The sequence below is a fragment of the Tetrao urogallus genome, assembly GCF_951394365.1.
Source record: "Tetrao urogallus genome assembly, chromosome: 5".
Lineage (NCBI taxonomy): Eukaryota > Metazoa > Chordata > Aves > Galliformes > Phasianidae > Tetrao > Tetrao urogallus.
Window position 1 is genome coordinate 33,310,041 of NC_136818.1, and position 72,089 is coordinate 33,382,129.

Genomic DNA, 72,089 nt, shown 5'->3' on the forward strand with positions numbered 1-72,089 from the left:
TTGGAGCAAATTGTGTTACTAACATTCTTCAAATAAGGAAGGCTTTGAATCTTCAGCATGGTACAGAAATATGAGCCCTAAAGGGTAATGTGTTAAGAAATCTCTCTGGCTTTAGTCATGTTTTCCGTGAATTTCAGAAGGCTGTTACCAGCCATTATTTCTCTAGCAAGATAGGGATAACGTGTTCACAGTGTCAGTCTTGCATCTGGAATCTTTCAGATTTAAACAATGAAAGCAACCATTTTGTTGAATAATGTTCACATTTCCCCTAACAATGAGCTGACATTCTGCTCCTCTGGATTGCAGTTGAAGTAAAAGCACTGTACCCTTATTTCTTGAAGAGAAACTTCTGTTTCTTTAGGGACCTCTGTAAGAGTCCCTGGGATAGAAAATGACAAAAATGAAGATGACACGTGATTGTAGAGCCTCCTGAATCTTGGGAAGTATTACTGTCTCCAGTTTTGGGAACAGATTTGTTATAAGAGCTGGAAGTCCCATCAGTTCTTCTTGTCATCCAGATTCAGTCCTTATATGTGAAGAGTTGATGCCCAGTGCCTGGATATTGTACTGAACATTATGACTGTTGTCATCTTATCTCTACAGTGTGGAAAGAGCAGTCTAAATGTGCCTTTTTTGTGCCTTCTGAAATGAGAACTAAGAACATCTGAGCTGGAGCTAAGAAAATCCAGGTCAGGAATGTGTGAAATAGACACAAAAGAAACAAACAGAGAACCCTAAACACTATTGTTTGAGCTCCTCCAAAAGAATGATGTTTTTTTAATTTCTAGTGACAGCATTTCAAATCAGTCAGCTCATGTTTTTGGTATGGAGTTGATGTTGATAGCAGAGTGGCATTGAGTAGGCAGGTGCAAAAAATGCAGTAGGCCCCAGTGTGTCTCTTATTGTATTGCCAAGTTCTCCTCACTCCTCTGTGCTCTGTTCTTGTGTCTCTGTTCATTTGCTTCACCATCTTCACATGGGCTCAATGCTTTGTATTGATGATTGATACGGGGAACAGCCACTGGCTTACTGATTTTTATTTATTTATTTATTTTTTGTCTTAGTTCTGCCCCTGTCCTCTTGCTTTGTCCTTTTCAGCATGTTAACGTTCTGTCTACAATGCTGGTGTAGGCAGACATCACAGTGTAACCACATTTCCTTGAGCACCCTGGGGAAGCTGGCACAGCTTCTGGCCTCCCAGCCTTGCCCTCGTGCCACCACATGGCTGCATCCACTGCTGCCATTAGCGTGCCTCTGGCAAGATGGATTGGGAGACTTAATGCTGCTTTCTTAGCGTGTTTCACAACAGATTACAGCATTGATTTGAGTATTTGCTTAATGGTTCAGTGTATGATTGTTGCCATATGCTGATGAATGGTTGTGGATTTTAGGAGGGGACAGGGCAAGACGATTGGACTTAATGCAGTGGCAACGCTGGCATGATCTGTGAAATGTGAGTGTGGCCTTGGTCCTCTCAGTAAAGCCAGTGCTGCTTGATGTTCGTAGGTTTGCAGGCTTGGATTCAGAGACGTGTGTTCCCGTTGTTCCAGTTCTAGATTGACATCTGATCTTTGAGGGTTTCCTTGCATATCCAGGTACGATTAATAAATCATGGCTGTTTTCACAAGAGTTAATCAGTAGTCTGAGTATCACTGCTGTTGCGTTGGGAAGGTAAAAGTGAAATTGGTAGGTGTGGAAACGCTTTTGAAATGGCAGCAGCCTCTTGAACAACATGTTTTCCTCATGAAATCTCTAAACAATGTTATAATTTCTACCCAAGCAGCTGTGCTCTGTTTAATTTTCAGAAATTGGTTTTGTTATGAGTGGGTGGTGACTGTCAGCTGAGATGACATGACTTGCTTTGTAAGAAATACAGTAGAGAAAGTTACTAATCAGTGCTGCCTACATGCTACTATGGGCTTCCAAGAGATTTGTAGTACTAACTCTAGCTGCATAGCCTGTGATGTGAATTATGTGAAGTACTGACAAAGCAGATCTTTGGGCTGATATAGATGCTTCCTATGTTAGGAAACAAGGCTGCTGTTAGTATAAGGATGAGGAAGGTGGCTGTGCAGCTTTGAGTGGGCTGCCTGCTCTGTTTGTTTGTAGGATTGTAGAAAAAACAGCCAAATATATCTACGCTTCAGATTAAGTACGTCAGAATGTGAATCCAGCTTCGGTACTGACTGTACTGCTCCACATGGCACTTGGTGGTCCATTGAGAGGAACCAAAAGGATGGCAGTGGGGATAAACAAAGGCAGTAGTCAAATATGCTCTGTATAGACAGGAATTTCAGAAGGTAGCGTTTGTCTCAGCAGCCCTGTCTGTTGCAGGACAGCTGCTTGCAATGAAGAACCTGTGCTAGTAGTACTGCCCTCCTGCCATTTGCAAGCTGTAAAACACTTCGCTTTTTCATTCTGCAGCAGTCCTGTGGAAATATTGGCTGGGTCATCCTGCCAGTTGTATGGGGAAGTAAGGAGAAATTTTTGGTTAAGCTGTTGGTTAAAATGATGACTTATGATGACTTACCATGCTTATCAGTAAGGACACTTCTGATGCTGTTGTTAGAACTACTTTCTTTGAAGTTGAAATTTGAATAATTGCTGAGCCTTTGAATGCCTGATGTCAGAAAGGGCAACCCAACAAAAAACAGGACTTCAGACTCTGTGTTTTGATTCCTGGAATTGTTTGCTTTCCTTTCTGCCTCAGACTGTATTTTTGAGGTCTGTCTAGCAAATCCCAGCTTTCATGATGTGTGTGAGACACTTTGGTAGCTGAATGCCACCTGCAGCCACCTCTTGTAATTGCAAAAGCAAAAGCAACATATTTTAATTGTACTACGTGCAGCTTGAAGTTGCAGATTCTGTCTCTTGCAAGATTCTCATTTTCATAGGGGAGGGAAGACAAACAGCAGTGGAGGCCTTGGTATGCCTGTGACAGATCAACTTGTTTGTTCTGGCAGTTGTTGTCTTGCTGTAGTCCAGCCATGCATGGTGCAGCATATTGAGATACTGACTGCTGTTTCCTAGGTTCTTTTCTCTCCCTTCCCCAGACCCAGCACGCTTGCTGACTTGGACAGCTGCATGAACCTTGGTTGTTGAAATGTAAATTGCCACTTGGAGCTAGAGACTTAGCTGTATGCACTTTAAATGAGTGCAAGCTGGGAAAATGAAACGTTTGTTCCTTCTTTAGCTGCAGGTTTACAATAGCATGTCAGTAAATTGGTATTCAGACCTATTTACTTCACTTTGTTTGTAACTGTAAGATTCCTAAATGTGGTCTGTAAGACTGGGTGGGTTGAAAATGTCAGTTAGTAAAGCTGAAGCAGGGCATGAGGAAGCAGAACTGTCTGCATCTTGGGAGCACATATTGCAAAACTCAGCTTACGTGAATGCCTGGATTACTTCTAAAGAAGTGGTTGCCAGTGGCTGCCCATACTGCAGTGAAGTACAGCTTCCATTGTTAAAATGGAAAGGTTGTGCATACTTGGTGTGACCTGGTGTTGGTGTGAGCATTGAAACTAGTTATAAGGTGAACTTCAGAAGGCACAACTTGTGTTCAGTATTTGGTTAAAACTAAATGAGGTTAAAGTTCTGTGCCGTGGAAATACCCAGCTCAGGTGTTAGTGATGAATTTCCAGACTCTAGCATGATAAATTTTGCTGTTTTTCTTTCTATAAGTATGCACAACAGCTCCTTTAATCTTTCTGCTGAGTCTGTTGTTTCCCCGAAACCAGTTCATGGTGTGCAGTCATTGTCTCTTCAGGATCTGCTGAAGGGAGAAATGTTTCCATTTTGACTTAAATTCACTCCGTTTCTTGTGCAATTTTCTCAGTTTCTCCTAGTAGCTTTCAAGCAAGCTTTCTGGTTAATAGGCTTCATCAAGTAGTCCTTTACGTAATGGTATCAGAACATGGTGATAACAAAACGCCCTTCCTCTGTGTTTGTACCTCTGATATCTTACTAAGTCTAGCAAAACTGATAGCAGGCTTTTGAAGGTGTGGCTGTTAACTGTCCTGAAGAATTTTTGGAGTCTCTGGGTGTGATAGCATGTGGAATATAGGCATCTGTTTCCTCGCATCCTCCACCATTGATACGATGAGAGGGCTGACTGATGCTGTGCATACAGCATTGATTTAGGGAAGAGGTAGGAATTGGGATTCAGTGGTAGCAGTTTGATCTTACGGAAAGGTGAAAGATACTGATACAGAAGCTCTATGGCTTTCTCAAGACAGAACTATTGTCATAAACATAGAATTTAAGTCTGTGGATATCTCATACTTGAAATGTGGCACATGCTGGCTGCGTGTGCTCTCATTCTATCTGGTGAGCTCGTTGGATGCGCTGTTCAGAATGCACTGTCCTCACCGACCAGCACTGTGGCACCTCTGCTCAGTGCAGCTCTGGTAGCAGTGCACATCATCTGTGCTTTTTTTGACCAATGGCATTTAGCATAAAATCGTTACTAAATGTCACCAAGGTCTGATAATTCCTTTTTTTGTACGTGCCATTCATATTAGCTTGGAAGCAATGGAAATTTTAAGTATTTAAATAATACTTGGTGCACCAAGTCATATAGCTTTCCTATGTTTTTCCATCCTTTACTAAAACTATGGAGTATTCTATTATGTAAGTGTTCTCTTTGGATTTTCTGCACTGTTTCTGCATTTCTGTGAACTATCTGCATTTGGTTAGGCTGCAAATCACTTTGCTCATTGGAACTGGTGGGGACGTGCATGTGTCTGGACCTTGGAGGGGTCCAGTCTGCTCAGGGGGAGCCAAGCTGGCACAGGGAGACCTCTAGAAGGAAAAGTGAAACCTACTTGAGATTTCTGTCTGAAATCTCTTGGGTTGAGAATGTCTGTCTGTAGTTCTGTCCTTTCTTTTTCAGTGGAGTTTTTATACACTCAACTGCAGATTGCCATCTAAATGAAGTATATTTCCCTTCTCATAGCTATAGCTAACCTGTGAATGCCAACATTGTCCTTGAAATCTGTTTCTTAGGAGGTGTTGGGAAAATTCCCTAATTGCTTCTCTTGCAAGCACTTCCCAAACATCTTACTGGAAGAAAACAGTGCGTGGAGAACTGAAATCTGAAGCTGCTGCTTGCTGTCTGTCGTAGGCAGTACTTGCTATGTAGTCTATGCAGCTATGCCTCTGAAACTTGGGTGGGTGGCTGCATGCTTTGTCTTGACAGCTTTAGCTTTCACATTAAGAGCTTGCCCTACGTTTTTCTGTACGTGGCCTGTCTGCAGAGGTGGGTTACTTACAGTGCTCTGAAAAGCCTCAGTTCTCTGAAGTGTTTGCTATTCAACCTTATCTCTCCAGTATATGTTAGGAAACATGAAAGCAGAACTCTGGAGCACATGTTGCTTTTACTCTTAAAAATAAATCCTCTTACAGTGTGCTGTAAAAGAAACATTAAAGTACTGAGAAGTCTGAGTGCCTGTTGCATTTAGCAGTATAGGCACTTGGAACATTGTGCTTGCTGGGGTGTTGGTGTGTGTTTAGATATCTGCACAAGTCTACATAGCTGTCCATGTAAATGTAAGGGCTTTGAGAGAGTGACAAGGTTGATGAATGTGAAGCTGCTGATGCAGATATTAGGCTGGTTGTTTAGCCAGTTTCCTTTTTGGATGCTTCTTCCTGTTGCCACATTAGCGTGCTTAAAGAAGATGAGGTTATTAAGCAACAAATACTCAGAAGGTTTGAGGGAAGCACAAGTTTCTAAGTTTCTAAACAGTGTATGGTACAGGTTGCCATAGTTTGTTCTTAACAGAGTGGAAGAGCAGGAAGCAGAATCTTTTATTCTTAACTATCTTTCACTGTTTATTCTTCTCTGCAGACGCCGTGTGATAGAAGATGCACTATTACCGATATTCTAATGCAGAAGTCAGCTGTTGGTACAAATATCTGCTCTTCAGCTACAACATTGTCTTCTGGGTAAGTACAGAGTGTAGAAATAGGAATAGTTCGGGAGCGCTTCATTTTATTGAAGTTCCTCCTGATTTGTTTGAGAGTGGACTGCCATCATTAATAGAAACCAGGAATATGATCTGTAGTGTATGTCCTGTAAGTGCATCCCATTAAACAGGATTAATTACTCTAGAAAAAGATTTAGATACTAGCTCCACATCTTTCTCTTCCTTGCCCCTTCCTCCTGTCCTACCTTGTGAGTGAAGGTAAATGAGTGAAACAGATAATTTATTTTTTCAGCGCAAAAGGTAAAGAGCTGCTTTAAGGTTTTGTTGAAAGAAAATAGTTTAAGCTGTTGGTGATGACATCTTTTAATGATGGAGAGCACTAAATACTGGTTGTGTGAGGGGAAATGTTAGATTTGCCTTTAAGTGCACTGAACTGGTGTGTTAGGCTGCTTCTCTTTTAAACTAGGTGTCTTCACATATATCCTTTCAGATAGTCTTTGATCTTAGTGTTAGAGCAGTGCTGCAATATGTGCAGCACGTTCAAGATTTGCCCCTGTCCCTGGAGGTGTTCAAGGCCAGCTTGGATGGGGCCCTGGGCAGCCTGGTCTGGTATTAAATGGGAGGTTGGTGGCCCTGCGTGTGGCAGAGGGGTTGGAGGTTCATGATCCTTGAGGTCCCTTCCAAACCCGGCCATCCTGTGATTCTGTGATAATTGCAGCACAAATGTTTCAACAGCTGGTGTTACACTGTAGTTTTGCTAAGAATTACAGTGTAGTCAAGGTCTTGAAGGCTTTGCTCCAAGGGCAACAAAATTGCCTATGAATGTCTTGAAATAGTTAGGGACTTCAAAGTAGGCATATGTTTACTTGCCTTAATTTGAAGAGAGTGCAATATCAGGTGTGGATTCAAACGATTATGTTGATCAAGATGACTGAAGTACCTCAATTACCTCTGGAAAGATGGTTATTCAAAGATGAATGCATAGCATTGCATTGGAAATAATTAATATGGAGGTGAAGGCAAAGGTACTGATCAGTTGAAGCTGAAAATTCTTCCCAGAGCTTACAGGTCAAAAAGAGGAGTACACATTCATGGAAAGGTGTAGGTAGTTATGATGAAGAGCAGATGCATTAACTTGATGGCACAATGCTAGAATCTTGGGTTTATGTTGTGATTCAGAGTTGAAATGCATGTATGGTATGGGTGGCTTCTTGAAATAGTTCAGGGTTGTGTTTTTTTTTTTTTTTTTTTCCAAAGTCAGAAGGGTTAGATAGTAATAATGAAAGAATAGTATGTTGTTGAAACAGCTTGTGCAAGTTGAAAGTACAAGTTGATTTTCTTGATCCTGACTGTCAGACTGTGAAGACTGTGTTCTTTTTGTTCATTGTTGCTATTCATTAAACCAACTCATCTTCTTAGATTGTAAAGTTTAAGGTCCAGGTAATTATAACCTAAATTTGTATTCAGCCGAAATAAATATAAGTCTGAGCATTATCTGCAAACTGCAGGATCTTGTTGGTGTTTGTGAATGATGACTTGGTATTTTGCTTGATTAACTCACATAAAGTTCTGATAAACTGGATTAGCATTCCTATGTCTTTTGGCTGCTTTTGCAGTGTACAGGATAGGGAATAATCTCTTTGGAAAAATGCATGAGTGATGGGCAAAATTAAGTTTAGAGAGAATGATAGAAAAATGTAGTTTTGAGGGATCTTATGGAAATTATCTGGCTTAATCTTCTGTTCAAAGCAAGATGCTTTGTGTAGTGGACCACTGCTCAAAGAGGAGAGCTAGGAGGCTTGTGAGCTGCTTTTCTGCTGTCCTCAGCCAGCCTGAAATTGTTAGAGAGCTCAGGAAAACAGAGACAGAAATGTCTGGATGTTGTTAAATACTACAGAGTTGTTTGCTGCTGTCACTACCTCCTGCTAACTAGTGCACTGTTTTAGCCTGATTCTGTAGCTTTAAGCAGTAGGGACTTGTGTGTCTAACAGGGCAGAAAGAGGGTGTGTGTGCAGATGTGTTTTTCTAGGGGGGGTTAATAAACCACAATATTTAATTGGCCACAATATTGCTATACAACCAGAGTATGTTGAACATCAGTGGTATTTTCTCCCTCCCCTAGCATTTATGAGTTTTGCCATTTAAAATGGTTACCGTTGCCATGCGTCATAACTCAGGTCCTTGGGTGCCTCTGTACTTGTTTTTTCCTCTTCTCTGTAGTACAGCTCCTACGATCGTGTAATGGGATGTAGTGTGGTAAGGAGTCATATTTGGCTGTATTCTTCATAGCTCAGATTTTCAGGGAAAGCATTTCTGAGTGGACGCTCCAAAGCAGATAGCATGGGGTGTGTGTGAGAAATGAACAGAATTTCTTCTTTTTGTTATTCGTGAGGGTTAGGTGCTAGATGTCTTCCTTTCTAGTGAATGCCTCACAAAGTACTGCTTGTTAGGTAAGCAGCCTATGCAAAACAGTTTTGTATCTTGGGAAGACAATTAATAACTTGGTTTCTGCTTATTCACAATAATTCGTTTTTTCCCCTCTATTTTCCTTTAATTCCTTGAATAGTTGTTACTTCTCATTTAATCACATATCTTCATTATAATCTTTTGAAGTTATTGATGAAGGTCCAAAATTTTTTCTTTTCCATTAGACTTTTGGAAATATCGATGTAAACTTGAAATACAACTTTGTAGGTTTCGGTTGAGTTTTTTGACTGAGAGCTGGTTTTCTGATTAAGTATTAGTAGTCATGGTAGCTCACTCAGTAAATGGTCTGAGGCTTCTGCTGAGAAGTTACCATGTTGATGTGGTATAATTACAACTCTTTTAGTGAAACAGCTTTGGTTGTAGAACAGGATATGTAAAAAAGTTGAGTAGGAGGGTAGGTGCTCCTGTAAGCAAATGAGTGACTTTTAGCTGGCATAGTGGTTCCAAAGTCTGTGATATATCAAGCTGGTTGAAATGGCTAGTCTAATATTTCTTCAGTTGAACAAATCAGTGCTGTGTATAACAAAGTAAAAAAAGATAGATTCCTTGGAAACTGGGGGTGCTATAAAACCAGAAGGGAGAGGTAATTTTGTCTTCAAAAATCAGCATTTAAGGAGGCACTGGTATTCTGATTTACATTCCCTAGTTGCAGGACAAATCTGCTTGCTGGAATCAGAGATGTGAATACTCCAACAGCAGGGCTGTTAAGTGATGTGTAAGCAGCACTGCTTACATGCATGAGGTGCAGAGCTGTGCCCAGAAGCCCTGCTGAATCCATTGAGCTGTGACTGAAAGAGATGGTTCTGCTGCTTCTCCTCTGCCAGACAGTTAATGCCTTCTTTCAGGTCTCTCACAACTGTCTGTGCAAGAAAACGAGTTTGGAAATCGATCTCCGCTAAATGTAGCTCTTTGCACCCTTCCCTCCCCCCCCCCCCCCCCAGTGTATTATTTTTAAATTCTTTCAGTTCCCTGTGAGATTTCTTCAGAATGAGGGTTGCTACTGTAGTGGGTACGAGGGATGGCATCTCAGCTATGTGACTAACTTTGGCCAATTTTAGCTCTTCCTGGAGTATGAAGATAGCTCACCTGTGTCTCAAACCATGGCAGTTTATTCATGAGCCAGATAATTTGCATGTAAATAAATAGAAGTTACTTTTGTTCTTCTTAATAAATACTTAATATTTATACTTATCCTTAATATAGTTGCAGTTAATATAGTTATACTTAATAAAGTTGCAGTTACTTGTTGACCTTCCTGTTGTAGCTCTGAAGGTAACTGACTCGGTGAACTTAAAAATATATAGTGTCTTACAGAATACACAAACTTCTCAGTATGTTGTCAGGTTCTCATGTTATACATTCAGTTCATGTAAATTGGAGCAAAATATTGAACTTAGAGGAGGAAAATGCAGTTCTGTTGCAGTCTCACAGCTTAAGCAATTTCTAGAAATAAGTAGATCTGCATTCCTTGGAAGTTTTTTCACATAGACAACTCAACAGTAGAAGCTTCAATTCTGCTAACCTTGAGCTGTGTATGACTAACTTGCCGTCATTTTTCTGTTCTTTGTGCTTGGCTTTTCCTTATAAGAGGTGGGACGGGGTCATAGGAATGCTTGTCTTAGGCACAATTTTAATATGCGTTTCCTTTGTTTTCTTAACTTTTAAGCATGCTATTAAGATCAAGCTTCTCCAGGTATACTCATTTAATGAGCAGAGAGGAGGCAGTAATGCAACCATCAGGACAGAGCCCTGCAGTGAGCGCTTGGGAGTGAAATCACCTATACAGCAAGACTGGATCTCGTGTTGACTTTCAGAGCTGCTTTTTGAGTCTACATCTCTTATCCCCCCACTCTGATAGCTTCATCCAGTGTAATGAAATAAAGAAGTTGCAGTAGCATCAGAGGAAGGGCTTGGTTCTGGCATCTTGCTGTGCTGATTCATTCTGCACTTGGGTTATCCTGTTGTGAAAGCCCCAGAGGAGTCAGCATGGTGGGTGGAGCTTGATGGTGCCCTGTCTTTAGAGTGCTGCTCTGATCTGAGCCTTCAGCTTTTGCTTTATGAAGCCTATGGAATAAAAGTCACCCATCTACTTTGTTTGCTGTTTTGTCTCCAGTTGAAGCCTTCGAGGTAGTCTGAGAGTTACACCACAGCTGGGATGTGCCTATTTCAGTGAAGGATTGCTTGTATAGTCTGCCAAAACCTATCTCAAATTGATAGGAGAGAATAAAGTAGCTTCTAGCTGCTGTCATCTTGATTTTTGTCTTTTAATTCTGTTAGCTTTGTTCAAATGTACTTAAGTGTTTTTAGTTGGGGGGGGAGGGGGGAAGAAAAGGCAGTTTAGACTCCTACTGTAGGAGTCTGGTGATTTTGCCCTGAACATAATGAGAAGGGCAAAACTTCTCTTATGCTCTGGAGTGTTCTTCCAAGCTCATTTTTGAGAAGTAAGAGAACTAGACTAGTATTGATCTTAGCTTTTGCAGCTTAGGTGGCATTCCAGGAACTCCTGAAACAGCAAGGCTGTGCCAGAAACAGAAAAGAATCCACCACTGGGCTGTTTCCTGACCCCAACAGGACGAGTCAGGAAAGAGAGAAGAATAGGAAGGAAAGACTGTAAGCTACTGATTGCTCCAGTATGGGTAGAGCTATGATGTCAGATAGGATTTACCAGGGTGTGGAAATTGTTTTCCTTGAGAGTAACGTTTTGTGTGTATTGAAACTGAATTCATTGGGAATATATTCCCAGTATTTCTTATCAGAGCTCAAGGCAGGCTGACGCAGTCAATTTGCATGTAAGGGTCCTATTGCAGGAGCTATGTTTTGCTACAGCCTGGATAGGAAAAAAAAAGGCAGTGCTGTGTACTGAGTTCATAGGGCAATCCTCACAGCATAATCTAAGGAGTCCCACTGCTTTGGGGCAGGCACTGCTTATGCTAAGCTGTCATTTGTGCTTGGAACTGGTGTTTTTCAATATCTTTATCAGTGAAATAGCATAAGAGATTGAGTGCACCTCTGTGAGTTTGAGGACGACACCAACCGAGGATGCAGTTGACACCGTAGAAGGAAGGGGCAGCATCCAAAGGGACCTGGACAGGCTTGGAAACCAGGCCCTAAACCTGATATTTTTGTTTCTCAAGCAAAATTGTGATAATTGACTGCTCTTTGCTTAATTTGCTTTCTGTACTTCGGCCACTTCTAGTGAAAATTCTGAATTGCTTAAGACTAAGTTGAGGTAAGTTCTAGATTTATCTATTTAGACTCTGCTAAGGCTAAGTTTGAGTGTTTTTGGTTTTGGGTTTGTTTTTTTTTTTTTTTGCCAGTAAACTCAGCTTTTCTTGCAACTAATTTGCCTAAATGGTCACAAATAATTTTGCAAAAATAGTGGTTTGTGGGACTGAACATTCTGTATCAAGAAATAAGAGCAGTGTTGATAGTCAGTGATGATAATGAGGCAAGCTAGTTAGAATGTACTTTAAAAGATGCATAAGAATCTATTCCCGTTTAATTAGGATGGTAATTATAATGAAAGACAGCCAGTCTGCAAAGGACACCTGTTAAACAACATACGGAAATTTAACCTGCTTAGTGCTTCTTTGCTTATTTGTAACTCCTCCTGTACTGGATTAGTATCTTCCTGCATTGGGAGTGGATTTGTTTAGTTCACCTCTCTTCTTCACTGCCAACATATGACATGATGCATGCATGGATACAGCTCCTTCATCATGTCAGTAATTTAGATAGGATGACGTGAAGAACTTGTAGCTCTTCTGGCTTTATCTGAGTGCAATTTCAGAGCCTGGGGACCATGAACCCAGCAATACATCAAATCTACATGGATTTCCTTGGGTGAATGTAACAAAGTCTCATTTTTGCTTCTTGCCTGTGCTACAGGGAATTGCCTATAATGCCTGTTTAGTTACTGGAAGGTGCTGCATTTCCCGGCAGAAAGGATCCCTGTTTAAGGGTTGTTTTGGAGTGCTGGAATTTACTTTTTAATATGCACGTAGGCTTTGGGTGGGAGTGAAACAAACTCTTCCATATGGCTAAGGTAGACTTGTTCACAGCTGTAACAAGCTAGAATGTCATTTTAAGTATTTGGGTGTGTGTAGTGTTTAGTGCATGTGTGGAGGCAGGGGAGTAGTAACCTTGTCTAGAGAGGTAATTTTAGCTTGATTATTCCAAGTAAATGTTGGAGGCAAACAGCCTGGGGATAGTAAATAAAGGACACAGGGTCTCATACTTCATGTGAGTGCAGTTGAGAAGTATTTACTATGCCAGCATTAGAATTAGTGTGGAGTTTGTCTGTTGTGCGTTATATTTGCTACTTGTTGAAGGTAAGAAGATGGACTAGCTAAATTCAAAGGACTTGAAAAAAGGTGAAGTGTTAGAAGAGAAGTTGTGTCTAATTAGGGAAGAAACTCATCTGACTCTTGCCACTGAGGTTATGAGAAGTTAAGCATGGCTACAGTCTGGGGTTGGCGATAGGTAATAACTAGAAAGTGAACTAGTGAAATAAATCTTTTGGAATCTAGTATGTGCTTCTCAAATAAATACGAGTAGTGAAATTCTAAATACCGCTGAAAGAAGTTCTCACAGTGCAGAAATTGAATAGAAGTGGTGCAGATTCTTTCATTGAATTTGACTCATAAGGAAGAATGTTCCATGAATGTTATATTGGACAGCAGACAATGTTTACTCAAGGATAGTGCTACTGGCTAAGTGTTTGAGAATGCATTTTCTCACTGATAAGTATATCTAATTTGTGTAATTTGTGTTTTTTTTTTTTTTTTTTTTTTTTTTAGCTAGCTGGCATGGCATTCCTTGCAGCTGGACTGTGGGCATGGAGTGAAAAGGTAAGGGTAAAATGACTGGTATTACATTGTTTGGTGGCTGCCCTCTCCTGCTCCAGTGAAACAATTGATTTCCTCAGGAAGCAGTGGGGTTTAAATGTAGTACCAGGACTCAGGACCACGTTCAGATCTTCTAAATAGAAAGTAGTTGGAGTTTTATTCTTGCCTATTACTGGGTATTAGGCTGTGGCCCTTTAAGTTTATGCTTCCTTATGGACTTGTAAGAGCAGGGTTTAAGAGAATTAAAAAGAAAATTTCATCTTTATGAGCAGTCCCTATGGGTTGTTTTTCTTTTGAAAGCATTTTTTCTAAAAACATACTTGATTCTAATAAAAGGATGGGGAAGATTATTAGTGTTTGGAAGGGATGAAAAAGATTTCTATAAAAAGAAAAAAATTAGCATGCATCTGTTAGATCATCTTTATGTAGTGTTCTCATTTTAAGGCCATCTGTTATCCACTTCCTGTGGAGTTACAGACCTGATTCTGTGAACCATAGAGAGGAAGAAAATTGGGGCAGCACGGCCCAACTCAGTTATACCTTCTTGCTTTTGTTTTGCTGAAGTTTCTTTCAGCTGTGTAACTTCCTCAACAGAGGGAAGGCTTTGGGCATGTATGTAATTCACATGTAATTCTATGTAATTCACATCTTACAAGAGACCATATAGGTGTGAAAATGAATGGTTTACCCCACTGTGAATGGTTGTAGAAGCATGGTAATGTTTCCATAGAGCCTTTCTATCAATAAACTGACCATATAGTGAGGTTCTGGGTTTTATCTCCTGCTATAAAATGATGTTCTTTCTAATCCTTTATGGAAGGTGTGTTTCAGAAGGTGTCAAACTTACCTTGTATTTGTTTTCTGTAATGTTCATATTCTTTTCTCTGCTTCAGACTGTTGTGTAAAGAGGCACATATGATCTCTGTGGTTGGAAATGACTAGCTCAGTTTGCCAAATGACCTTTACAGTACACTAACATTACTGAAAATGAAAGCCTTGCTAAAATTGTTGACTTTTCCTGTCTTTATTTCTTGAATTTTGCCTGAACTGTTTCTACTGTCTGTTCTACAACTAAGAACTTGAAAGGTTTTCCTGTGTTCTTAAACTTCTGAATGGCTCTTAAAAAATGCACGTTCTTTTTTATGTCAGTTGCTTTGTGTGGACATTTTCATATTAATGCTGTTCTTTTGCAGTAGTGGATGTGTGTGTCAGTGTGGATCTGTTTACAGATAAGTTTCAGTGAACAATAGAAGGGAAGTAAAAGAAAAACATTCTAAAAGTTGCAGTGGTCAACCCAAAGGGAAACTAAAGGTAGTACAGAAGAGTTTTAAGCATCCTGTCTGTTAGTGCAGCATGAAGTACATCGATCTTTTTAACTTCTTTGTTGTGGCTTTTTTTTTTTTTTTTTTTTTTGTCATCAACTTTTCCATTACGAGTTTGATTCCTGAGTGTTCTTTTTATCTGGAGGTAAATGCTGTGTATCTCTGTGAGTTGATAACATCTCAATTTTGTGTCAAGTGTTGAAAGTAACTTATGTTAAAAAAAAAAAAAAAAAAAAAAGTTACCCACCCTGGCATACATTATCATGCTTATGAGTCAAATGCAGCAATTTTTTTTTTATCTAACTGGGCTGCACTTATGATCTCTTAAGTGGTTCTTATTATTTCAAGCAGTCATGTAGAAGTTGTTGCGTAACATGTTAAGTTTACATTAATAAAGGCTGGATTGAAGTTAACATGTAGCCTGAGAGGTATTACAGAAGTCATAAAAAAAAAAAATGGCTATAGGATTTAGGTATTAGAAACAAGATAAGCCTGAGTCATCATGTCAAAAAAACTGGCATCAGTACAGGCTGAGTACTGATGCCAGTTCTAGGCCTTTCTAGGCTCACTGCCTAGAAAGCAGGTTTGGGAGTTAAAACATTGGCCTCCTGTCAGTCATTCAGCTGAATATCAGCAGTGTACCTTCAGGTCTAAGGCAGCCATCTGCCTGCTGGGCTGTGTTAGCACTTGTGTGGCCAGCGGCTGGGGAAGTAGATTATTCCAACAGTATTCTTCATTCTGGAGGCTGTATCCGGGGCAGGAATGAAGGGAAGGTCGAGCTACCTGCTTGTTGAAAGAAATTTCCATATTTTTTCAAACAAATAACAATTCCACAAATCCAATTTGATGGCATTTCTTAACTCATCAGTGATATATTAAATTGCTGATTTTTGGTGGGGAGAGAGGGGTAAGTCTTAATAGCATCCTTCAGTAGTCACTGGCAGAAGCATCCTTAGATGAATAAGGTGGGATGAAATAGTCCCTTGAATTGAATTGCTTATGACTGACCTCCTTCCTTCAGGATTTTTTACTTGGCATATTTCTTTAGACTGAGAATCTCCACACTAACAAGAGAACGTTGTAAATTTCAAATGTGAACTTGAAGAGACTGTTTTGAACCTAGGGTGAATAATAGACCCTAGTTCCTGTCTTATTGTCACAGTGTGCTTTGATCGGTGGAAGTTCTCTTCCAAGAGACGTCTGAGGAAAGCTTGAGTTTGGATGTGGGAAGTGGATAGCCAGAAACAGCTTTGAAACTTTCAGCATCCTGTTTATATTGTGATTAGTTCCACAGCTTATTGCTTGCACAAAGATGCTGACTTAGTCTTGGTGTGACTTCCCTGTTCGTAATGTCTGAGGCAAGTGCTTCTGAGGCATGGATGTGACTGATTAGGTAGGACTCAAGTTCACCAGTAGGCCAGATATGATAGTTAGCTTTGAGGCTTCACAGATTGTAAGGATGATAATGTCACTGATTGGACTGACTAGGAGTCTTTGCTTCCCAGGACTTTTTGAATGATGGGTAATCTCTAAACTGTGACTACTTCTTAATGGTTTTTTTTCAGCTCTTAGTGACAAGCAGTGGCAAGGCAATTCTGATTTCTACTATTCAATTAAGTTTTTTGTCCCTTCAGTCAACTTTGATCTTAAAAGAAACAAAACAAGAACACCACATCTCTGCTGTCTTGCTATCACCAAATTAATGGGTCTGACAAGATGTGTTGTGAAAGAAGATCAACTCGTATGTATCATGAGTACATATCATGAATATCTTGAGAATACTATTACTCAGTGTCTTTCCATTAGCTGATGAAGTTTTTCGACGTTAACTTTACCTTTTAATGCTTTATTTCCAAAACACTATTTTTGTTAATTAAGTATGCAATTAAAAAGTGAGAGAATACCTTGGGCAAATTCTCTTAATGTATATTCTTCTTGCTTACCTCTAGTGCAAATATCTGAGTAGCAACATGAGAATTTGCATTACTTTGTTAGACTACTTCTACAAATTGTAAGCCTTTACAAGTCTATTCAATATCTTATGCTACATGTGGTTAGTGTGAGCATATATTTTATAAAGCAAATTTTCATTATTTTTGTGTTTTAGAAGGAAAGTGTTTCTTCTTTAGAATGTTCAACCTGTTAGGAAACACTCAGATCACTGCAAGGCTACCTGAATGTCCCTACAGAGTATTCTTGTTAACTTGAACAGTTTCAGTTGTTAGTCTCATGTTTATTGCATCTTCATCTTGGTTTTCTTGCATGTGACTTCAAAGTCTTCAAAGTTCAAACTCTTCTTCAAAGCTGTATGGATTTGATGAGATTTTAATGTTAGCTGGTATAAATTTAATTTGTATGTAACAATCTTGAGAGGGTGATGAAATTACTGTATGTTAATGTAGACTTAGAAATTCAGTCTTGCATCACTCATATTTTTTCATGTGGTTAGTATTCTTTCTTTATGCCACCTAAACATCAAGGTTGGAAAGATGTTATCTAATGACTTTGGTCTTTTCCTGATAGATATATTTCAAGTTAATATACATTATTAGTTCTGTTGGCTCCAAATGATGTGGATACTCAGTGGTAGTGTTGAGCTTTTGGCACCATCTGGTGGAAGCTTGTTTGGCAAATAGACATAGGTAGTCTGAAACGTATGACTGCACTAGATTGCTCAGAGTCTATAGCTTTTAGTTGGCATTAATACTTGCTGGGATAAAGAAAAGTAATTTCATTAACAACCCTTTTGTGATCAAACCTTTCCAAGCAGTTCTCAGTTTGCAAGCTGAAGGATTTGTAACCAATTAATTTGGAATCTTGTAAGAATCATCACAATTCCAAACAGGAAATAAAAAATAGCTGTAGTGGTCATATTTCTGTTACTCCATTTTTCAGGGTGTGTTATCTGACCTAACAAAGGTGACTGGTCTTCATGGTCTTGATCCAGTGGTGCTTGTCTTAGTCGTGGGAATCGTGATGTTTACTTTGGGATTTGCTGGCTGTGTGGGAGCTCTGAGAGAAAACATCTGCCTTCTGAAGTTTGTGAGTAACATCATTACATGTGTGAATCAATGTGTATGTGGAAGTATGAAACTATGGCTGAAAGGAAAAAAAAGTAATTTGTGGTGTGCAGTTTATTACAGTGCATATGGTGAGCTCAGTCCCTGACAAACTTCTTTAAGGGACAGAATAATAGATTTAAACCAAAGTATTTTAGCCCTGCGCCTAGAAAAAAAATGATTTTTTTCATTCATTCCACTAGTGCAGCAATGTTTTTATGTATTTCAGATTGTAATGTAATTTAATATGTAATAGCATGAAGTGATGTTCTGAAACGTAGCTGGAAGTTACTGAAAGGAGATCATGTTGTGGCTTTGGACAAACAAAATAGCTTAATCTCTTGTAAGTTTTTAGTGGACAAAAATTGGGGGCTTAAATGACTAACTAAAAGATCTGAAACATTTACTTTTGTATTGAGATGTCCTTTATTTAAATTCAGAAACAGTTAAGCAGGGCAAAAAAAATAATTAAAATGAGAACAGCTCACAAAATCCTGTGTTTTGCAGATTCTTATATATTAATATTCCAGCTGCTGTGTGTAATGACTGTAGATTAGTGCTTATTTTCACTTTTGACTTCACATAACCAAAAAGAAAAGATAACTCAACTTCTAGGTTTGGTTTTCTTGGTTGGTTTTTTTTTTTTTTTTTTTTTCATTATATTCTCAGTTAGCAGTCACTTCTTTTTATAGTATCTATACTGAGCAAGAGTTTTAACATGTCTTAATCTTTTCCTAATAGAATAGGGAATGCATTCAAAGGGATAAATATCTTCTAATTTGTGACTTTTTCTTCTACAGTTCTGTGGAACGATTGTATTTATATTTCTGTTGGAGCTGGCAGTGGCTGTTCTGGCTGTCTTGTTCCAGGACTGGGTGAGGGACAAAGTCAAGGAGTTCTTTGAGAATAACATTAAGTCCTATCGAGATGATATTGACCTCCAGAACCTCATTGATTCGCTACAGAAAATTGTAAGTACATTACCTGTCATTTTTCCTTTGTTTTCTGGGAGAATATGTAGTTAAGGAAGTTTTCCTCTTTCAGATTGATCATGGTGTTTAGCTAGTAGTGCCATGTGACAGTTGTGCTGTTCTGTTTCTTTACTGAGAGTGTTAGATATCATAGAATCATAGAATGGCCTGGGTTGAAAAGGAGCACAATGCCCATCCAGTTCCAACCCCCTGCTGTGTGCAGGGTCGCCAACCAGCAGACCAGGCTGCCCAGAGCCACAGCCAGCCTGGCCTTGAATGCCTCCAGGGATGGGGCATCCACAACCTCCTTGGGCAACCTGTTCCAGAGCCTCACCACCTTCTGGGTGAAAAACTTCCTCTAATATCCAACCTAAACCTTCCCTGTCTCAGTTTAAGACCCTTCCCCCTTGTTCTATCACTATCCATCCTTATAAACAGCCGTTCCCCCTCCTGTTCCCTTTGAGTATTGGAAGGCCACAATGAGGTCTCCCCAGAGCCTTCTCTTCTCCAAGCTAAGCAAGACATCTGAGAGACAGTGGTGTTCTAATTGTGAATGCCTTGACTTTTGCTGTTGAGATCACAGAATCATAGTTTCAGCCTGTTCCAGTACCTCACTACTTTTTTTTTTTTTAAAAAAAAAAAAAAGCTTCCTTAAATCCAATTTTAAACTCTCCTCTTCTAATTTAAAATTGTTTCCCCTTGTCCTATTGCAACAGACTCTGCTAAGGAGTCCGAACTCTTCATTCTTAGAGCCTCTTTTTAAATACTGAAAGGCTGCTATCAGGTCTTCCATGAACTTTCTCGTCTCCATTGGTTTTTGTGGGGCATTCTCTTTCTGATCCACATCTTTTCTGTGACTCCGTGTCTGGATGCAGTATTCCAGGAGAGGTCTCACCAGTGCAGGGTAGAGGGGCAGGATCACCTCCCTCGACCTGTTGACCACACTTGTTTTGGTGCAGCCCAGGATTAAGTTGGCTTTCTGGGCTACAAGGGCACATTGCTGTCTTATGTCCAGCTTAACATTCACAGGTACCCCCAGGTCCTTTTCAGCAGGGCTGTGCTCCATCCTTAAACATCCTGTACTGATACTGGGAGTTACCTATGACCTAGGTGCAAGACCTTGCACTTGGTTTTTTTGAGTCTCGTGAGGTTCACCTAGGCTTGCTGTTCAACCTGTCTAGGTCTCTTTGAACTGCATCCCATCCCTCACGTGTGTTGACTGCACCACACAGCTTAGTATCATCTGGAAACTTGGTGAGGATGCACTCATTCCCACTGTCAGTGTCGTTGATGTTCAAGATCACTGATCCAAGTACTGACCTCTGAGGATGCCATCTGAACATTGAGCCATTGATCACTGCTCTCTGGGTACAATCTTACAACCAGTTCTTCATCCATCTAACAGTCGACCCATCTGTATCTTTCCAAATTGGAGGGAAGGATATCATGGGGGACTGTGTCAAAGGCCTTATGAAGTCCAGATAGATGACATGAGTGGTTCTTCTATTGTCCTATGGTACAATTATGTCACCATAAAAAAATGATACTTTATCAGGTAGGACATACCCTTGATGAAGCCATGCTTCTGAGAAGCATCTCATCTGAAAGCAAAAAAGATTTTAAACTGTGGAAAGCTATTCTGTAGGTACTCAAGGAAGCCTGAAATAGTTTTATGCTCTTTTTGTCCTAAAATACTTAGTTGCTAAGAGAGGAGATTGCAAGGCCTGTTGCTAATAAGGGCTTGGTGGCTTTCAGTTAGATTATTTTGCACTCACACTCAAAAAACAATCAGTGAGGGTGATTTTTCTGATTTTTTTAAAATTTATGTCTGCATGTATGGAGAGAAATTGAGGAAGAACTTCACAAAGAGGTAACATTTTTTTTTTTTTTTTTTTTGGTAACAGAAGGTCACTTTTCTGTCTGTCTCCTATATTTTAGAAGATCATGCTTAAAAATCTGTGTTTACAGTTCACTTTGATAGCAAAACATGTTTTTATACTGTATACTGTATGGACTGTTCTATATTACCAGCAGCTGTACGTATTTGGTTATTTCACTTGTGTGTTAACATAGTATGTGAAGCAGTCCTCTGACTTAAGCTGCCTGGATGGTTTTTAGTACTGCTTTCTTTGGTGTTTGGTACTAAGGGCAGCTTCTTGTAAGGTGATGCTGCTCCTAGCTGCTTCAAACATCAATAACGTTAGAGATGCTAATGATGTCCTAAGAGAGTAGGAAACTTCATGAGGTACTAGGAAAGTGTGTAATAAACCATTTTAAGTACACAAATTGTAACACAGGTCAGTGAACTGCAAAGCATAACTTAATGAGAAACCAACTTTCACCTGTTCTAGAACTTGAGAATTCTTTGGAATGTTTGGATTTCCCTGATCTGTAATTAGGAAATTTACATTGCACTGTTTAGGTCAAGAAACTTAATGTGAAACAATCATAGAGCTGACTGACCTTCAAATGAATAAGGCTATGTCAGTTAATTCACATGGGTATGAAAATTTTCTCATTTGAAAGAAAGTAAGTGTATTCACAGATGTTTTGATACATTTTTCAGAGTAAACAAAGGGGGAAAAACTGATTGTTTCGTGAAGACTTAACAGTGAAATCACAAAGTTAAATAAATAGGTTTTTTCCATATTTCTTTTGGATTTGGCTAACATGGATAACATCGGGTGGTTACATTTCAAGTGGCAGTTTTTATGATGTTTCCAGTTGTGTTAGCATCTATTTCCAAGAACATTATGCCAAATGGTGCTTTTTTTTTTTCTTTTTTTTTGTAGAGATGCTGTATTGATTATTCAGTTTGTTTTACTCTTGTATTGCCATCGATTCCTTACAGCCATAAGGAATATACAACATATAGGAAAGTTGAGCAAATATTATTCCAGAGAGTTATTCAGTAATACATTATCTATAAAATATCCCCACATAGCAGGTGTTTATCTCTTACAGAACCATTGCTGTGGTGCCCAAGGCCCGGATGACTGGGATTTCAACATATACTTCAACTGCAGCAGTGAAAGCAAAAGTCGTGAGAAATGTGGTGTTCCATTCTCCTGTTGTATACCTGATCCTGCTGTAAGTTGTTTCCTGGTTTGGTATCTGTTATTGAAGAGTTACGACAGGAAGTACCTCCTGAATATGGTGTGACACAGAGGGCTTAAAGAAGTCTTCTAAATATCAAAAATTATTATTAATGGCCAAATTATGTTTTTGTTACTGCTTTGTTCTTTTTAGAGGATAGAATAGATGTGTCAGCCTCTTATACAGCTGAAAATGTATTGCTTGTCATTAGGAATTCAGAAGGTGTTTTTACGTGATTGAAGTCTGTGAATGTTGGCTGTTGATACTGTTTTATTCCCGAGGCCTTGATTTCAAGCTCTGTCATCTACTGTTGAAGCAGCACATATGCCCCCTCTTAGAGCTGCTGTACAGCACCCCTCTGCCTGACAAGTAGGAGTAACTGTCCTTGCTCATGCCTTTGGTTATCAGCAACTGGTGAAGTGCTCATACACAGACTGAGTTGAAGTGTCTGAGTCAATTCTTGGCTTTTGGCAATTCTTAGGTACTCAATGGTTAGATCTGCTTATGAAGCTGTAGGGATCTGATCCTTGCAATGGAAGCAGAAACAGACACAAATTAATGCTGTGTAGTAGTTGTTGCTCAGGTCAACTCAGCAATCCTCACCTAAGGGAGATAACCATGGTAGGTTGTTTGTAACCTACCTTGGAAGTAAGCCAGTAAGGCTTTTGATCATGGAGTCAGCCAAAGAAAGATTTTGTCAGGAAAGTATTCCAAGTTCAGGTTCTCTGGTAACTCTTCTCTTATTTTAATTCAGAACTGTGCTATTTCACTGTGGTCTTTCCTGTTGCTGATGTTATACTTGGAGATATTGTTAAATGTAAACTTCTTTAATTTGCCATTCTCTTCTGAGCATTTTGATATAATTCACTACATACTGTGTAAGCAATTCTGTAATTATGCAGTAAATAGGTTTGATTAGTCTCATAGGGAAGGGAAACAAAAGTATCATAAAAGAAGCATCTTTGGAGCTTAATACTGTTGTTGGGCTTTGTGGAATTGGAATCTAGAAGGTGTTTGTGGTGTTTGAGACATAACTGGAACTTTTTTTTGTCTACGGTAGTTTTATCTCAAAGCTGGATTATGTGAGACTGATTTATCAACTGTAAAGGCACTCTAGTAGCTTGCAGCTATCTATCTGTTACTGGTATTCACGAACAAGGATAGCCACATGAAATGATGGAGTAGTAAGGAATATTTTTTTTTTACTACAAAAATCAGTGTGGTACCTTTGTTATCTCAGCGTTTAGGCATTATGTGAAAGAGATAAAATGATATCGATCTTGGAAGTACAGATGTTTTATCTGAAGACTGTCAGTACAGCTGTTAAATGTCATGTTCAATAGTCCTTGCTGGATGAAAGCCAACGAGAGAAGCTGGAAACTGTGGTGGAGGATGCTTACTTTCCAATTTACCTTCTGTCCACTTGGACGTTATACCTTTCTGGTGTTCTGATGCTTTGCTATGTTATTTTTACTGAAATGTTCTCTAAAAGAGCTGTTTTGTGCAGTACTGATTTGTTTGTGAATTTAAGACAGAACTTAGTGTGAAAAGAAGTAAGCAGAATTCAACTGATATATTTTTAATCCTTGTTTTTCAGCAAAAAGTTGTGAATACACAGTGTGGCTATGATGTCAGAAAAAAGGTATGGTGCTGGAACCTTTGTCTATCCTGCTTTCTGTGTAGATAATAATAATAATAAAAAAGGACAATACTTAAGTCAGCACAGACAGTGCTGCATCCTGCTATTAGTAAAGAATGGCAGAGTTTTTCTTCTATTCAGAGCTGAGAAAGTGGAAAAAAATAACAGGACAGTTAAAGGAAAAGTCCCATTTGAAAAGGGGGCATGACTTCCATTTTGAGTGTCTGTATTAGTTCTAGTATACAATTTCTGAATTCCACTTTCTACTAATTCTGAAGTATTCTAATAATAGGAATTGTAGGAAGATACTAATGTCCTGACATCCTTTGAGTTAATTTGGGCATGTCTGTGTATTTCTGAAATTCAGTTTCAAATATTACTGCATATCTAACAAATTTTACTATATCCCTTCATACATGACTTGACTGTTACAATGAACTTGAGCAGAAAAGTGATGTTCTTGAATTCTTCTCATTCAGAGCAAGAATCAGTGGGATGATCAGATATTCATCAAAGGTTGTATTGTTGCTCTGGAAGCTTGGTTGCCTCGAAATATCTACGTTGTTGCAGGTGTCTTCATAGCTATCTCACTGCTACAGGTTAGTTGCTTTTGTTATTGTTTTTTTTTTTTTTCTTGGGTATGAGGGCAGGGTAACAAAGCATTTGTAGAGACTTAGGTTGAAGTTGAGGTCAGTTGATTTCCTTACGCCAAAACTATATTTTTCCAAGAAATGAAGGTCATAATAAAAATATAATTGTAGAGTATATTATGATACATCATAATTATATATTTTACTGTGTATGAACATAACGTACTATTCTATTTTTATATAAATATGATGTAATTTTAATATTTCAGTATATCAGGTGGGAGAGGAGATCTGGCAGTCTGCTTGGTGTAGATCAGAACTACAGCCTTATAGCACAAACGGGGGAAAAAAAAAAACCTGAAATCCCATTTTATTTTTCATGCTAAGACTCCTATTCAGCATACTTAAGCATACTGAGCAAATATACAGCATACTGATCAATAATAGAAGAGCAGGGTAGCTGGTGAAGAAGTTGCAAATATGGTATTAGCGGAACTGTGGTAGAGTTCCTCTGACTTGTTACAGTACCTTTTCTGTGCTTGATGCAACAAAGAGAATGAATCAAGATTCTCAGTAGAACATATCAAATTCCTTCTTTCATGATGGTTTTCACTTTCATTGTGGCAGTTGTCTATACTTACCTCGACTGCTTTCTTGTACTATTTGTCTTGGAAATAACCAAATTGTAAATCTACTAGAAAACGTTTTCCATTTAACTGAAAATTTAAGTGTAATTCTAGCAAAATAACTTTCACCAACTAGAAAAATACTGGTATTTCATCAGTATCTATTGGTTACTGCTTCCTGTGCCTTTATAGAGCAACCCTGACCTGAGAATACTCCTAGTTAAGAGGATGTTCAAGATACCAAGTGTAATCTTTTGTCAGCGTGTTGACTTCAATTTGATGATGTTCTTATTCATATTGTGAGTCTGTGACACTGCCTTCATGTCACAGTTTTCAAATTGAATGTGTCTTGGCATTAAGTTATTTCATAGTGGAACTAAAAATCAGACATAGTGTCTACTTCTAGAACAAATCTTCTGGCTTTTCCAGAACTTCACCACATTATGTTGTTATTTTTTTTAAGAGTGTTCTAGGAAATGTGCTGAGTTATGAATCAATCTATAATTTTTAAAGAAAGTTTCCCAGAAAACTTGAATGAATGATATTTTCCAAGTTGATAAATGTCCCAGTGATGTGGGGCTTCTCTAGTTGTTATTAGACAAGAGTTTCACTTCAGTACAGGCTATTGCACATTCCACTAAAAAAGAAAATCACAAATCTGACCGAATTAACCAAAGTTATGGAACGATTTGACTGACTTCAAATTTTTCTGTTGCTAAAACTGAGTGTTATGAGACCCAAGTAAACTTGGCTAAGTTTCTTCCACCTGTAGGATGTCTAGAGATGGAATATTATTTTGAGCACTTCTGAAGCATTGCATAAATTATCTTTTTCTTATCAGTTACATCTTCTACTAGATTCTGCTGCTTCTTTACTGTTTAGTAATAGCTGTGCTCTAACAGATGATCCTAGCTACGAAGTGGTGTCTGAGCCTGCAAATGCTTCATCAATGCATTGTTATTCACAATAGAGTAGTTGCATTGACTGAAGTGCATTGAACACACAAGCTGGTTCTCATTCTGCAATAATGGATAATGGTAATAGGCTCTATGTCTCAGAATCTACTTGCAGACTGGTACATAGCACGTATTACATTTCACACTTTTTTTTTGTTCTTTTTTTCTTTTTAGATTTTTGGAATTTTCCTAGCCAGGACATTGATTTCTGATATTGAAGCTGTAAAAGCAGGCAATGCCTTCTGAATATAAAATCGAACATATGTTGCAAAAAGTATATCTTACTATTCTTGGTCAGACATGAAAGTGGAAAGAAATGCGCAGACCATGAAATACTCCTGGTATTACCTGCTCGTGGGTTTTGCTTCAAGCTGGTACAAAAAAGAATCTGCAGTTCATCCGTCTGCCTTTTTTCTTATGAGACAACTCAGTGCATCAGAATTGATCTCTGGTGAGGAAGAAATGGAAGTTTCCCAAGTTGTCAGATCTGATTTTAAACTTGTAGGAAGGAGAAATGGAACTGCTTTAAGCTCCTTCCTTGAAGAATTACCATGAAGATTGTTTTGATTTTACTCTGAACTATCATCGCTTTCAGTGTTATAATCTCTTCAGAAGGCCTGCTGATCTCTTAAGAATATTGAAAAGGTTGTAGTCTCTACAGTAGACTCATGCAGTCAGTTGGGCAAGTTGACCACCAACTGTCATCATGGTGGTATTGGAAATGGAAGCAAATATCACAAATTTTCCAGTTCTTTTGTTCTTGGTTGTGCAGAAATAGGGGGTATTTCTCTTTGACTGGGAATGAAGCAGAAGCAGAAACTTACGTTCAGCCTTGGATAGCTTGAGTAACCCAAGCAGTTATGAAAATGCATGAGGGGAAAAGTCTGACTCTATAGTATTATATGTTAGCAATCTCCATTTCAGGCAAGGGAATGTGAATCCCTAGTGCTGTTTCCTGTCTGGAAAAAATGTAAATAGTCTTTATTTATAGAAAAAGGAAAAAACTCTTTAAAAATGTGTAGCTTTTTACTGTTTAGTGCTATTTTTTAAGAAGTGCTGCCCACAGAATTTTGGAAGTGCAGTTTGTTTCAGTAGTTAGCAAGCATGCTAATGCTAGCTTTGGACTTGTTTTCCTTTCCTCTGGTTTCTTTGCTATGCTGATCATTACAAGCCCTAATTGCTAGTATCAAAGTTGATGAAAACATTCAGATTCAGCGTTAATCACTACTGGCCTTTTTTTTTTTTTTTATTATCAGAAAGTCTGCACTTAGTAGAACACTAGCTTTTGAATTTTTTATGAATCTTCTATAAAGTTACTAAATCATCAGTTCTGTTTGTCTTCTAATCCGTGGTTCAAATGCCAATCACAGTGTGCTGACAAGAACCATTTCTTCACAGTTTCTTCATATGGTATCAAACCAAAGTACTTCTACTGAAATAACTTCTGTGGGTTTTTACTTTTTTTTACTTTTACCGGAAGAAAACTGAACTCTTCTTCCCATCCTTTTTTTCCTGAAGTTCAGTGAGATGGCCAGTCTTGTCTGAAAGTCTTTGGATTAGGACTGCAGTGGCTGCAGAAGCACGGCCGCGCCTGGCATACTATTTTAATCTGTCAAAGATGGATGTATATGGATGAAAACTTCTAGGAAGCAGTTGTTGGTTTTACAGTAGGCTGTATAACTAACAGTTTACTGCTTCCAGTGGCACCCATTTTTTCAGGGAGAGCAGATTTTTTTTTTTTTTTTTTTTACAGTGCCTGAGAGTGTAAATTTTAAAGAAGTATATATTTTTCTAATGATATTTTACTACATGTAATCTGTGTGGAGAACTTGATAGTTGTATTTCCAAAGCCTATGGCCTTCTTAGGAAACCAAACTCCTAAATCTTTCAATTCCATTTTTGTATTACGCATGTATTAATGAATGTTTCACTGGCAGAAGCTGACTTGCAGTAAGAATCTTTGTGTTGCTTGTCCAGATGTTCTTCTAGCTCTTTACCCTGTGAAACACTTCACAGGCCATGCTGTACTTCTCATGTATATTTCAATGCAGCTTTGATAGTTCTTTTTCTGGCTAGTGATTGAGACAGAAGAGGACAAAGAAGCTTGTCTCAAGTTGGCTGATTTCCTTAGAACAGAGAACAGTCCAATATTATTCATCTGGAAAACCTGTAAGTAAAATCTATAGAAGTGCACTGTGATACTTCTTTAGATTCATTATGCAACAAGGGAAAAATAGCTGTAGATCGATGAAGGAAGGGCAAGATGCATTTCTTCTGCAGAGCCTTGAATTTGTGGTCTGTATTACCTTTTTGTTGAATGTAGTTCATTAGGAGCAGCCAAACATTTGCTGCAGTTACTGCTACTTTGCAAGCAACAAAGCGGTGTTTTGTAACTTTTTGTAACGTTTGCTTTTAACTCTGGTGCTCAAAGCTATTACAACCAGCTTGCTCTATTCTGTGTAATAATCTGATGTATATAAGATTGGAGAATACTTCCTGTTGTAACTTTCTGTTTGTAAAACATCATATTGAAAATTGCATCATGGAGTACATTTCACTGTGCCATTTTTTTGACACAAGGCACGTAGTGCTGGGAAGTTGTTTCAAGAGTTGATGAAAATCATCATGGCTTCAACAAGGTCAATAATGGAGTTCACACACTGAAGTTAGCTGCCACCAAGGGCCTGTTCCATCCATCAGAGTTCCACTGTCTGCAGATCCTTGCCAAGATGCCTGAAGACAAATGAGTACTTGATTTCTTTTGGTTTTTCGATATTCTGGTTTGTATGCAAAGCAGAATTTAATCAGCGTTGTCTTTCTACAGTTTGTTCTTACTGGCCTTGGCCATGTTAACACCAGCTTTGTAGTATCAATACTCTTTGGAATCTTTTGGAACTGAGAATCTTTTGGAATCTTTTGGAACTTTTTCAACCTATCTGAGGCTCTTTACATTCATGAACATTTCTGTTTTCACCATGGATAAACTTTTCTGCATTTATTCAGTAAAATTTTTAAAATCCTGTGGCTGTAGGCTGTTTTACCTCTGAGCATTTAAACCACCACCCTTGATGGTGGTACATGTGGCTACTGTAATTTCAGACTCGGAATGGGAATACTTTCTTACCATTTTGTACTTAGAGTTTTATTTAGCACCTTTTGTGTGGACCCACAGTGACTTCATGCCTAACCATTTAGCTTATGGTTTAAACAAGTCTTGTCAGAATAAGCAATTGAGTGTGAGCCTGCTCTAAAGCCCCGAAGGAGAAGCAAATCAACAGTTTTGCAGGGATAGGTTTGATAAATTGATGATGTTGAGATTTTTATTGGTTGCATTTGGAACAACTCCACAAACACTACGACGAAAGTAAGGTTTTTAATGAAGATATCAAATATGAGTTCAGACTTGAATAACTGGACTGAGCGAAGGGAAATTTTCAACGTGTTGATCATTTTTATTTATCAGAAATGAGCACAATATATTTGTGACGCAATGTATTTATTTCTCAATTGGTTCTGACAACACAACTGCTCTTGTTTCTTATGCGTGTTTGAACACTTAGTTTGTTTACAAAAAGGAGGATGAATATGAGCACAGATGAGAGTGCAGTGACCAAAGAAAAATCAGTCACCTCTTAAAAGTCTGAATATTACTTGCCAAGGGGGTCTTTATTTCTGTTGACTCTTGTACAGTGCCATGTGGATAGATTTATACCTCAAGTACATTGAGGTTCATGTGGCAAGTGGTTTATATATAGCATTACCTTGCTTTTTTGTCTCTTCACTCTGTCCTTTCCTTTTCCTTCCCATACTGCCTGTGGGTTTTCATGCAGTTTGAATGTTTATCCTGTGTAAGGGGAGGTCCTGTCTCTTCTGAGATGGCTTTTCTGAGTGACTTTTGGTGTGTGTGTGTGTGTGTATATATATATATATAAATTTTTCTCAAGCCTTACATTTGATTAAATAAAATAAATGTTTTGTACTGCTGGAATTTGTTATCTAAAATTTATTGCTTGCAATCACTACTGCTATTATTATTATTATCCTCTGTGAAGTAAAGGTGTGCTAATACTTAAGTTTTTTTTTTTTTTTTTTTTTACTCAATATAATTCTTGATATTTTTATTCCAGTCTTGACTGATGAATTATAGGTGACCTGTGTGCTTTTCTCTTCACTGTTAATGGAAAGCCATGCAAAAAATGCAAGTTGAAAGTCAGTTCGCAGAGAAACAGTTATGCAATCTGCAGATATTTTAAAAAAAAAAACAAGTTATAAACTGATGTTTGTACTGTGATGACCACTAGTCTAGGTGTCACTCGGTTAATTACTGAGAGTCAGGTTTGTTCTACCTGAGCAATGGTCCTGAAATCATTGAGTGCAGAAGGGAAGTAACCTAACAGGTGTGAACATGAGGTTTACTTGATAATTTGGTGTGTCTGTATTGACCGTTTTGACTAAAACGTTAAAACGAAAACTTGCTTTGAATTTTAGAAAGATCAGAAACATTTAGCCAATAGATAATGGATTTATTGTTCATTTATCTAGGATAAGTGCTGTAGAATGTTAAGGCTGGATCATTTCTGTTAAAAGTGGCAACCTTAGTGTTGGCTGCTTGAGGTGTGTGTGTATGTAGAAGATAAAACAAACAAACAAACAAACTTGTAATAATCCTGCTAAATTCTGTTTTAATGCTATCAAGTGAATTGTCTGGAGTGGTTTTATGAAGTTCCCTTTCTTAGTGGAGAATAACTTAGTGGAGAATATCTTAGTGGAGATACCTTTCTGAAATGCCAGTCATCTTCAAATCTTCACCCATGCCCACAACTGACTGGCTTTAATTTGTGTCTTGTCCAAGTACTGTCTGGACTGCGTATAATTCCAGATTATATTAGTTGTATCTCTGAACACAGGATGGCGTTGTGTCCTCATGTGCTTAGCAGTACAGTTTGTTATATTTTGTATAGGTAAAAACTCAGATGACTTCTAAAGCAGAAATTAAAAGGAGGAAGAGGAGAGGAAGTTGGTTTGAAGGTACAGCTTTGTGGATGGTTGTGAGATTTCCAGTTAACAACAGGGTACACGGTTACATTCATAACGTGCAGGAGCTGAATTAGTACTGATCAGCCCATTGCTTTGTTTAATCAGTGGCTCACATCTAAACTAAATTTTAATTGCTTTGGGCTGCATGATCCAAGCTTTAGATTTTTATAATAATGTTCAAATCACCATTGTTTTGAAACACTTAAAGTAAAAATTGCGTTACTCTGATTTGAGAATATGATGCAACTTAAATTGCAAAGGTGGTAATTGCCTGTTGGTTCTCACATAAGCAAGAGTGTTTGTAAACATTGACAGAATTTCTTCCTACTGCATGTGTTGGTAGCTCAGTGAAGAACAGCAGTAATAAAGATATCTGTAGGCCAAATCATTTTATGTACAGTTTGAAAAGCAGGGGTTGTACCTGGTCTTTAATGGCATCAGTGCAGCAGCATGACAAACGTAAAGTGGCATTGGCTGGCATCTTATCACATTTGCTTCAGTAATAGCATTGCTCTGTAGAGGAACTGCTCAGGACTGCTCTGTAGAAGAAGGGAGCTAGTAGGGTGACTCTCCTTTCAAAATCTGCAATGTTAAAAGAGCTTCCTTGACCACATCTGCACTGCTGTGACTGCAGAGCTGTTCGAGTGTTTCTTTAATCTTGTTGTCTTCTATTTCTTGTCTCAGATGGCCTGAATGGGAGAGTAAATGCTAACTTAGTGATGTGCCATGGCACAGCCATTCCCAACAACTGTTGCAATATATGCGTTTGGAGTATTTGCTTTTTAAAATGAGCTGCTTTAGCATAGAATTGTTCACTTGGAAGGGATATTAAAAAATGATCAAGTCCAAAGGTTAAGGTATGCTATGACTTAGGGCGCATTGTCAAAATGTCTGTTGGACACAGGCACAGGCCATCAGCCACCTTGCTAGGAAGTTGTTTGACCACCTTCAGAGGAAGCAGATTTTTCTTATTAAATATGTTCCTCTCAATGGGTATTTTGTAACTCTTTGAAAGTGTTTATTCTTATTTTTAAGAGTTTCACTTCAGTTTCTCTCTTCCAAAGCCTGGTAAAACAGCAGAAAAGTATTCTGAAAATATAGTACAAGCTACACTTGAGTGTTTTTTTTTTTTTTTTTTTTTTTTTTTTGCCTCTGTACTTTGCTAACCTATCTATATTGGTAAGACTCAATTCTTACTGTTACAGATAAGTCTGCAGAATGTTAATGAAATACATCTTTTCAGTTCAGATCTTTTGTGTGAATGATGCATAGTCACACTGAAAGATGTGGGTACTTAGCCCTGAGCCAATACACGTATGACTACAGGGAAATATGCGTGCATTGCAAAATCTAGCTTGTCTGCCAAATATAGGGCAATGCCAGGACTTCAGAAGCAGCTCATCTTGTGGCAGATCTTTGGCAAAGCACAGCAATTGCTTTCAGTTTCCATAATTTATGCATAAAGACATAGTGAATTGTGGCATGAGATTTTTAGACTCCTGGTTTCAGAATGATTGTTTTAAGCTGACACCATGCTTCCAGGATCAGTCTCATCTTGCTTGGAAGCTTTTTCAGTCTTCCCTGACCAGAGATAGAGAGAAACTGAAATCATATCCTTCATTTGTTTTACTGAAACTTCCTATACATTTAACTGAGTGCTGATATAAAGGTACTGTTTTATTTCAGCCTCTGGTTTGCCTGCAGTGTTGACAGAATAAAGGTATGTTGAACTGTGGAAGTGATGTGCAGACTCCATCATTCTTTGAAGACCAAAATGTTATGGTATAGGCAGGGCCTGAGACTGCTAGATGCCAGATTGGTGCATGATGAATTTATTCTAAGGCTCTGGTTTTGCTTATTCAGGAATTGATTCTGCCACAAACAGTGGAATAAAGCTTTTCTTATTTTTTTTTTTTTTTTTTTTTTAGCTTAACTAATAGCTTAATCAATTTATCATGAAATAAAACCACGAGTGAGATTTTTAGAGATCAATGGAGAATGAGCCTCTTTATCCTTTACTGTTCACTGATTGCAGTATCACAAGGACGGTACGTTTCAGAAACAGCAAATACTTTAATCACAAACATCCATCTTTGCATCACAAGAGTACTTAAAATGAAGTTACCTGAATTAAGAAGACTGCACAGAAGACTCATTGAATTATATTTCACCTCGGCACTCGTATTATCATCTTGTAGAAGTTTGTGTAAGCTTTGTACTAGCTGCGATTCCTTGAAAGATTCTTCAAGGGTTTCTGAAAAATAAGCAATCAGACACCTGAGCTGAAAAGATGATAGAATGTGAAGATGCTTGCATTTTCATAAAAATAAGATTTCTAACTGGCTTTGTTTAAAAGCAGTTACATAAACAAACATGTCTTGAGGACATTCTCAGTAATGGGGAATTAGCGTCTGATCGGTAGAATTTTTTTCCTCTGGCATCATTCTGGAAGACGTTATACTACAGATGCTATAAGACAACATTAGATATTAAATTGAGTCTGAGATACTTGGCGATACACTAAGCATTAAGATGGGCTGTCTTGCTTTCCTTGTTGGTATAGAAAATTCTAAATTTAGTTGGCCTTCAGTTTCTTCTCATATATGTAGGTTTGTGGTGGTTGTTTTTGTTGTCACAAACTGAGCCCAATTTTTCAAATATGATCAATCATGCAGGATAAACCTGAGAAGTTACTGTACAATCTCTCTTAAAATTCAGCTCGCTAATAGTTACAGCATTTATAGTTTTGTTATTTTTCATTTTCAGATTATGCAGAACCTTTTTGCCGGTGCTTTTCCTGTACTCCTACATTCAGATAACTGTCTTGTGAAAACTTTCATCCTTTTATAGATTTCAGTGATCATTCAAGTTCATAACCAGCCCCTGTGTAACTGTCTGCATTTATACCTTTTCTCGTTGCTTTCTATATTTTTTGTAGGGTTTTTAACGTGGCATGATACTGAACAGATTGTGCCTGTCCACACAACGTGATTATTTGACTATTTAACTCTACCTTAAGCAAAAAACAGACAAACAAACAAACAAAAAAACAACAACCCAACATCTAAACAATTCCTGAGTTCTATTCTTTCTGTTATTTTCTAGGTGGATAACCTCCTTTGTCTGAGGAGTTCTATCTAGGCAGTCGTGCTTTTACTTACAAGTAGAATTTGCAGCTTGGCTGTTGCTTAATAATATGAGGATTCTGCACAGATTAATACTTTCAGGAGAATAATACCTAAATCAATAGCAGATGCTATTGCCAGGGCGTTCAGAGCCTCGTTCTGCATGGCATCGTGTTTGCTCATGGTCATGGAAACCAGGTGCTTCACTCCTTGTGCCTCCTGCACTGCTTTGACCACTTCCTGTTAGACGAAAGATGAAAGGGCTTAGATGGAAATGAGAGTTGTGAGTAGAATGGAAAGGGAAGAGATTGCATTCTTCAGTCTCCAGATAGATGGAAATGATTGGCCTGCTGTAGTATGGGCTGATGGTATGAAAATCAATGTATCGTAGGACTGGAGAAGTCTTTGGAACAAGTCGTGCACGTGTGCTTAAGGCTGTTCTAATTTACTTGAAATGTTGGTACACAGAAGTATGTAGAGAGGATGTGTGCATAGATACCTTTGCATGGTCTCTAAGAGTTTCATTTTGAATCTATTACAGTTTTTCTTTCAAGCCTTCAGACTAGCAGTGGTTTAGTTTTACCCTCAAAGCCTACGCAGATAGTCTCTACTTTTTATTCCACAGCTTCAGAGTAAAGCATAGTTGGATGTCTGTACATAATACCATGATTTACAAGAAAGAGAAGCTTGTTCTAATTCGCTAGCAGGTACAGCTCACACTGGATTCATCGTTTTCAACAGACAGACAAGTAAGCTGTTTGGAGCTTGTGAAAGATGTGCAGGATACAGCTGGCTTATATTTACCATTTAAAATAGGTATTTGAAACTAATTTATTTATGGAAATAGAAAAGCGTCACTTAACATTGGTCAAGCCTTAATTTGAGCGGGGTAGAAGTTAACAAGTGACAGTCATTACCATGTTGCTTGTTTTTGTGACTTCTATCTGTGCAGTGAATTGCATTTTTTGCTTCTGTCTCTCCAGTTGCTACTGATGCTGACTAGAGATACTTTTAACAAAATATATATATATATGTTTTTAAATTATATAATCGTACACACCATTTAACATTTTACCCCTAGCTTATATGGACAAGCTTTAAAAAAAATTTAAGGACGGGTTTAAAACATATGCTCTCATACTTGGGATCTGTTGTGACGCAAGATTGATGCTAGAAGCCGATTTGCTTCTCCACAAACGTCGGTGTCGTCACTGACATCGCACCACTGCACCAGTCTGTTCAGCAGCATGGGGTCTTGGCCCAAAATTTCAGCCGCGTCAGCTGAAGAGAAAAACATCAGCAGCAGACATTTACAATCTCAGTCTTTGTCCCAGAAATATGAATGTAAAATTAGCAAAGGATACTGAGCTCCATCTTGTGGTCTAAGCTGTAAATAAAGCATTGGGCTTGAATGATCTTGGATATCTTTGCCTGTGGAATGTCAGTTGTTTCAGGACACGTCTTGGAGGTAAAAACATAAATCAAGCTGTTCTTGTAAAGCTAAACTTTTCATAGGCTGCTGAAGGCTTAAAATGAACAATTCGGATCTTTGAAAGCAAATCTTACGTTACTGTATTGAAAACTTCATATGTGGCCTATCCCTTTCCCTTTATTTCTTGCATATTTGCCCTTTGAGCCCTGTATGAATGTTGTCATAAGCTCTTTGGAACCTTGTCATTTCTTTGTTCTCAGTAATGGGCATAATTATGGTTGGTATAATGTGAAAAGTCTAAGGCTTAGTACAGAATTGCAGCATGTCTGTAGTTACACTCTTGAGTTGTTAAACTGTCTATTAGGTGTAACTAAAATGTGTCATAAGTTTGGAGGAACTTATTTCTTTGCTTTTCCCTGCGTTTCAGCAACCGTATCTCAGGACTTCCCAGAAGCATTAATCGGTATTATTGACGCTTGGAAAAAACCTACTGGATAAGTTCTTGAAATTGATGAAATACTGTGATTTAAGACTTGTGCCAGTAAAGGAAACTAAACCCCAAATCCTTAAAATTCAGTAGCAGAAGGAGCTATAGTGCTGCAGATGCCATTGCAGTATTGCGTCAGTCTAGTACCGTAGCACTTGAGTCTTGTGTACTTTAATGCACATACTAGTCACAGGACTGATGCTCGCTTTGATTGTGTTCTAGTTTCAAGAATACATTGTGGTAATAGATTTTAGCCGAAATTTAAGAGTCTGGTTTTATTGCTTGTGATTGAGGAATTTTATATTTGACTTCATGCTGGTCATTCTGAGCTTTTCCCCATTCCCCATGTGTTTGTTTTGACTGGCATGTTGTATGATAAACTCTGGTAATGAAAAGGCTTTATTTCTAGGTCAGATGTTACATGTTAGTCTGAGGAGATCATGGTAATCCAGTTTAGCTGAGAAAGCTGACAAAGGTAAGAGGGTGGCAAATGAAACTGGTGTAAGAGGTTTGTTCAAAGAAAGGGTCTTGACCCAGTTTGTCAGGGATTTCCTGATGTCTACCAGTGATAGATCTCTGAGACAAAAACCAATTAGTCAATGTTAACAGGAACAGAAGGACCTCTTGGCTTACAAAATGCCAAGCTTCAATAAATTGTGCATATTACTGACCTTGAATTTGAGCTGCATGTCCTTTGACCATGTAGCGAGGTGCACAAATTCTTTTGCAGCTCTAAAGCAAAGATTATTGCTGTGTTCTTTTTAGTGTAACAAAGCTGACACGTTTCAGTGTGTTTTTCTATAGTTGGAGAGAAACCTGCCTTTTCTAGTCTATTTTATAAGCCTCAGCATGCCCAGTGATTGTCAGTAATTAATTTACCCTAGATAAGGCAATTAACTAATTTAGTGTGGACTTGCTAGTAGATGCGTATTCATAAGAGTCTCAGAGTTAATTAAGGGCAATGTTAGCTCTTGGGTAAACAAAATAGAAAGTAATTAAAGGTGGGAGAAGTGTGTGCTCATAGATGTAAATGGGTAAACACTGAATAATCTTCTATATCTTTTTTTTTCTACTCAACATTATTATATTGGTACTGTTTCATATTCAGAAGCTTTGTGCCAAATTTTAGTTTCTTATTAGGGCTTGCAAACAACATTAAGTTAAAAACAGTAATAATAAGTAATACAGTATTTAATATTGTAGATCTGCACTATTATTGTGACTCAATTAAAAAAAAAAATTAATAGTCTCCCCTCTCACAGTCAAGATATAACTTCAGATAAATGACATTTCGCTGACTTGCTTCAAAACCTGAGGCTGAACTCCTGTATATCTTGCTATGTTGAAATTTAAGTGGAAGCAGGTTTCTAAAAGGGTTGGAATCAGTGCAAACTAATGAGTGCTAGATCTTACCTTGATAACTAAATTGATCAGTGTTCCAGAGCAGCTGCTTTGGTGACTTCAGACCACTATTGTACTGTTACTATAAAAAGCTGCAGCAACTTGTTTTTATGTATATGTTCTGCTAAGAAACTGAATACATTTAAAAGTTAGGATGTTGTCATAATGTTAACGTAATTGTGAGGTTTTGTGCCTTAATTGTGCACTTTGCATATAGCTAGATTGTGCATAGATTGAAGCATTCAGTGAAGGCTGTTGTCTTTGCAAGCTCATCTCAGTGTAAAGCAAAATGATGTGAAGAGCAAGCAGATAATCCCTTAATTTCAACATTTGAGCCTTACCAAAACTAACCTGTGAAAATATATATAGAGAGAGACTACGTTACTGGACTGGTGGTAGCAACTCATTTTTCATAAACCTCAACTCCTTTGTATTGTTTAATTCTTGTTTGTTTATTTTTTAGCTATCTGGCATTACAAATCCTTTCCATCGTACTCATGCTTTGTTGATGTATTTTCTGTAGAAAACATTTTCCTTTAGGCCTTTGGCATTTCTCACTGACTACTACAGGTTGTTTATTTGGTGTGTTCCTCATCTATTGAGGTTGACTGAGAGTGATGTGGGAAGGCTTTTGCAGCCCTGAGCAATGGTCTCTGTGGGAACCTCGCCAGAGGGAATGGAATTAGGTTAGCGGGATGCTTAGCCTGTCCTCTCCCTGTACGTGCCCTATGGGACACAGGAAGGAGAAGAATTTGTAGTTGACATCAGTAAACATCAGCAATTCCCTACCTTGGCCATCTGCTAACATTCGTAGTGTTCCAAGAAGTTTAAACTGCGCAGGAGGCATCTCTGACCGTAGAAGTGCCTGAATCCGTTCTGCCACGCCTTCCTCCAGCATTTGAACCTTATTAACAACTAGAGAATGGAATTGGTGAATAGAAAGGAATTAATGGGAAGTCATTACACAAACATCTGAAATTACAGTTATGACTTAATATAATCATTGTTCTGAATCTAGCGTTCCATTATGCTTTTAGCGGAAAGGTCCAACTTGGTAGAAAAGTTGGAGATAAGGTCAGGACAGACCAACTATTTAGGTCTGTGTTTTGAGCTAAAAGCTTTCAAGAAATTGCTGTTAGAAGACTTCTGGGTCTTTTGATCTCAAGCCTACCCAGAACACAGTAAAAAACAGGATAAACACAACACTCTTGTTTCTCTTTGTATATCTTGTAATAGATTTCTATTCACTCGCCCACTTGCTTGATCAAGGCTTTTTCTGTTCTTGCTTATCTTAACTGAGCTGAGTGGCAGAAATGACTTGCATAACCGTACTGGTTGCATGTGATGTTTCTTTTATTTGAGCTCGCTGGTCCTCTGTTGTTCATGCCTTTGTTTCTTTGCTTTCCTCTCTCAAATCTTGCCTTTGCTCCTTGTTAGTGTAGTAATCCCTGGTAATAATCAGAAGCTTGTCTGGAAAGAGTCCTAATGCTGCTTAACTGTGCTACCTAAGCTGCTTCTTCCAGAGCAATTTTCCTCCAATCTTACATGTGCCTTGCAGGATATGTAGGCGACAGTGAAAGGAGTAAGATGTGCCACAGAAATCTTCCTGACTGGGAAGAAACAAAGGTATATCTCAATACAAACGGAAGCAATGGAAGCCAACTAGCAAGTAGTATGTTGTGGGGCTCTTGTTTATTCAAAGCAGTGACTATATATAGAAATGTTTACTCAACTAAGCATGCTGGCTAGTTGACGTAATAACTCTATGCTTTAATTTTCAGGAAAATAATGTTGGTGCCTTGTTCTTATTTGAAGTGCTCTGCAGCAGTGTGAGGACTGTGGTGTGGGGTGCTGTTCTGTTAGGTCTGTAGTAAAATCTTCTTGGTCTGAGTTGTACTTTCACGTGGAAGCTGTAGTTTAGAGATTAGAGGTAACAGAGTTTTCTGGTACATTTATTTAAGATCGTGAGAGTGGAGTTTTAAAACTCTTACACATGCAACATTTCCAATAGATATGGGCTTTATAGAAGAACAAATTCATAATGTCTACCGAGTGTGGTGAGATAGCTTATAGTACAAAACATGGGGTGAAGTTATAAGTGTTGTTACGTGTTTTTGTCTTTAACCTCTGTGTGCTTTTAATGTGAAATCACTTCAGCAGCTGACAACGAGATCAGGCTGTTTTATATTTAGGTCCCTTGTATATCTGGTAAGTCCAGATGGGTTACATAAAATGCTTCTGTAGGGCAGAAAAAACTCAGTTGTCCTCCAGAATGCGGAGGACTGGAATTGGTGACGTGGACATAACTGTACAGATCTCCATTAAATGACCCAGCTTTACAAAGAATCACAGTAAATCTGTCGTGTTCAAACTGTACCTGGGACAGCAAGGTTTCGAAGTGCACTGAGTGCTGCATGTTGAACAGAGATGTCTTCACTCTCCACGTGTTTTTCCAAAAGATCCAGAAGCTGATGTATGACTCCCACCTGTACCATTCGTACACAGTTGCCATCTAAGGAAATAGGAGAAACCAAGCAGGTGGGGGAGGTGAGATGAGAATCGCTGGTAGAATTTAAGTAATATGAATTGAGAATTCAGGGAGTCTTTGCCTGGTCTCTTATAACGTTTTGAAAAGATTGAGATGGAAGCTTTTGGCAGTAGTTTTTAGAAGCTTCAAATCTTTAGAGAGAAAAGTGAACATAAGCTGCCTGTGAACTGATGCTGAGATGCATCCTTGAGTAAGACATGGCTTGACAACTCTTTCTAGAGCCATTCACTGTCAGATTAAAAGCCATATCTTTACCAATAAATTTCTTCCTCCAGTACTGCTTTAATTTCCCTTGTATATATGTGATGGAATTCTAGTGGTGTTTCACATTTCTCTGCAGCATAGCTTTAATACTCCAATTTTGCTATTCTACTTGTTTAAGAGACTATTGTGATACTATCTACCTTATCCAGCAGTTGTTAGTCTGATTACTTGTTTTGTATGATGACTCCTCCTTTTATATAGTAAGATTGTTAGATTTTTTTCTTACCTGTTCTGAGAAACGCACTTTGTGAAATAAGTCTTTGTTGCACTCATGAAACTAGAAAAAACTCTAGATTTAGAGAGTTTGTATGTGTTCAAACCTGGAGAAGGAGTGGATTTGTGCTTTCCAAAGAACAGTGATTTTGGGCAGTATGTGCTCCACGATACTTTTTGAGTATCTGTATGTCTGTTTTGTCTCCCTTTCTTTGAGAACACTCTGCAGGGATGACAACCCTTTCATTATCAGAAGTTCTTTAGCTCCCTTTGATAGGAAATGTGATTGTGTTCTCTTAAAGAGTTGAAGGAAACTGCTACCCTCCACATCTTTCCTGAACGAAGTGTTTTGAAGATGCCATTTGGCAAATATTTTTCTGTATTTGATTATTCTGTTTAGTTAATCACATTGCAAGCAAAGCATCTTCTTGACACCAGTCAACATTATTTCATTGCTGTGTTCTTACTGTATGAATACTTGTTGATAAAAGATGGCAAAAAATTGTCAGTGCTACTCAGGAAGATCACATCCTCACGTGGGATAATGAATTACTTATATAGCTAATACAGTCTTAGTACGTATTTGACCAAAAGTAGGTTTAGTTGATTCTTATGCTGCTCGCTGCATGCCTAAAATATACCAAGTTCTAGTTTTTTGTGTATACTGCTTAAATGGCCATATGTAGTAGTTTTTAAGGCTTGTGCTGGTCTGAATTTTATTTCTACTCCAAAGCAGTAGAAACTATTCCCTTTTGAATGTTCTCTTTTGAACCAACAGCACTGCTCTTTTAGTGTTTTTTCTGCTGTTGCATTTCAGTTGGTGGCATGTTTTTCTCCCTAAATTTTTGTGTGTACAATAAGAATGTAAAAGTATTTGAGTGTGAGTAGATATTTTCATGAGTAAACTGTTAGTCAGAGAAGTACTTCAAATTTCATTTGTGCAGAATTTTTTTAATTACAGTTTCATGTCTGCATTCTGTAAAGAGGATGATTGAAGAACCACAAGTAAAAACATGTTCTCTTGCCTGGCCCTAATCTTTGGACATTAGAGTATAAGAGGAAAGTTGCCTAGCTCTATTAAGGAATAAGTTCTCAGAAAATAGACTGTTTTAGGCTGACAGAATTCTACGGGCAAAAAATGCTTTAACCTCCATACAGGCTAATCTTCACTGAAATTAATTTTTTTACACCCCCAACCTTTCAAACCAAAGAATGGCTAAGCATCTTTTTCCTCTTGTAGTAAAGTACAGGTAGAGGAACCCAGTAGCGACTGCCTTGCTTTGATTGTTCTAGAGTTCCAAATTGGTTCCCTCTCTTATGGATTTTTGCTTGGCTAGTAGCAGAATTTAGTGGCTCATAGTTAAGTTGCTAGGAACAACCATCTCGATAGCTGCAAAAGGTGCCATTTTTCACTGCCTTAGAAGTCAGTTCATGCTGACATGGGGTTTCCATGGGATTTCTTTTCATAGATTAAAGCTATGCATACAGCAGTGGCACAAACTGGGATGTGAAAAGGATTATTCAATTTTTCCCCAAGAACTATCTAATGGGGTTGTGGGAGAGATGCAGGAGGAAGAGGGAGTGACAAAGCAAGCCATTCAGCTGAGTAAATGGAAGATAGCAAGCTGAAAGGCACAGAGAGCTTCATAGTCAGTGACACACAATGGCTGATTAAGAGCTAAGTCAGAGACCACGAATAAAGGAAGTATAGGGAGGATGTAGAGGAGAGGTAGGGAGAAACACATATGGTAGTCACAGCTTTTTTTCTAAAGCTTACTATATTGCTGACCATTCAGAGAGATCTGAGGGAGTCCTTTCTGATAATTAAATTAATGGAGAAAGTCAAGCAGTGTTGAAAAAGCTCTTTTTTGTTTGAACCCAATTTGATCCCAGTACAACAGCTGTCAGTGGCAGAGGAATGGACAGAAAATGTGGGTTTTCCTCTGACTGATTCAGCACAGTAAGGCTTCCCAGGAATCTCTTCATAAGAGTTTCTCTGTTTCTCTCTGCATTGTATTAAAGCTCAAAGATCTCTAAAATAGGAAAGCATGAAAGATAAAAATGACTTAACTTGAGCTTTTTTGTCTGTGTATTTTGAACAAATGAATTTGCTATGAAACTGTTCCAGAGTCTCATCTCTATTAATATGGGCTTTAGGTAAAACAAAGTATGAATGCTTGCATCCCTGATCACCCTATTTTTGACCATTGTTCCTTAGATTATTTCAACATTAGTTTTTGTTACTTAAAAGTATTCAAGTCTCCAGCCTACAGAAAAGCAAGTTATTAAGAGACGTGCAGCAAATGAAATCTAATAGTGTTGCTTTTCCCTCTACTTACAAACAGTGGCTTTTTAGGTATGATGGGTAGAGAACAATCAACTTTACCATTAGTTTTGTAAAGCTGACAATAACCGATCCTCCTGACTCTATATCTGCACGTTTGGATATGAGGCAGGTTCCAGCATTCTGGGAGAGAATGCCACATCCCTTAGACAAAATTTTGCATGTACTTATCTGAGGCATAATAAATGGAAAATGTCAAGTACATCTTACGTCTGTTTGTAGATAGCCACACAGTGAGTTGTTCCATCTGTCTTTGGAGGGATCCAGGGGAAAATCTGAATCGATGATAACTTCAATTATTAACAATGACAACAACCTTTAAAACCTTTGACTGATGATTCCTTTGGGATTTGGGAGTGGGGTGCAGTGTAAGCATGCAGTTCTTGAAACTTATTTTTTCATTTGCCCAAAATGACAACAGGGATAACAGGGACACCTAAACTTAGGTGCCATTAGAAGTCTTCAGACTTTTTGCAGTGTGTCTCAAATCAACTTAAAGACTTAGAGAAAACTCTAGGTCAGCTATGTGTATGGTCTGGAATGATGTTTTTTTTCTGCTTCACAGATACACAATCTATATTACAAATAAATTTTTAAGTTTATTGGTTAATCCGAATATTTGAAGTATATACGTGGGCTTGAAGCAGTGAATGAGAAAGAAATGAATGGCTCAAGGCCATGTAAATGTTTTAATCTGACAAATGGCTTTAAATTCAAAGCAATCTGTTAGGCCAGTTTTGAAAGTGAAGTGTTAGAAGCTGTATGTGGACTGACCAGCCTTGGGTACAGCTGCAAAGGCCTGAAATTCTACCTGCACAAAGGTATTATCTTCTGCCAAGAGGCAGGAGGCAGTCATAGTAACATTAGATGGCTTGAGCCAGCATATAGGTGACACTTGAATGGAAACATGGGAACGTGAGCATACAACTGCTATAAATAAGGAAAGGATGATGTCTGAGTAATCCATTGGGTTATGAAACAGGTTGCAGATGTGTCTGTCAAGGAAATGGAAGACAATGAGCAAATGGCAACTCCTATTCCAATGGGATTTTGTGATGTTCTTTGTATCTGGAATGTGTGGGTTGTTGGTTTGTTTTACCTCCAAGAAGCAGAGAGACGATGAGATCGGATGTGGCCTTCACAACGCATGTGTCTTCAGCTTGTGAACTGCCCTGGAGCCTCAGCAGGATGTCGGACAGGACCTCTTGCACACCTGCCTCCACCAGCTGAACTTTCAGAGCATCTGCAGGCATCAGAAAAGCACACTAAGAGTTGGGTCATTGGGTTATTTGTGAAGTGTCTGAAGCAAGGAAGCGAAGTCCTTTACTTTAAGCTAGTCTCTTTTCCAGATGTGCTCTTTTTTGTTGATTGTTTTTTGTTTTGTTTTTAACAGACGTCTTGGTGCTAGGATGATGCCACAGGCTGAATGAGCAAAGCTTCAGAGCTGATCCTTAAAGTTTGCTGTATTGCCAATTTTCAATTTTAAAATCTTCATCAGGTATCTAGATACCTTTGAATGCTTACCATCATAGAATCACTGAATATTTGGGGGTGGAAGGGTCTTAAAAGCCCACCAAGTTCCAACCTCTTGCTGTGGGCTTGTTGCCATCTGTTAAGGCTGCCCAGCGTTCCATCCAACCAGGCCTTGAACACCTCCAGGGATGGGGCACCCACAGCTTTTCTGTTCCATTGCCTCACCAACTCTGAGTGGATTATCTCCTAATATCTAATCTAAATCTCTCTTTTAGTCAAAAACTGTTCCTCCTTGTCCTATCACTATCAGACTGCGTTAAAGTTTGTCAGTGAAAAGAATTTAGTCTGTTTTTCAGTTGTAAAGTCATGTTCTCCCTCAGTTCGTGCTTTACTGAAATAGAGTGGAAATGACTACTCTCACCTTCCTTTTTTTTTTTTTATTATCTTAACTTCCAAGTTTTAATCTTGTGGTTTATTTCCACTGAAGGGGTTACTGATTTCCACTAGTAGGATCCCATAGCAAACTCAGATCTAAAGCTAAGCACGGTATAATTTTCTCTCCTCCTTCCAAGCCTATAGAAGCCTTACCATTTTCTGCAAGCGCTTGGAGGACCTCAAAGATGATTTCTAACCTCTCATGATTCTCTGCTCTTCTCAGTTGTTTCACCAGCTGTTCAGCAACCTTTGTCTTGCTCAGAGCTTCCTTAGCTGTATCTGTACATGTGAAAAAGCCACCATTAGAAATTTTTCTATGTTCAATAAAATGTTAAAATTGTCTTCATGTAATCAGAAATGATAGAAGTTAAATGGGTTTTGAAAGGTTTTATTTGTAGATTATGTCACTTCGGACAGCATGGAGAGAGCAAAACTCTGTTATCACTTCTTTACACTTTCTTAATGCTGTTTTTGTTTACTTTCTGTAGCTATGTTTTATAATAGCTGTAAAATTAACCCTAACTGTAGCTCTGCTTACCCTTATACATCCATCTGTAGTATGATTATTTCATTTATCAAATTGGCTCTTGACACATGCCAGTTTGCTTTAGCAGTGTATTTTCTTCTTTGATTAGGTTAAATGGCTTTAATCTTGCTAAGATCTTGAACTTATGCGAGATACGTGTGAACCCCATTCTTTGCATCTCCCACTGTAGGTAGGAAGCAACAGTTTAAACTGTAGAGTGAGACCGTGTAGAAGGCGAGGTAACTTCTGTTTGGTCTTCCTCTTCCATCACTACTTTGTGTAAGGTAGCACAGATTAAGTTGATGTAGATGCCTTTTTCTTGAAAATTGTGTCAATTCAAAGCTAAGCTGTTTCATTAAGGTTTTTATACACTAATTATTAAAAAGTAGTAATTTTTAGAATTTCATATTCCGTATATGAATAGTTGAAACTATGTCAATTTACAGTAGGTAAAGTTATGCTGTCTATACTTCTTTATGGATCACAAAAATATTATTTTGAGATGATCCAGCAGTTGCTGATACTCCAGGACAGAGTAGCTACTTTACTAACATGGATGTTGTGACCAATTCCTGATTATGTACCAGTAGGGGATAACAAAAAAAAAAAAAAAAAAAAAGCAAACAAAATGCCCAGCAAAACAAAAACCCTTCCAGATGTGTGGGCATTCTGCACATAAAGGGAGAGGTGTGAAGATGGCATATTCCTGCAAGATATGAAGGCATTTACTTACCAAGGTCTGCAAGATTGCATAAGGCCAATAGGTCAACGTGGACAAGTGGTTCACTCTCTGCATGATCAGTCAATATTCGGACCAGTGATGGGATGACTCCTACCTTTACCAGCTCTTCCTGAAGATCACCTGGTAATAGCAAGTACAGAAGTTAAGGGTGGTTAAATAGAGACCAATTAATGAAGTAAAGAGGATCCAACTGAGTTGCTCTGTAGCAAGATAATCCAGTTCATTCTTGCAGTGCTAAATTTCACGCAGCTTTGAGATCGTGAGTTGAGGCTGGTATGTGTACGTGAAAAATGCTGATTCAGGACAGTTCTGCTAGGCCTCCTGGTTTTACTTGGGCCTGAGTAGTTTAAAAAAAAAAAAAAAAAAAAAAAACAGATTAAGGCAGTTGAATGAGTATACTGATTTGTACGACAGCTTCTAGTATGAGTTCTGATGGACTAGATAGCAACGTGTCTCTTGGTAACTATCCCAAAATGGAGTGAGGAACATACATTGGCTTATTTCTTTCAGGGAGTAGGAACCTGTGCTGTATTATCCATTGGCTTCCTTCATCCTGAGGGGCAGGGACATACGTGCTCTTTGTTAGTAACAATTATTTTTTGAGGAAGAAAAAGGTTACATTAAAGTATTCTAGGAGAATAATCCTCTTCAGTAGTTTTTTTTCCAGTTTTAATTGTTCTGAATCTTGAGATTCAGGAAATGCTTGAGTTCTATCCATCTTCTGTGTTTTCATAGGCTGAGAAAGGTCCTCAGACCAATGCAGATCAGTGTAGCTCGAGGGAAGTCAGCGAAGTGGATTGAAATTAATTTGTTCCTAGTTCTTGTGTACTATTAACAGTTGTTTCTGCTTTGCAGAACTATTGAGAAAACAGTTTACTGGTTTTGTAGTTTTAGTTATGTAGTTATGTAATTATGTAGTTTTATGTAGTTTTAGTTAGAATGAAAAACTAGTCTTTACAGTACATTTGAGAATAGCATGAACTGAAATACAAAGCTGATCAGTGATTGTTGCTTAACGTTGCAATAACATTGCTGTCATGAAAGTGTCTTGCTGAGACCTAGACTGCACTTCAGTTGGCAGCATGTACGGCCAGCACCAGGAAAAGCAGCTGAGTGCTATTGTACAACTTATAATCAGGGAATCACTGGACTAATTTTCAGGAGGGTAGTAGAGTCTGATACGTATATGCATATGTATGTGCTTGTATTTCATAGCAATAGGACAGGAGGCATAGCCACGGTTTTCTAGATAAAGCTACGTGGTTCCCCACTAGAAAGATAAGGGAAATTAGATGGAGAGAAACTGATAATACGTACTGGTTGAGAATCTCTATATTAGCTCCGCTAAGCACTAAGTATTTTGATCAGGGTAGGAATTAAAGATGAAAGAAAAAAATCTAGAGAAATCTATTGGGGCAATTAAGTGAAAATAGTATCAATTTGTAGGTCAGCAGGCTAGCTGGTATTCTGACTGTATGGAAGCCTTTACATCACAGATGTTTTCTGTATTCAAAGAATGTTCTTTAATGAAGAAGTAGTTATGTCATTATTAGTTCTTTTTAGTGTGTTTTTTTTTTTTTCTTCTGACACACTTTTAAAGAAATGCTTTGCCTTCTAAACACTTATTGTGTTGGGTGAAGTCAATGACCTTCAGGATTTGGCTTCAAGGCACTTCTACGCAGCTAATTAAGATTCATATGAAGCTCTGCTACTTTTTGATTGAAGATCAGGAGCATTCAGTCTCTGGTCTGACAAATATGTATCACCACGCAATCAAAATATATGGGGAAACTTTGAGTTGTTTGGAGTGCATTCAGCCTGGCAATATGTGAGCTGTGTGAACTGTATAACAGGAGATTGAAGAACATTGCGTGCTCAGGTCTCAAAGTGTAGCTTGTCATTCAAAATAATTTCTTGCAGATAGCAAAAATAGGGTTCTCTGAAATAGATACTTACGATTATCATAACAGATGCGACCAATAGCCCTCCCAGCATGAAGCAACATGTCTTGGTCTGTGCTTTCCAGAAAAGGTATCAAGGTCAGAACCAAATCTGCTTCAATACACGGTTTCTTCATTTCATCTGCATTGTTAAAGGAGAGGGACTGTAGTCTTTGCCAATAGAACAATTGTAATTGCAAGTGAGCATTAAAACGTGGAAAAACACAGCTAACATGCTATAACGTGCCCTGTAGTAACGTTGTATGTGCTAAAATACAACCTACCATTCTTAGCTATCTCTGAAAGCACCTGGGCTGCTTTTACTGCACATCGTGGATTGCTTTTCAGGATTTTTGCCAAAGATAGGAAGATCCCACTCTCTTGGATTAGGCGGAAGGTTCTCTGCTCTGTAACAATAAGAGTGTTTACAACACTTGCTATAGATTTGGAACTACTTAGGCTTTGCTTGATTTCCTAGAGTTATAAGAGTGTATCGTTGGATCCAAGGTTTAGGTTTAACAAGGTACTTAGTCTGTCCCAGTCTAAATATATGGGAAAACTCATCTGCTTAAATTGTAGCAAGTGTCTATCCATCTGATTATTCTACTTAGTGCTGAATTGAAGCACAGGTGGCAAAGCAAAGAGGAAAACATTTTCATCTTCTCTGACTATAAAAAGATGCTTACGTAAGACATGGGAAGTCATGGATTAAGATTCTGTTCCTGATGCGTGGCCTAGCCATTAATTTTGTAGGTATGCACAATATCTTTTATTAGACCAGCCAACTCCCTCAGACTTTTTGCATCAAAAGCATGACTAATTGTCCTTAAAGTAGTAAATCACCATTCACCAGGGTATTCAGATAAATGCAGGTTTGTCATCTCTGGAAAGTGTGCAGAGTCCTTAAGATGTTATCCTAAGGAGAGAAAGAACTATTTATTTAATTCTTGTCGGACTGGTGGAGGTCTTAGACCAGACCTTAGACAACAAAAATGAAATGAATGCTGTCTGATGAATGAACTTTCTTGATATAAGAATTAGAATCTTTCTGATGCCATAGTTAGCAACCTATCAAAGGACCCCATCTAACATGCTTCTCTTTCAAAGCAGATATTTATTTATTTCCTAGGTCAAACAGACTTTGATTGCTTTAGATACGGGAGAAGTTGTATCATTGTAGAAGGTCTACAGGAAGCAGTAACTAGTTGTATAAAACTTCAGTGCCAGCCATTTCTGCACATCTCATTATTTTGCTTTGACTGCAATACAATGTGACTATTATGCAACCCAGACACACTGTTGTAGTTTTGAGATGTAGATCAGTCAATTAATTTGCTTTCAACCAGCTATCCCTGGGAGACTGTTGAATAATGCACCTATTGATTGTCCTGTTTATAAAAGGTAAAGGGTGGTTGAATGAGTTTTTTAGACACATTTTCTTCTTAAGTTGTTACATAAAGGAGTACTATAATATGGAAATGTCTTTGTAGTGTCATTCCTTAATAATTTAGTTAAAAGTTAATAAGCTTTCTTAACAGAGCTAAGTCGTCTTAGGACTTCACACAAATACAGAAAAGGAGGTTGAGGTCTGACTTAGTGTGTGAAAGTTGGCATAACTGTAAATGTCAAGCCATGTTATAGCCATGGTATCTTATTTATTTGCTAGCAAATCAAATACTATTCGGTACATGAAGATTTTCTTAACATTTCTAATCTATTTGTTTGCTGAATTTGGATGCTGTGCTTTTCTTGGCCTGGAACGCTGAAGCACATCTGTCTGCGTTAAAAATATGCTGAATAATATTGCAAGCATTTGTCATAACTACAAATGTGGTTTCGTACTAATATACAAATAGTTCACATGTTTTGGAATAAATCCTCTCTAGTACATAGCAGCCTGTGGATATTGCTGAAGACCTTATAATCTGGACACAAATAAAAGCATTTAGGAAGTCTGTTTAATGAGGAAAGACCATGACAATCTGTGACAGCCTGTGAGAATTCAGATCTCATCATCCAAAATGCCTCTGAAATATTTAGAGATGCTATTGCTGTATTTATTCTTCAGATTTTTGTAACTTGTTTTCTGTGAGCTGAGAGGTGTTTAGGTGCGCTGTATGAAGCGTGCTGTTGTACCAGTGTGGCCACTGGTGAAATCCCTGTGCTTGCAAGGAGGAAGGACTGCTGCCACGTGAATGTTGACAGGTAAAGCAACCTTCTTCAGTAAGGGGTATAATAAATAGATCTCGGTTAACAAGTCATTACCCCCTTGGCTGTCCTGATTCCTTTCCTCTCAAATGCTGAGTTTGCCTCTGCAAATAAGATGTCTGAAATGTTGAAGAGGCTTTTTGGGCTGAGCACGTCTGTCACATCTTTTTGTGTAGTTCTGTGCAACAGCATTAGTGAGTTGATGATGTGTATGAATGGAAAGCACAATGAGATCAGAGAAGCATAAAAAGTGGTTGCTACCACTGGTTTTTCATATTTGGGTTCTTAATAAGTGATTGTGAGCGGATTCTTCAGTAAGAATTAAAGGACAGACAAAGTTTCCCTGTTGCCTTTGCTGGAAAAAAAAAAAAGAAAAAGAGAACTCAAATGTAGTGTCTGTCCTGCCTATTTTATCTGCAGTGTTTTTTAGTTCTGATTTTCTGGAGCCTTTCTTCTACTTAGAAGTCTGATGTAGAAAAAATGAGACTGGTGTTATTAGGAGGGTGATCAAATAAATAGAATCAAATCTGTTTTATTCTAATTTATGGTATTTTTTGACTGCGTATTTGATTAAATAATCTGTATAATGGTTCGGGAACATCAACCTTTGTGCTTATTCATATGAAAATTACTTCCACAAGTCATTTTTTTGGTCATATACATAATGATTACTGTGCAGCATAACTAGCTATAAAATGAAATATGTTCAGTAACAAATTCACTGCATTTTAAGTCTGTTACATTTTTTTTATATTACACAGGTTATGGATTTTCTTCTCCAAGATCCATGTTGTAATTTAGAGATAAAATAATTCAAGCAGTTGGAGCAATTTAATATTTTTCTTCCGGATCTGTTACTTATAAATTCACATTGATTACTATATACTCTTTGAAATGTGTTCTGGGGGTCAGTATGTTCTGTACCTATATCTGAGCTATGTTTCTCTAATGTTTCTATTAGGCATATATTCTGATAGGATATCAGTTTTCGTTTTAGGAGAGCTTGTTTTGTATGAAGTTGAACCCTAAATTTGGCATTTCTTTGCATCTTATTATTAGGTCACAATTCAGAGAGTAGGCTGACAGAAAGGAAAACAACCAAACACGCTGGTGAGATCTATAGTGACAATGTTAATTGCTTGTAATACAGATTATCATGAAGATGAAAAGCTTTAATGAATGCTTTCATATTGAGTAAACAGTTAAAGTGATCTAGAGTGATACTTAGCTATCTTCAGTCAGAGCCTGGAGAATCCCATTTAAACTTTCAGTGATCTGTTCTTCAGCTTTGGTGTCATCTCCACAGAGTTCAAGGTAGTCCAGATGATGACTCAGGGTTTCTAAACAGAGCAGGATGGAAAAGTGCTGAGCCAGCATAAAAATATATTTTGAGATCATTTCTTTTCAGTTATTATGGATGAGTATAAGCTCCTAAAATAACTCATTTCACCCAAAAGCATGGGGGCAAAGTTCTGGTTCCACTTCTCATACGACACATAGTTCTCATGCAGGCATGAGCATGCAGAGATTACATCTGGAAAACTCAATTTATCTATAATAAATGGCACAGTTTGAGGCAGGGGGAGACAGAGATAGAAAACTTAATCTGTCACTTCAAAATATCTTGTTATGATAATGATAGCACTTGCAGTTCATCTAGCTAAATATATTTTGGTGGTCAGCAGCAGACATATAAAACAATGCAAGAACTCCATTTGTTACTGGCAACCTTGAGCTTTAAAAAGGATACCTACTATTAATATCAGTGTATTTCACACGTTTATGGACTTCCATATAATTATGGAATTTTCTTCTATTAATTATGGCTTTCTATTGTGAAAACAGTCTTCATTCTACCTTTGGGGCTTCACCAGATTACGTCTCACATCCAAAAATGGAAAAGTATTGTTAACAGTATCACCTCTGCTCACCTTCATGAGACCTCCTTAAAAATGTTTAGAGAGGGAAGTTGTTCAACTGTCATACAGTCTGTTTTACTGTATTTGAGTAGTTTTTGTGCTTTACTGTAATTCTACTATCTCCCTGTGCAGAGATCAGACTTCTGTACTTTGAGTTCCCTCATTCCTTGTGCTTTTCTTTGTGTATTCTTGCTGCTTTCCAGATTCATAATTCTGAAGTTGATTTAAATGGCATTCTGCACATCACAGTTAATGATCTGACAATTCATTTCTTAGTTTCTTATAAATTTCAGGGCACAACATCCAGTCCTAAAAACCTGCTGCTGTTTATTTTATTGATTTGTTCTAGATCAGTCTTCTGCCCTTCCAGACTGAAGTTTTCTCTAAATACTCCCTGGAAATAAAAGGATCTTGATATGTTAAAACTAATATAAGAAAATTACACTGTGAAACTAGCAGCTGCAGCAGTTAACTTATTGTAGAATATAATGTAAAATATTATCAAAACTGTAGTATGTTGGATGCTCCAGAAGTAATGCTTCCTGTATTTTTTTTCCGTGCAAATTAATATACAAAGAGTGCAGTAACACTATTTGATAAAGCAAGTTCTACAAAACACTACTTTGTTTCAACAGACACCACTCTTAACTATGCATTTTCACCAGCTGTGGGCAAGAGCCCTCATCCTGTGCTCATTAAAAAGAGAAGTCTGCACCAGCAGAGGTGACTCTGTGCCACCACTGCTGAAATGCACTACTCCCCTTGCCTCACTGTGCTCACATCCACTGTTTGGTCTCCAGAAATGTTCAGCAAGGGTCTAAATGTTCATAGATGTTATCTTTTCCACGTGGATGAATTTAGTGCCACACCTTTTGCTTCATATGACCCTCCATGTCAGAGGTTGTTTTGTCAGACTACTTTTCTGCTGTCATCTATCACATGGCAACAACATGTAACGTAATTCTGGGAAGAAGATTCAACATGTACTGCCATCCCACCAACATCTACCTTTGGTGTTGTGGGCCAATGTCATGAAATAGGAGACATTGTTTTTAAAGCAGCTTTAATAAAATAGTGATTTGCAAACCATTTCAATGAAAAAGATGAAATGTGAGTCTTGGCTTGGAGGTCCTTCGGTGCATGCATAAGGGGAATAATTCATCATTATTATTATTATTTTTTTTAATAGCTCCCTATTTCCTATCTCCTTAAAGTGCCTATTAATTAATGCAAGATTTTTGTTTTGTTTCTAATTAAAATATATGAATTTAAGACAGGCAGGAACTGAACTTATTCTGAGGAACCAGTAGTGTCTTGAGCTGTTGAAAAAATGAGGAATGAAAGGGAAGGAAATTGGAACATGTTAATGTTCCATATAATTTAACATAATTTAACATAATGTTAAATGTTGTTGCTATCCTTTGAGAAGTAAAATTTTTTTGGCTTAATTAAAAGCAATTGTTTCTGAACAACAGTTTTAGTTTGCTGTGCTTTGAAGATGCCATCTCCAGAAAAATGACTGCATTCATCAGGTTAAAAATCTGTGTAGGGAAGATATCTCATAATTGTTTTTCTGAGTAAGAAACTGAGGCTGTAGGTATTGATGTCTCTTGGAGAGGTGCTGTATTTGAAAGTAACTGTTTGTGTCCTTTCTTGGCTTTTTCAAAGTTGTGTGAAAAAGGGAATATGCCATAAAACTGATAGATCAGTGTTGTAAAGAAAATTAAGTCTTTGGGTTTGTTGCCTTTTTATTGATGAAATGGACTTAAAAACCTAGAATTCATGTCTGTACAACAAGGATAGTTTCTTTTGACCTGCTTGAAAAATTAACATTAATTACAGGTTTCGCTTTTAGTTGGGTTCTGCTACTACAATTTGTTGAATAAAGGTTTTTGTGTGGATCAAGCATGTATAGAAAGCCATTTTCTTACAAAATCAAGTAATACCACCTGGGCAACCTGACAGTTGAGTCAGCTTTCATGTTAAAGTGGGTCTGTTGAGTAGGAGGCTACAACTTCTGGTAGTGCAGCACAAAATAAATTCGGAGCCTGTGACAGTAAACGATCTACTGAACTGTATGAGTTGCTCCTTATGGTGACACAGAATGTGTTAGCAAGAGGTAAGTAACTTTGAGCACTCATCCAATGAGAGCAATAATGATATTTTCAACTAAATTTTGAGTGGAGTTATGATATTTAGAAATGTGAAAAGTCAACCAAATCTCCTAAGTGAGAGGTTGTTTTACAAATAGCAGGGGATCATCTACGTTACTGGTGGCTCATTAGGTTGGAATAATGGTAATTAGAAATCCAGGTGCTTTGTTATTCCTTCAGAGAACAGATCAATAGAGCAACACCACGCGCATGATGACAGATGAAGTCCTTGAAAAATAACCCATCTGCTTTGTATCTTGTGTTGTAAAATCAGTACTGTAAGCAGCAGAACCAGCTTGCCTATTAGAAAGCTATTTTTATAGAAGTCTTGCAGGAGGCCATATTGAACTGTTAACAGTCTTAAATAATAAGCCCTCTCCTCACACGCTCAGAATTTTCTCATGTTGTATGTTACTTATCAAAGCTTGTTTAACCAACATGTTTTTCTCATTGCCTTGAAGGTCATGCTTCTGATCGTGGAATTAGGAGGCAGGTGCTGTAAAACACAGATGTTCTGTGAAGAGGCAATAATAGCAGCATACATGAAGACTGTAACTAGAATTGGCCAGAAAAGGGCATTTCTGTACTGTGGAAAATTTTGGCTTGATGACATTTCATTTCATCCCTTGTTGGAGCAGAATGTTGACACTGTGGAACTTGAGGCAGAAGAGAACAATTTGTTTCAGTTTTATAAATCCTCTTCCCCAGCTGGCAGTGGGCTGGAGGAGGCTGGCTGGGCTGGCGGGCCCTGGGAGCCTGCCCACACTCTATGGGGGGGGGTTCAGTAAAATAAACGTATTCTTGAGAAATCACTTCATTCTCTAGAATCAACTTTTTTCATTAAAATGCTGCTGATCAGCCTTAACAGCAGTTGGGTGTATTGGGGGGAAATGCACTTGAGCTCTGATCTGGAAAACACTGATCTTGCTTTATTGCTGATGACCTGTAGGATCTGAATATCTCTGGAGGCTGAAATACAAAAAGTGTGATTTTTTTTTTTTTTTTCTTTTGTTTATTTTTTTCCTCTGAGTTGATGAGCTAGGTAAATTCATGCAGATCAGTGCACCAGCTACTGAGTAGAGGCATAGGCATCACACTTTTGCTGTGGGAATTGGCTTTTTGGTCACAGAGCAGAAACAATAATGCAGAAAGCCTACTGCATCCAAGGGTTTTTATCTGGCCTCTGCTATGGGGTTAGAGCCATGAGGTGTGGTGTGAGCTCTACAGATCCCCAGATAATACTGCTAAGTCAGTCCAAACAAAAGTTCGATTTAGAAAGTCCTTAAGTAGTGAGGTAGTAGTAGGAAGAGGAATCTCTAGGTGGAGATGGATGATTAATGATGTCCTGAAGAGTCTGTCTTGGGGCTGGTGCTCTTCAGCATCTTTGTGTGGGTGATTGTGTGACTGTGGCGGACAGTGGGGTTGAGTGCACTGTGAGCAAGTTTGCTGAAGACATCAAGCTTGGTAGCACAGTTGATATGAGGGAAGGGATGCCATCCAGAAGGACTTGGACAGGCTTGAGAATTGGGCCCCTGTGAATCTTAGGAAACTGAGGCCTGTAACTAGCGGTGTTCCCCAGGGGTCAGTGCTGGGTCTGATCTTGTTCAGCATCTTCATCAACGATCTGGGTGAAGCATTAGAGTCCATCCTCAGCAAGTTTGCCAGTGATGTCAAGCTGGGAGGATTGGCTGGTACACCTGAAGGCTGTGCTACCATTCAACAAGGCCTGGATGAATGGGAGAGTTAGGCAGAGAGGAACCTGATGAATTTTAACAAGAGCAATTGTGAAGTCTTGAATCTGGGGAGGAATAACTGCATGCATCAGTACAGGTTTGAGGATGACCTGCTGGAGAGGAGCTCTGCAGGGAAGGACCTGGGGTCCTGATGGACAACAGGTTTGCTTAAACCAGCGGTGTGCCCTTGTGGCCAAGAATGCCAGTCATATCCTTGAGTGCATTAAAAAGAGTGTGGCCAGCAGGTTGAGGGAGGTGATCATCCCCCTCTACTCTGCCCTGGTGAGGCCACATTTAGGCCACTGTATCCAGTTGTGGGCTCCCCAGTTCAAAAAAGACAGGGATCTCCTAGAAGGAGTCCAGCAGAGGGCCATGAAGATGATGGAGGGCCTGGAGCACCTTCTCCATGAGGAAAGGCTGAGTAACCTGGGTCCGTTCAGCCTGTGGGAAAAAAAAGCTGAGAGGGGATCTGGTGACAGAATGGTGTCAGATATGGAAGTATGCATGAAACAAAAGCGTGTCTTTGAATTCCTCCATGCGGAAAAAATGGCACCCAGTGGTATTCATCAACACTTGTTGAACATGTATGGAGACCGAACAAGGCAAGTGAGCACAGTGAGGTGGTGGGTTGTCCATTTCAGTAGTGATGACAGTGGGTCACTTTTGCTGATGCAGGTTCAGTATGAGCACAGCGTGCAAGCTTTTGTTTGTTGCTGTCAAAAATGCCTAGCTAATGGCAGTGACTGTGTTGAAAAACTGTATTTTCTAGCTGAGAATTTATCAAACAGCTTTAATTGTACTTTTCCCATCAGTTGTTTCCATGGAAATAAAGAGGAGGAATTACTTTTGGAGCAACCTATTCATTACAGAAGATTTTTCCACTGAGTTTGATTATTATTCAATGCTGTGAAGTAAGTTACAGGTTTTTTCTGTAACATAAGGCATTGTAATTTTGTACAGCAGAAGTCCTTTTAACTCAATGTAGTATATCTCTGGTAGTAGATGATTAATGAAAAAATTCATTAGTGTCTTTACTTTAAACTTACTCGTACTTCTGCTGCTAGAATATAGACCGGTGACGAGTTCTACGAAGTAACTCTGGTTTGAGAGAGATGGAGCTTAACTTTTTTACTCCTGTTTAGATCATCATTTGACCTCTTCTGGTTTTTCTGAAAGTATACTTTATCGTTGGTGCAGAGAACACAAGTCTCTATGATTAACTAAAATGATATCTTGTGCAAGAGATAAGAGCTAGGACTACATGTTGATAAACTGCTGGAGTGCTGCAGTGCTGCAGTTCAAGAGCAGCTGAAAGGCACAGGAGAGGAGTCCTGAAGAAATGGAAATTTCAAGTCATAAAGCTAGTAAATAGTAGATGGGTCTTTCTAGCAGTTGAATAATTAAAAATGAAAACATACCTGCTTTCCTAGTTACCTGCTAAATTATGTAGCTTTAAACCTCCATTTTCTCACAGTGACTTTTTAATATTCTTTCCTGTAACAATTGAACTAATGCCCGGTCTGTAGGAGATGCAGAATCTCCCGTAAATGTGACTGCGTGCCACACAGAGGAAGTAGTAGGCACTGCCATTAACTGGAAATTTAAATCTATCCTTCTGACCACTTCTAATAGCAAGAAGCCCAAATCCTCCTTCGCAGCCTAGATTGAAATCCCTAAAGATACAGTTTTTCTTCATTAAATATGGCTATTTGGGTTAGGCACATGCCTTGATTGTCTGAAAGAAGCTGAATATTTTTCTTAAGGTCAAGAATTACATGAACATCTAGCAGTAAAGTGGAAAAAACAAGATAATGAACACAAGTGGATCGGCATCTTGTTGCAATGTTTGGAGTGTTGGATTTTTAACACCTAAGCACCAATCTCTTAAGCAGGAGAGCATTGAACGGGGCTGAGGGGCAGAGGGAGTTTACTGTGCTGCTGGTGTGTCTACAATATGTGCATCGTCTGGCCTTGAACTATTCTTCACTCTTTCTAAGAGCTGTTGATTACAACCACTCAGCCTTTATTCTGTGGGGTTTGGTTTTGTTTATCTGCTGTTGGGCCTGCAGTCTGTCTGCAGAAAGTGTAGTTCTTGAGGAAAACATGAGTGTTGAACTTAAAAATGTGTATAGTTAGAGATGTAGGAATGTTGCATGATTTACGTGGCAATGGTCAAAGCACAGAATTTTACAGTGCAGTGTCTGAAGCACAAAGCTGCAAGTGCATGGTAACAAACATGTTGTTGAGGGAAATGACAGCTGATTTTGAAACAGAGATTAACAGGAAAAAATCAAACCCTTCTTTCTGGAGAAAAAAAGGGGATTTTGGATAACTGAATTTGACTGAGGAGGGAATACAGGAAGGGTGTGAGAATGGCTCTGAGGCTGGCAAGGGGCAGGTAACCAATGCTAAAGGCTTATGGTTGGTTGATGTTGTGCACTGTGGAGCCTTCAGGAAGAATGGCTTCAGAACCCTATCTGAAAACAGCTAAGAGGAAGAGTATGTTTTTTTATCCTAGGATAACCTGAAACAGATCAGTGAGATAAGTCAGAAGAAAGCCAGCCAAGTGCAGTCAGGGAGAACATATGTGCTGGAGGGATGACCCACAGTATGAAAAGCTTCTTAGTTGAAGTCTGCTAAACTTATTCCCGTTTTGAGGTCTGGAAAACAGGAAGAAAATTCACTTTGAATATGAAAGAATAAAAATGTTTGAAGTTTGTGCACAAGGATGGACATTTCTACATTCTTGGTAATTTAAGTATGATACAGTGCTGAAGGAGTAGGTCTGTTTGTTACGCTAGCTTTATATGCTGATCTTGAGCCTGAGCTTCCAGGTATCCTGACCCCTTACACAAAGTAGGTATGCAATGCTAGCATGCAGGTTTACTAGTCAGACTTGAAGGAACAGGAGCAAATATGCTATGCTCAAAAGTAAAGAGCAGTACACCTAAAAAGTAGCGTGTGATGCATCTAAAAATATTTCACCTGCATGAACAGCAGTTCGTGTTTGGGTCACATTCTCTGATTTTTCTTTGTAAACAAGGTCAGAAAGCTTGCTGGTTGAAATCAAAATGTGGCTTTTTCCTTAGGGGCTCAGTTCCAGCCGGTGCTGATTTCACCAAATACTGTCAAATGTGAGGTGAGTTGTCAGAGCTGAGAAACATGCATTTTGACTCCACAGCAGTATGAGCTGAGAAGTAATAGGACAAATGGTGACGGCTGAATATAAATTGACTGATTTCATTTATGGAAATGAATGTAGTTTCGTCTCTATCTCACTAGCCCCCTGAAACCTAGCTCTCTGAATTGGTTATGAGTGATGTTGGTCTCTAAAGGTACTGTTGGTCACAGTTTCTATAAATCTTAACTGGCTTAACTTTACATTATGGTCTTGCTGTTTGCTTGCATCTGTAGTCTTGCAGCACAAAGTGAATTAAAGGAGCCCTTTCTGTTGGTCACGACGTGTATGGGAAGTAGGCCATAATCTCAGCCAAATAGCATTCAGTCTAATTTCCCTGGCTCACTAAATTTAGCTTGAAGAGCTGTCAGTAGAGGAAAAACCAATTAGACTTCACAGCAGAGAAAACACTAATTTCCTTTGGCTGACAACTCCTGCAAGTTTTTTTTTTCTTTTTTTTTTCTTTTTTTTTTCCAGCTGGGTAAAAGAACAGCTGTGAATAAACAAGCCTTTGCACTGATATCAAAGCATCAGCTCAGCCCACAACTATTCCTGCTGAACAGTTTCTCGGGAACGTAGGTGGAATTAGAGACCACAGATGCGCAACAGTGATGAACATAGTCATTACTGTGCAGACCCCATCATGTGCTGTCATGAGAAAAGATACTGGCCAGTGCTGGAGGTGACTTTGGAGTGGTAGGCTGAGCATCTCAAAAGGTTTGCTATTCCTGCTATCCGGCTGCCTGCCTACCTAACTAGTAGAAGAATTTCTTCCTTGGCTTGGCAGTGCACACAGGCCAGGTGTCCACAAGGATGGGTCTCAAAGCCACCTGTTTGGCTGTGGATGTTTTGGTTGGCATACGAGCATTGCTGGATCATGTTGATGTGCAGTGAATACAGCATGGTTACATAGGGTCTGGAAAAGAGATGTTAGCGGGAGCACTGGGGAACCAGTTGGGAAACTGAATAGCCTGAGAGCTATCTGAGCATATGCTGGGGAACATAGCAAAGGCACGAACCGGGCTTCTCTGCGTGGACTCTACCTAAACAGGCATGGGACAAAAAGATCCCACACTCCATTGCCTGGACCTCATCCTTTATTTGCACCTGGTATGTCTGATTGCCTATGGGCCTCCACCAAGACTTGCAAAATCACATTGCGAGAGGAGACTCTTGTCTCTGAACTCCTCGAGAAGGTCGGAGTTCCACCTAACGTGGCCTACAGTGCAGTTACCATAGTTTCTTATTAGTCTCAGAGGTTCCCAGAATAAAAAAAGACTCCAGTGGCAACTTGTGTAAATTCTGGCAGTTTTTTTTCTATGGGCATTATCTGAAGCTTTTGGAGTACTCAGTATTACAGTGTGAACCTGACCCCACTGTACTCTCCATAGGGATGTAAAGGAGACCCTTGGAAGATACACTTGAGGTAGATCATGTGATGGATATGCTAAGAATATTCTTTTTCCAAGTTAGTAGCAGAAGATGGCATTTTTTTTTTATGCAGTGTAAGATACCACATAATGAAAAAGGAGCATTCTGAGCTCTAATACGTTTTTAAAAATATGGCCTTAGAAGATCTATTTGTGCTTAGTGCAAGTAAGGCATTGCTATAATGCATGCCCTGTATTTTAAGCCTCTGCTCCAAACCCTGAGTTGCTCAGCAGTATCTGCTTATTGATACATCACTTGATTGGTTCCTATCAAGTATTAATTTTGTGCTTGTTACCAGTGCTACAAGAAGGGTCAGATTTTAAAGGCGTGTAGGTAGACATGGCTGTCCTAACTTTTGAAAATTTGATTTGGGTAATTTTTCTTGTTTTAAACTAAAATACGTTTGCCTGCAGTTAACTCTGCTGTATGAATGGTTTGAGCTCTGCTGCACAGAGGGTTGGCATTGCTTGGGCATACAGAATGCTGGCATGTAGCTCCCAAGCTCTGCAGGGAACTTGCTACCGGGAGCTGCTAGTAGCTGTTCTAGGAGTGATAGAGTGATTATATCAAACAGTGCTGTTTGAAAGGGAGCACGCTCAGACGTGTTGACACCTTGAGAAAAAAATGGATGAACTAATGAAAGAAATACAACAGTGCACGCATTTAGTTGTGACACAGCTTTAGACTTCATGTCTACAACAGCTGCAGCCTATGCTAGGTAACTTGAATCTCTTCTGAGTGCTTATGGCCCTTTAATATTATGCTGTGCTCTATCGGTGTCCCAGAACTACTGAGATTTTGACTTCACTTGAGCAATTACTTAATTGCCTAGGAAGATAGTTATTATCGAAAGCTGCTCAGTTGTCATACTCCACTTAGAGGCAGATTATTTCACCTTTAAACATGTTGAGTAATACTAAGATTAGTTCCGCTGATGTCATGGGATCTAATTGTGGAGTAAGTTACCATCATGTGAGTGAAGGTGGAAGGCTTTGAACCCTTTGATCCAGTTACCTGAAACTTTTTGATTATCTGGAGAGTAACGAAAACTAAAATCTCAGAGTTGTATTTTAAATCCAGCCTGCATGTCATTAATTTCTTATGGAATGATCATCTTTAAAGGCTTACACTCAGTCTGTATCTAGGTTAAGAGTTGAGTCATAGCAAAGTATTCATAGGCCTGCCTATATAAACGCATCTTCTGTGTTGTCAGTACTGCTTGACAGAGCGGAATAAGAGGCATGTGAGCAGCTTTGCTTTGGTGCACATTGTACTGTCAATAGAGAATGACAAATTTTAATTCCCCTCAAAATACTTACATTCATAAGAAGTCATCATTTTCCAGTGCCTTCTTCAGTTTTCGTTACCCTCATGATTTTCTGGTGTAATTTAAACAAACCTTAGTTTTCATGTGACTTCAAGTGTAAAGCATTGTTTGAAATAGAACACAAGATTTCAGGTCACCTACAGCGCTGCATTTACTGTCGAGCTGCACTTCTATATTTAAATGACCCTAAATTTGTTTCCTATTTCTAGCACATATATTTGCAGTTCCTGTATGAGAGAGAAAATTAATCGTGTCTTAGAGATCGTATCTATCTATAGTTAACAAGAGCTTTACTTACCCATAAAAGCTGCAGCTCTCCAGGGTGGGGACAATAGAGAATAGTTGGTCTGTGCTGTGAGTCTTTGTCCTTTACAACCAGCAAGCTGTGAATAAGGGTGATATTTTATAGCTTTCCTGCTGATGAGCAGCCCGCAGCACGCTTCACTCTTTTCTCCTTCTCTTTTCTGTGACCCTGCTTTTCAAATGCATCTAATACTCCATAATTACTTAATCCTCCACCACCGCTTGTGTTTCCAGTTCTTAGATGTCATTAACAGAAATGGAAACACAGCAATTATCATGCTGGGAAAGAACCTTTCAGGTTTTCAGTATAATTTATAGTGAATTTCTCTTTGCTGTCATTCAGTAAAAGTGATTTTTGAATCTAGTAAGGGACAGATTTTCAAGACAGTCCAGATGCCTTATTGGCATTTAAGTACACTGGCCATTTTAAGAAGTGTTTGGTTCCCTGAAGCACTTTCTGAAGTCCAGCCAAGTTGTATCAACACATGAAACTCACCTGGTGGGAGCCAAGCACTTGAAAAAGTCTGATCCAAACTTGTTTTGTTATAACTTCTGCTTTGCACTCTCCTTTCAAGTTTGTGTGACAGAAGCATATGGAAGTATTCTTTTATCTTTCATAACGATGTTAGAACCTGAAGTTGCCATTTCTGGCTCACTGTTTTTGATCAAGTGGGATGTGTTTAAAATGTTTTGCTTTTGGGGGGGAGTAGTTGTTATGGAAAGAGAACATAATAATATATTTTAAGCAATAGTTTAAAAAAATACGTTGTTTCTGTTGCCTTTTTTCAGCCCTCTTTATTCTATTTGAGAGTTGGGCTTCTAACATACAAGCCAGTTACAGGATGACTCTCCTCAGGATCCTGTACAACCCCTGGCATTGCTGTAGCATGAGTTTGAAGAAATGCTGTCTGCCTGCTAATGCTATTTAAAGATTGCTCCAACAAGCAGATTGAGCTTCCCAGTGTGGCACGATGTATTGCGGCGGGTTTAGCGTTGGTCTCTGAGTCTTTAGTGCTGTAAAACTTCACTACACTGTGGTGCTGTGATGACTGTGGTGGTTATAGCGCTGGAGTTGAAATCGCTGGCTGCTACAGATGGAAGGCAATCTGATAATGAATTTGGAGCCTGAGGATCCTGTTAAGGAGGTTGGGACTTTTTCCTGACTGTCTTCCTAGGTAATTAAAAAGCTGGTCCATTTGGCTGTGAGGGGGAGGATAAACAGAATGCATTTTTTTCCCCCCCAGTCATAATGGGGTATCTTGCAAAGCTGCAAATGGAAAATTAAAATCCTGAGGTAAAGATATCTATGTTAAATTTAACAGGGGAAACTGGTTGTGTACATATCAGTTGTTTGCATTGTCACAGTTGGGAAAAGTATGTTCCACAGAGAATGGAGAAATACAGCACAGAATCACTGAATTGTAGGGGTTGGAAGGAACTTTCAGAAATCATTGAGTCCAACTCCCCTGCTGAGGCAGGCTCCCTTCAGCAGGTCACATGAGTGAGCATCCACACGGGTTTCCAGTATCTGCAGAGAAGGAGACTCCACCACCTCTCTGGATAGCCTGTTCCAATGCTCCATCACTCTAACAGTAAAGAAGTTCTTCTAAGCACATGTGTTTGGTGATTGTTTAAGAAGGACCAAGATCACTCATGGAGTAAGCTGTTTGTTCCAACCCAGTGAGACTTTCTGCCTGCTCAGGGATTTACAAGATGAACTGGTTCATGACCAGTTTTGGCTATCTTTCAGGTACTGCTGTTGTGTTTGGGGTCACAAGCTGTCAGTGTGGGCAGAGGCTATGACCTTTCTGAAAGGCAAGGGAGGAGGGTAACTGCTTGCATTGTGTGAGCAGACATATTAAAGGGGGAAGCCCTTAAGGAAGTAAAATACAAAGTACAACAGGGAGAAGTAGGTGGTGATGCTGCTGTGGCATTGCATATGCCAGAAGCATTCAGCCTGCATAGCGGCCGGTTTCAGTGCCTTCTGAAGTTAATGGGAAACTTTAAAACATTTCAGGTAACATATCACACTCATGGATAGATATAAAACAGTCATAATAGGGGGAAAAATAACACCTGTCCTTTGTAAAAACTGAAGGAAACAAAATGAGGTGCACAGTAAGTTGATGAAGACAAGAAATCACATCAGATAAACTCATCCACAGTGTTATTCATCAACTTGCTGCAGAGAATGCTAATGGGAAAACAGCTAATGGGAAAACAGGTTCATAATACTGCACAAAGCACTGACAAGCAGCCAGATATGGAAATCCTGTCCAAACAAAATATGATTTTTATATGCAAACTAATCAGTTACACAGATTACAGCAAAATAAGACAGGTGGTAATCTAGATTTGTGGAACAGCACTCTGAAAGTTAAAATATTCACAAAGGTAATAGGAATGATCTAGAATAAATATGAGTGTTCTTCTTGATGAATGGATTGTATCTTCAGGAGAGAGTCAGCAACATATACCTGTGTTGGTCATTACACCAGGATGCCAGCAGACTTGCTGAGAAGGCTCTTTACACAGGGAATACCGTGTTTTCAGGTATGATATCATTTTTCTTCTCTGCCTTTGAATACGAATGAAAGGATATTTTAGTCTGGTTCACAGGTCTAGTAGATGCAGTTATTTTGGGAAAATCAAAAGACTTTTAGTAGAGGAGTTGTCATTGGCTTACTCACTTAACACGATGTTATTTCTGTAACTATGATGAAAATAAACCAAAGGAAACAGAAGGGAAAGCAGAGGAGTTAGAGTGGAGGATGAGAACATCAGAGGACAGAGCTGGATCCTGTGGTCATGCTTCAGCAAACTATGTGGAAAGGATTGGAAATAAGGTGATCTAGAACTTCCCTTTGAGACCCCCCCCCCCCCCCCCCAGCAAACCTCTCATTCTCTGTGGGTGGGGCCAGATCCTGACCTTACAGGGCACAGGAGTAGTGGAGGTGCATACTGTCAGGCTGCTCAAGAGGCACATTCAGGGCTGCTCTTGATGTTGCTGTGTGGAAAAATGCTTTTCTTCTCAGCCTTTAGTGTGCCCATCCCTATAACAAGGATAAGACTTTTCCTCACGCCCTGGAACATCGAGGCTGAACTGACTAGGCAGAAAATTAACTGGCTCACAGTGAATTAGAAATCTAATTGTGAATCGCAGGAAGGGAGTTAAAACCTACACAATCTTAATGTGCTCTGCTCACTGGCACACGAGCTGTGCATCTGTGTGACCAAAGAAAAGTGCAATTAATAACTTGAGCAGCCTCCTTTGCCTGGGAATCCCTTACAGTTGTGAATGTGATACTGATTTCCATTCCTTGATTCTACGACTATAATATACTGCATAGATGAAATTCTGTGTTGTCACTGACTGAGCGTAATATAGTTTCTTCAAACAAACAAACAAGAAATAAGTGTGCATTCAATTTTCCCTGGGTTTCCTAGCTATTTCTGAAACTGGGAAATGTCATATTGGCAATGATCTGGGGGCTTACTGAGCAAATCTCTTATCTACTCTGCATTTGCAAGATGTTTTATGTCTTTTGCGTACCTAGCAAATTTTAAATTAGCTATAGATTTTTTCATTCATCTTGCCTGGTTCAGGAAGAAAATTATTTGCCTCATAACATGAGTTACAGTAGCAGCTGCCAACACACCACCACTTTGGTTTTAGATATTTTGTTGAGGTTTTGACATCTCTTTTTCTTATCTACTGGGAAGATTTTGGTGTATTTTGGTTTCCACAAAATAATCTTTCACTGTGGTAACATCTCTGGAATGGAAACCCTGGGATTTCAATTAGAAGACCACGTACATGTATACAGCTATGCGGGTAAAGCTGGTGTGGAAATGGGCAGATTCTATTCAGATTGATATCTGTTGAGAGTAGGGATTGAATGAAAATTCATCCAGGTACCTCAAAGACTTAAATAATATGGCCAGTGCAATGAATGTCTGACATACGTATTTAGACCTGTACTAGAAATGCTAAATCATGGCCTGAACCAGTGATGGAGCACCTGCTGAGAAGGCAGGGCCAGCCCAGGTGCACACAATGCAGCTGAGTGACTGGAAGGGCTGGAGCCAGGATCCACCCCTTCCCAGAAGGGTTGGCAGGGGGAGGGGAGCGTATCTCTTGCTGGAGATCCTTGCTTACCTGAGGCCTTCCAAAGGTAAGCAGCTCTTTTTTCTTCATTTCTGAATATCTGACTGCTGCGTTAGGGTTCCTTCTTATTTGCTGTAGCCAAAGACTTTGCTGCCTTGTTATTACTGTGGTACTTTGCATCCCATTATAGCATTACAGACCTAACCCCGATTATCCCGATAAATCCGAAATATTTAGGTTTTCATAGAACTTGATTTAGGAAAAACTGTTCTGATCAGCTGTAATTATGTCCATCTAAGCAGCAGCATATGCAGCACAAAAGGAAAGACTGATTATACTTTCTACATAAGTACATTTCTCACTCAAGTTATCTTGACAAGTTATCTTACTCACCTGTTATGCTCAGTGAAACCGCATCTTTGATTTCATAACTTGAGCCAGATAGCAGAAATTAATGCTAGTGAGATATTCAACGCCTTATACGTCACTTTTCAACTACCTAAAATTATATAAATTCTGTTGTTCATTTTATGATGGAGATCAGAGGGATTTCTTCTCTGCTAAGACTGATTTTTAGCATCACTTGTTTTCTTCAGTCCTCAGAGAATAAAGTTTCACTTCCTTTAATATTCACTAGTAGCTGCTTATTTAGACCAGTTCTCCCTCAGTTTCGAGAGCTAAGGCTCAAGAGGCAGATTCAGTGCCAGCTGAGCAATTCTGACTAGAGGTGCTCCCAGATCCTTGCTTCATGAGAGTGTGAATATTCTAACATTAAGGGAAGGAAGCAAACATCATACAGCTCAGCCATGTAAGAACTGACTGTAGTTCTTGCTAGGGATGTTGGAGGAGCTGCTGGATTTAGCAGAAATCTAGAAGTTAAAGCGAACCCAGCCTTGGTTGTTTTTTTGTGGTGTTTTACGGAGTCCTGATGAAATACTCTTCTGAATAGTTTCACGTATGGATTGCCTGTTCTTGAACAGATATCTGATGAGTAATAAAGCTATTCGGTAGCTGCTTTCTTTGGAGGAAAGGGCTTGCATATTGTGCTGATGGTACTGAAAACCTCCTTGAAAACTAAGAATTTGCAGTAGGAGTCAGTGCAGTTTTTTAAAAGAGGGCATGTGGCATGATTGAAACTGCAGGAATGTCTGACTTTGTAAGATACAGGGTAGCCTGTAAGATGCATTGTAAATCCACAAGAAAGATTTATTCCTTTATTCCTGGTGCACATGAACTCAGGAAAAGAAATGTCAAGAAGAGAATATGTGCAAGTGTTTATGTTACTCAGAACTGCCTGTGTTCTTCTGAGGTTGCTGTGGACTTTCTTCATCTCGTTCCACTTCAGTGATGACAACATATTTTTAGATATAAAAAGTTTGTGATGATAAGGTTTCTTTTTTTATAGTGGAGTTGCTTATATGTATATATATTGATTTACAATGCTTATATGATAAAGGAGTATATAAAGATGGAAACATACTCCAGTATATGGCGCTTTATTGAATGTTAACCAAAGACCATGAAATGTCTGCTTACAAGATCAGGTACCATTAATGGTGTGAGCTACTTTGACATAAATCTGGAAATTTCATCAATTTCTGGAAGGCCCTCATCATTAAATCTGGCCCTTGGTTTCAACTCCAGTTTCAGAGTTTCTACCTTACCAGCACGTCATCCTTAAGCCACAAATGAATCCCTTTAGCAGAAGATTTTCTATGTTGCTTTTCCAGACTATTGTTTTTATATGGTAAAACATGAGATTTCACCTTACTAATCCAGGATACCTTATTTTTCCTTAATTTTATTTTCAGTTATTAATACTGTTAGCTCTTCCTTTCCCCCTCTGTTTTTAATGCAGCTCTGACTTTAAAATGACTTCCTATATCAAACATCTGCATCATCCTGCAGCTTGTTTTCTCCTGAATAGGCTGTTGAGTTCTGTTTCATGTGATGAATGTCTGTAGTATCGCTTGTAAAGAATGCAAATATTGTCCATGTTTCTCCATGATGTATTTTATTTTCTGAAAATAAAAAGTTCTAATGCAGCATTTTGGTAACAATGATAAAAGCTAAAGAAATACAGCCTCAGAACATGTTTGGAATCAAAACGAGAGGAAGTTGAAGTAAATAAAGTAAAATAAATAAAGGATATTTGACAATATCTAGATCTTCAAGTCTACACTCCTTGTGTAGAGTTTTGTAGGAAAGGTCTGAAGCAAAGTTGGGACAGTTCAAGTAGCTGTGTAACATAGGGAAGCCTCAAGTTTGCTTTAGTGCTCTACTTGCTAATCGTGGCCTCAAGAGACCTGGATATATGAATATCTTTGCCTAAGAAGCCACCTGTTTACAGCATCCTGTTGATGTCTTGGATCTCAGCCTTGAGCTGATCTGTTTATTGATTATTTTTTTTATATACTTCTGAAGATTTTATAGAGACTATGGAGTGACACAGTTTGCGGGACAGAGAGCCTCCTGGAAGTTTGCTATGCTGGCTATATGCTCCCTGCAGCTTCTAACAACATATATGCTTATTTTTCCTAAGCTTTTCATCAGAGTAGTGTCTGATGGCAATTCTTCAGTGACCTACAAAGCTGGTTAATATTGCACACTTTAGCTAATTCCATTGATTTTAGTAGTGTTGCCTTTACTGTATCAAGTTAAGTGCTTGCTTCTGTCTGTATTTTCATTAACAGCTGGGCCAACAAAGGAAGGACTCTGCTGGTGACAAAGCTGCCAGCAAATCCAATAAATCCTGGAGAGGGATAGAAGGCTGCTTTGTTTTCATTTCTCTAATGGTTATTATGATTATAAGGATTATTACTTTATATGATCAAAGTAAAGACTGAATAGAATTATCAGTCCATGTACTGCATTACTCTGGTGCCTTCTGGCAGCTATCATGTTTAAGTCGTCCTTTGTGCTATTCGGTGACAACTCCATTTGGGAACAGTCTGTCTGACTCCTGGGTGAGTATATAGATTCACAGTAAATAAGTCAGAAGGCACTGTTAGATCATCTTGATCATCACAGACCATTAAAAAAATCACCCAGTTATCCATGCAACATTTGTTCCCAAGGCTAGAAATAACAGTTCTATGACTTCTTTGAATTCCATAGGAGAAAATGGACTGACTTCACAGGAATTACTGGAGCACTCTAGCACTCAGGTATCGTGCTTAATTTGGTTTGCAAAGAGCTGGTTATGGAGTCAGTGGAGAAAAATGAAAAACTGGCTGATAAGTTGGGCTTTAGCTTTATGAGTAATCTCACTAGGAGACTGATAATCATCAGGATAATGTATTCAAAGTTGCTGCTTGTATCAGTAAGATATAACTTATTGGATGGCTCAGTTCAAACTCAACAGTATTAATGTTAAAATCACATTGCATCAAATGGGAGGGACCAGATCTACCTTGATATTTCAGACTGGGAGCCAGATGGCTGTTTATGCTGACGATTTTGAGACTTTTGGAATGACTGAGTACTCTGATGCCTCCCCTTCCATCAACTAATTTGATCTACTTGTGTGCTCTCATGGGGAGCGAATGAGCTCCTCTGCCTCATAGTTTTAGCTGAAAGGTAGAAGTGCTCTCGAGGGTGGTGTTTCCCATTTTCTATGGGAGGGCCAGCCTTGTGAATACACAGCTAGCTACAGAGAAAATGGTCATAAGATTGTGTGCCATCCTGACCAGGATTTTGGAGATATTAGAATAAACTGAAAGAAAGGTAAGGATAAAAAGATAAGTTTCTTTGTAGTTTAGAACAGAAGAGTTAGCGAAGGTGTCGTGGATGGAGGAGATCTCTGAGCAACTCAGTTGTACAGTTCTGGTAAGAGGCCTTTGGAAGAGAAGACAGGATTGAGTAGGATGGCAACTACTGATAGTGTGTAAAATTTGTTATGAGCCGTTGGGTTCCTGAAAACAGGAGCCAAACCAGCCGTACTAAAAGGCATCATGGAGTTCCAGTCATTCCATCTGTAATGGGATTGTGCCTGCAGGCAGCTGTGTGCGACTGGGAGCTGGAGGCTGTAGCCATTACAGCCAGAAGAGAGCTCTGAAGAACAGAATATGCTCATGGTAGCAGCAAATTCTTATAACTGAAGTGCAGCAGCTAACCTGCTAACTGTCCTGCAGATCTCTGAGGTTGGCTGACAGCAGCTTCTGTCAGTCTGTACTTGACAGAAAATGAAAGAGATTTGAACTGCTGCGGAGCCATATAGGTAGCAGAGAGAGAGGAGAGAAATGTGGAACAGTAATAGTATATTATCTCCTTCCTGGGTGGCATACTTACCACCCTACAATAAGCTACATAGGTACTTAATTTTAAGATGAACACACGGAAATAATCTTGTTTGGCAATTGGGTATAATCTTATTTTGGGGAATCCCAGGATATCCTCTTCAGATGCGTAGGTGGCTTAATATGGCTTAGTGAAAGGAGAGAAGGGACCTGGACCACTAGCCATCTCCTGTTTGAATCATTCTCACTCAAGAATGGCTAGAGAATTTGGCCAACATTGTCCCTTCATGGGAACTAACTTGTGTAGAACAGTGACAGTTATTTCCAGGCAAGAATTTCTGTAGCAAAAACTTCCTCAGTCATGTGAGTAGGTTAGTCATTTTGCACTTGTGCTGTACAATATATGTTATGTAACACAGTGTATAACCTATGCATCTTTGAGTGACAGGGAATGTAGACAAAGCTCACCCCTCTGTTGAGTTAGAGTCAAAGTGAGATGCTACAGGGATAGCACAAACCTCTTCTGCAGTGAGAAGTTCTGGGGGAATTTCCATGAGCTGGTCCTCTTTCTCTGAAGGAAGCTGTCAAAAGTGGCTGGAGGCTTAGCACAGAAAGCAGCAGTGGGGAACCCAGTGCAGAAGTTTGGAAGAAAGGAAAAAATAAGAGTGTGAAGAACTGCGTTGAGTGACACTGCTGGAGAAAGCTGAGGAGTTAACTGTTGTTACTGAGAGTATGCTGAGGGAAAAGAGGATGAGGAGAAATATATATATATATATATAATAATAATAATTATATATATATATATAATATATATATAATATATATAATATATATAATAATATATATATAATATTATATATATAATATATATATTAATATATATATAATAATATATATAATATATATATATTATTTTATTTTTATAAATATATATAATATATATATTATAATAATTTTATAAATATATATAATAATAAATATATATATATTAATAAATATGAAATAAAAATATATAAAAATAAATATAATATATATAAATATATATATATTATATATATTATATATATTATATATATAATATATATAATAATATATAATATATATAATATATATATATATAAAATAATTATAATTATATATATATATATATATATATTTACCTCACATGTATATCATAAGAGACTGATGGGGCACATCCCCATTGTGAAACTATGCACAAAAAAAAAAAAAAAAAAAAAAAAAAAAAGGAAGAAAGGTCCCAGCAATGTTGAGCTGTTCTTTGTCCTATAGTCCATGACGAGAATGGAGAAGGTTTTAAAAAGGCTACGAAGTAAAAGAGAACGATGTTCAGTTAAATTTGGTTCTGGTCTTTTAAACCTTTTGCTCTTTTGCCCAGCACCCAAGTGTCAAAACACGGAAAGGGCTGAATATGACCTGCAGCAGAAAGCTAGGGATCTTGTAGCAGAGGATTTTCTTTCTTATGGGATGGGCAGCAAGTGAAGCTGAAAATCACACAGCCTTTTAAAGAATAATACAATGAAAAAGTGCTTGTGGCTATATTTGACATCTGAAAACAAGAAGTAGTCTGACTTTTTATGTTGAAATATGTATTAAAAAAAATTACAAAAGCAACAAACAGAAATCATCACAAATGGCAGCTAGCTTGTGCTATCTGAAATGTTGATCAAGTCCTGCAAGCAAAAGTCCCGTGGTTATAAGAAATCCTGTCCAGATTGCCTTGTGTAAGTCTGTAGGATCTTATTGCCTGCAAAGATGACAAGAATAAGAAGTGGTTTAAATTATCAAAATGCCTCGTCCTGCAGGAAAATCACTTGCATGATGGCACTAAGGCAAGAAAATACATATGTAAAGCTGATGAGTCATTTAAATGATTAAAAATTCTCCTACCGGTGGCCTTCAATTATACCGGTAATCAATTTAGCTGCCATAATGCAGTGTCTAATATGATGAGAAGTTGATATGATATGACTGCTGCATTATACATAA

The 72,089-nt window shown here is 38.6% G+C and overlaps 2 protein-coding genes across 3 annotated transcripts; one reads left to right on the forward strand and one right to left on the reverse strand.

Moving 5' to 3' along the window:
- Positions 1–5,862: 5,862 nt before the first annotated feature.
- Positions 5,863–25,763, forward strand: TSPAN14 (tetraspanin 14; the record flags this gene model as incomplete). Of its 2 annotated transcripts, XM_079536215.1 has the most annotated exons (8): positions 5,863–5,943; positions 13,211–13,261; positions 17,476–17,622; positions 18,440–18,610; positions 21,575–21,700; positions 23,304–23,348; positions 23,825–23,944; positions 25,692–25,763. In XM_079536215.1, the coding sequence occupies 8 exons, from the start codon at positions 5,863–5,865 to the stop codon at positions 25,761–25,763; spliced, it is 813 nt and encodes a 270-aa protein (XP_079392341.1). The 2 variants fall into 2 exon arrangements, with proteins under 2 accessions (XP_079392341.1, XP_079392342.1); XM_079536216.1 differs by lacking the exons at positions 13,211–13,261; positions 17,476–17,622; positions 18,440–18,610.
- A 5,346-nt stretch (positions 25,764–31,109) lies between these two features.
- LOC306946280 (rap1 GTPase-GDP dissociation stimulator 1-like) lies at positions 31,110–47,856 on the reverse strand (the record flags this gene model as incomplete). Its single annotated transcript, XM_079535266.1, has 11 exons — positions 47,769–47,856; positions 47,501–47,626; positions 45,536–45,664; positions 44,430–44,555; positions 43,468–43,611; positions 39,377–39,511; positions 37,789–37,914; positions 34,821–34,960; positions 33,793–33,919; positions 32,680–32,808; positions 31,110–31,243 (listed from the first exon to the last, which is right to left on the reverse strand). Exons 2-11 carry the CDS (start codon positions 47,619–47,621, stop codon positions 31,110–31,112), a joined length of 1,311 nt encoding a protein of 436 aa, XP_079391392.1. The 5' UTR covers positions 47,622–47,626; positions 47,769–47,856.
- Positions 47,857–72,089: the final 24,233 nt, after the last annotated feature.